The sequence below is a fragment of the Notamacropus eugenii genome, chromosome 2, assembly GCF_028372415.1.
Source record: "Notamacropus eugenii isolate mMacEug1 chromosome 2, mMacEug1.pri_v2, whole genome shotgun sequence".
Lineage (NCBI taxonomy): Eukaryota > Metazoa > Chordata > Mammalia > Diprotodontia > Macropodidae > Notamacropus > Notamacropus eugenii.
This window is the reverse complement of record NC_092873.1, coordinates 322,091,731-322,163,070: the sequence shown is the minus strand read 5'-3', so window position 1 is coordinate 322,163,070 and position 71,340 is coordinate 322,091,731. Positions and strand designations below refer to the sequence as shown.

General features: G+C 42.8%; 2 protein-coding genes and 1 long non-coding RNA gene across 3 annotated transcripts; 2 read left to right on the top strand and 1 right to left on the bottom strand.

Annotated features, from left to right (window-relative positions):
- The first annotated feature begins 1,728 nt into the window (after window positions 1-1,728).
- On the top strand, window positions 1,729-3,735 carry LOC140527905 (uncharacterized). The gene is made up of 3 exons (XR_011974966.1): window positions 1,729-1,897; window positions 2,500-2,649; window positions 3,537-3,735. It is a non-coding gene; the product is annotated as an uncharacterized lncRNA (long non-coding RNA).
- Window positions 3,736-21,285: 17,550 nt separating this feature from the next.
- CBX8 (chromobox 8) lies at window positions 21,286-23,854 on the top strand. The gene is made up of 5 exons (XM_072645219.1): window positions 21,286-21,598; window positions 22,038-22,081; window positions 22,257-22,322; window positions 22,436-22,502; window positions 22,754-23,854. The coding sequence occupies exons 1-5, from the start codon at window positions 21,530-21,532 to the stop codon at window positions 23,600-23,602; spliced, it is 1,095 nt and encodes a 364-aa protein (XP_072501320.1). The 5' UTR covers window positions 21,286-21,529; the 3' UTR covers window positions 23,603-23,854.
- Window positions 23,855-33,790: 9,936 nt separating this feature from the next.
- On the bottom strand, window positions 33,791-44,027 carry CBX2 (chromobox 2). The gene is made up of 5 exons (XM_072645218.1): window positions 43,858-44,027; window positions 43,683-43,726; window positions 42,437-42,502; window positions 39,246-39,351; window positions 33,791-37,176 (listed from the first exon to the last, which is right to left on the bottom strand). Exons 1-5 carry the CDS (start codon window positions 43,927-43,929, stop codon window positions 35,878-35,880), a joined length of 1,587 nt encoding a protein of 528 aa, XP_072501319.1. The 5' UTR covers window positions 43,930-44,027; the 3' UTR covers window positions 33,791-35,877.
- Between the last annotated feature and the right edge of the window lie 27,313 nt (window positions 44,028-71,340).

Sequence of the window (71,340 nt, the reverse complement as noted above, 5' to 3'; positions counted from 1 at the left end):
CACCCCACATCCCTTCCCCTTGAAGTTTGAGCTCCTTTGCTACACTGAAATCGAAAGTAAAAGCTGAGGGCCCCGGGAGGCAATTGAGGGAACCTAACCGCCACCCTAGAAAATGGGGTAAACTGTTTCCCCTCCGTCACAGAAAGCCCCTGGAGTACAGGGGGGTGTTCAAAGCAGCAGACATGCCTCTACCTTCTAAGGGGATGCAGCAAAGGAAAACTGGGGGATAGAGAATATCTGTCTCCTGGCTGGGAGCCCCGAGGTTGAAGATGCCTCCCAACCTCATTTCAATCCCAAAGGGGGAACAAACGCCCTGTTGCTCCTCCTTCATTGTGTCAGCCACGGTTTGCCCGGGCTGGGGGCGCGGGACGACCCCCCCCGGGGGGGCGCCCCTTGGGGGAAGGAGGGTGGATAGCCTTTCAACTGGTCCCGGGGACTGGGATGGGTCTGGCCCCTGCGCTTGGGCCCCTACTCGATGGACCCTGGGCACCACCTTCCGGGATTGAGCTGGGGATAGAGGGATCGGGTCCGGGGGCCACCCCCCCAGGAGGGCGAGAGGGGACTGGTTTTGTCTGCTCCATCTCGGCTTTGGGAAAGCACCAGCCCCAGTACAAAATGGCGGGGGAAAGGGTGGTATCACAGGCACTAGCCACGCGGAGCAGCAGCTCGGCTCCCCCTGCAATGCAGCACCGAGTGGGGAGGGGGGACGGGCGGGGGCGGGGGGCCGGACACCAGCTTCTTCCGGGGGGCGGGGGCCCGGGCCGACCCCCTCCTTCCTTGGGCAGCTAGCTCTCGCTCAGCTTCCCCTCCCCCCCACGCCACCAGTCCCCCCCTCCCGCCCCCCACGCGGGCCCAGTCCGGCGGCGCGGCCGCCGCAGCCTCCGCCTCGCTCCGCAGAGCCCCAGCTAAGGCAGCTGCAGAAAATGGCTGCCAAAGCAGCGCCAGCCGCCACGCTGCCGTAGGGGAAGAGGCGAAAGGCTCCCCGCCTTCCCTCCCCTCCACGCTCCTCCTCCTCAGTCCCCATCCGGCCCTCCCCGCGGGGCCTTCCCGCACCCAGCCCGGGGGCCGGGCGGCTCCGACTGTTGGGAAGGGGGGAGCTGGCATTTTTACCTGCCAGCCAGGAGGGCAGGGTACGGAGGGGCGTGCACGTCTGACCTCCCCCTTCATCCCACCCCACACGGACACACCCCAAATCCCCTTTTTCTTCCCCAAGCAGAGTCGTTTTGGGGTAGAGAAAATTACTGATTACTAAGTGTTAAACCCGGAGAAACACAAAACCTGCCTCCCCATTAATATAGCTAATTTGTATGTGTGTATATATATATACACACACATACATATATATATGTACGTTTAATCCAATGCACCAGACTGAGCCTGATCCGACCAAAGATTACCCTCTTTGCAGGAATAAAGAAATTGCCATAGCCTAAAATACCGAAAGATTTGCGCCCGGAACTTCCAGGGGATGATCGGGTGAATGCCCTTGGCGTGCCACGTACTCTAGCAGGTGCAGGGAGGCTCGGCGACCGGAGCCTCCCAACCCGGACTCGATTCAAAACCCAGCTAACCCCAAAGGGGCCCCTCCCGAGGGCCCCACTCGGATGCTCCCGGGGCTTCCATTCTCTCGGGCTTGGGAAACCTCCAAAAGAGGAAGCGTCAGGACAGGCTGGACGTGGGTCAGGGGGAACAGGGGGTGAAGGTTCGGGGGATGTGGGGCGGCGCGGGAGGTGGCAGAACCCGGTTGGGAAGAAGAGAAACTTTTCGGAGTGATTCAGGCGAGACTGGGGTAGAAACGAAGAATGTGACTGAGGAACCTCTTTACTGGATTAGGATTCTAGACCCCAAAACAAGCGGAGGGCAGCCTATGCTGTCGGCTGCTCCCCCAGACTCTGAGGTGGGACCACTCTCCAACTTCGGGCAGAATGGGAGACAGAAGGGGGGGAGGGGTTATTGATTCATATTTATTTTGCATGTGTGTGTGTGTGTCTGTGTGTGTGTGTCTGTGTGTTTTACGTCTAACAAGTTCCCCTCCTCCTCATCCCCCTCCCCTCCAACTATGTTCTCAACTCTGCTTAGCGACTCCTCCAGTTTGGAAAACATATATAAAATCACTGGGATTGGGACTAGGTCAAAAAAATTCTAATCCTAGAATTGATTTAAATTGTTTGATTACGTGGTCAAGAGGACGGAGGGCTGGGGGGTGGGGTGGGGAGAAAGAAGGGCCCCTGAGTCCTTGGAAGTGCCAAGAAGGGGGTCGGGGATGGGAGAGGCGGGGTCTGTCTGCCTTTGATACAGCCAATCACCCTCTTTAGGGGTCTTTACCAACAGAAAGCTTTGAGGTCCTTCATTTATATACATTAACAAGCTATCTGCGTGTGTTTGACGTAAAGAATGTTTCTATCTGTGCGACATTCGCTTCAGGAGCACCAGGTGATTGGTTGTACTTGTGCATGTGTGACATGGCTGCGGATATATGCATGTTATATGTGTTTCCAGGAAACATGTGATACATGTCATGTGCTAACCACCCAAGACCTACGAAAGGCTACAGAGTACTGAGGGAAGCTGCTGACCAGTGTCCCTGTGCATTAAGGGAAATCTCGTTTTCAAGCAGAGAAAACACGGAAGCAGCAAATCTCAGCCAAGGTCAGGGGGAGAGAGATACGGCGCTGGCACCAAGCAGGGACTGTTTCTGCAGCACACAGCACTTCCTTCCTTAGAAACAGCCGCGAAGCAGACTATCTAACTAAATACACAGAAAAGCGCAGGCTGTTCCTTGCTCCCGAACCCCACCCGGCTAGGTCTGTGTTCTCTAGGGAAATGTCAGTCATTCAGAAAGAAGGTCGGAGGGCAGGAGCGGGATTGCCCGGGCGCAGATCAGGGTCACCATACCCCTCCGACCATCCTTCGTCCATTCCAGACCTCAGACTGTGCGGTTGAGCGCTTCCCCAAACTGGACTGCTCATCCCAGAGAATCTGCCCAGTAGGGGACGGTGCTGAGCCTGTCCCGTGGTGACAGGTGGGGAGAGCTCGCCCACAACCTCTTCCAAATGGTCGCCCTTTGGCCTCCTTGGCGGTGTACAAAGGAGTTCGGGAGTGATAGTCCTTCTCTGTCCTTGGGGTATGGGTCGGAGGAGAGAACAAACGCTAGAATACCAGACCATGTATAGGAATACACGGGGTCTCTTCCACGAAATGTGTGGGTGGGTGCTTGCGCCCATGTGTATTCAAGTATGAGATGGGGTCATACTATAAAGTCTAATGTCATTCACTCACTGAACCTGTTTCCAGGTGAGGTTCTAAGGTCCTTAAGAGAACCGAAGTTCTCCCTCCCTTGGGGCTCTAAAAGTAGTCTAAAACTTCCCCTCCCCCCACCACTTACCCTTCAGGGTGGGCGACTGGGAGTGCAAGGTTGGATGTCGAACTTACTTGGGCTCTATCACTTCTTCTTCAGTGACCTGAATTCTCCAGGATCTTTCCCAGAGAAGCCAGGGAAATCTCAGTGTTTACTCTGCTCCTAATTTTGCTTCTAGATTCCTCAACAACTGGCAGGAATTTAAAAGAACGTTTTAGAAGGAGCATGGATAATACTAATATGGAAAATCCACCCTGCAGGGGACAACCAGATCGACGTTAATTTGATTATACCTAATAAATTAATCCAACCCTGGCTTAGTCCATTCTCAGTTTTTCGCATATTTGGTTTCCTCCTCTCCTCTGCTAATTGTTCTAACCACCTTCTATGAGATTCACAGACCGGAGAGAAAAATCATTCCTAGATCCCTGTCTGTATATGTGTGTGCGCGCACGCGCGTGCGCGCGCGATGTGGAGCTGTTACTGGGCTGCAGCTATTGCTCCCCCCCACTCCGCCCCTCCATCCATTCCCAAAGTCCCCTCCCCCATCCGGGGCTTCCCGCTCCTTTGCTGCTCCTTTTTCTGCCCGCTTTGGGGAGGGGGAGTGCGTGGGGAAAGAGTGGGAAGCTGGGTAGGAGTGGAAAAGGGGGGCAAAGCGAGGCAAGTGAAAAGACGGGGGAGGGAGGTGTTGGAAAGAGAGAGGGAAGAAAAAGGGGGAAGGAGAAAAAAGGGGGGAAGAAGGGGGTGTAAAGAAGAGGAGAGAGGGGGGCAGGGATCGAGGTGGGTGGGGGAGGACGTCTGGCTCTTTTCCACTCGTGAGAGCTGGTTGCTGAGATACCAGCTAGCCAATAATATCTCACCAGCTCACTCCAGGCTCGGCTCTGTTGCCTTATATGGTGTAACCATTCTGCGGGGCGCTGGTACACATCACCATATATGGGCAGGAACCTAAATACAGTATATACCTTGTTCTCCCTTTGCCCAAGACAAGTTAAAAGGCGATTGATGGAGTGCGCTGCCAAAGCCACGCTGCAGCATGCCTCAGGACCCCAAAGGTCAGGGAGGATAGGAGTAGTGTGGCAGGAGCGACCCATTCTGCCCAGATGTGGCAGGCTCAATTCCAGCCCTGCCCCAGATGTGGCACTAGGAATGTACCAACTGCCGATGCAGCTCGGGTTTCTCTCTTTCTTTTTCTCCTCAGTTCTCGCTCTAGGTTTCTGAGATTGCTGATGCAAATGAACTGGGATTCAAACCTAATGTCTTTTGTTTAAATAATAATAAGAGAATGACCAGAGACATCACAACCAGAGAAACGGAATGTGGAAGAATAGGGAGAGAGAAGAGAAAGCGTCCCTCGAAACAGGTGTTTGGGGGTTCCTCTGGTTTCCTCCATATGCTTCACTTATCCTAATCCAAAAATGGTTCGAATATAATTCAAGCCATTGGGAACTGCAACCGGTTCCCGATCTCTCAGGCATGCCTTTCCTTCTCAGTCCTCTTATTCTCCCTGAAACCTCACTTCGGCTCTCTCAGGATCTCAGACCCCCGGGCTTGGGCTTACGATGGAGATGGGAAAGAAGGTCAGGATGGGTTGAATTGAATTTATCAGTTGGATTTTTTGTCCCCAGCTAGCTTCGAGGAGGGAGCCCGATGGCCAACTCCCTATCTGGGGGTACTCCACTGGGGGAGTAGAGAACTGAGAAGCAGCGGAGTCGTGCCTTATTACTGCTAATACTCGTCCACAGATCTCTCCGCGTTTTCCTGACGTCAAACGCATTGCTCACAAGCCATTGAACTGTTTTCTAGCTCACACTCTTGAGCCTGGAAGGTTCACGAGTTCATGATTCCGAGGGCTGATATCAAACTCTATCTGGAGAGAGGGAGAAGAATCCAAGGACTTGGGAATGTGAAAGAGACGCCCCGGGGGACTCTCAAATTCCCAATGGGCAATCTTCGTTCAGCAAGAATGGTTCTCTAGAAGACCTAATATCTTAGGTTTGAGAAAATTAGGTTCTCATCCTCCTACCTTACCTGACATGCATAAAGGAGGTTCCTAACCTTTGCTCACCGTGCTAAGGTCTTTTCTAGAAAGATCGGTGGTTTCCTTTCTTTCTCCTTACTTCCGGCAAGGACACGCCACCCACAGTAAGAGTGGGCTTAAGCAGCCTTACCACACTGTTATGTGGGAAGTGGAGAAGGAGGTTTAGGAAGGTATAAAGCCAGAGGCCCGGCAGAAAGAATTTAGATTCCAAGTTTTTGTTGGAGGAGTAGAGCTAGAGTGGATGTGCCTCATCACGGTTCCGCACGTGTTAGAAATTGAGGGATGCGCGGGATGAAGACAGCTAGGGCATAGTCTGTGCGAGACCAGAGAACCTCCTGAACCAGTTCTTCAGGAATTCAGTCTCTAGTTCGACGAGACTGGTTCAGGGCTTGTTGGACCTATCTTCATATATCGTGTAGCTATATCTGTAAATGACGCAGTCTCGTTCCTTCTAACATCTCCAAGCATTGCGCTCCACCTCATGACAGTTTCTCGAGATCTGAGATGTTGATTTCCTCGGGACTGAGGGCAGAAGGACTTGATTTTACTGCTCCAGAAAAGACTTCGCCTTCCCTCAGCCCGTCCAATTCCAAAGGCGAAACCCTGTTTAAAAAAAAAAAAAATGCGGTCTCCTGCTAGGTTCAGAAATTCCTCTAGGTTTGAAAAGAAGTTCGGGTTCGAATCAGGTTCGTGACAGCTTCTCAGCTTAGGCTCAGACTGCAGGGAAGTCACTTTCTCCTGATCTTCAGAGGAGGCTATTTCCAGTAGCATGATGCCACCTATAGAATGTACCTGGAATTAATCTGGAGTTGGGGTTTAGCAGTCAGCTGTTTGTAGGGAGCTGGGAGTTAAAAGATAGCTCCTACGGAAAGATTTTCTTAGACAGTGATTCATGGTCTTGAAAAGTATGGTCTCTCCGCCCAGAGTTTCTTCCCCTTCCTTTCCACCTTCTCATTTTCCTGTCTCCTTGCATGCAACTCATTGATGTGATTTTAAAAAAAATATTGTTGCTGGAGAAACTGAGTCATGGAGTAGAATCTTACCCAGATCATGGAATTTGAACTTATAAAGGGCCCAACTCCCTTCCCTACACTTTCCCACGGTGTGTTTTTCTTCGAGAGGTATGCCTACTAACGTGTGTATATGTCCAAAGTATTCTTTGAGAATCGAAGGAGAGGGAGAGGAAAAGGAGAGAGAGGTTGGAAGATATTGGTATTCATATGGACTCCTATGGTACTATCCTACGATTTGTAAGAACACTTTAGTGTGATGGCAAGTGTGTGTCTCTTCTCTTTTTAGGAGTGCTGCTGCCTCAATACTTCTGAATTCTTTTTTCTCACGACACTTAAAAGGGTGTTTGGTGGAGTCAGGGAGAGTCAGTGTGATAGAAAAGGATGGAGGAGGGTGTTGAAATATTAATGGTGTTCCTCACCCCTTCCTTTCTCTCCCTCCCATGGCCATAGTTGTCTCTCACCTCAGGTTCCTGGATCTCTGAAGGATCTAAGAATCTGGACCATTAGTAGTAGCAAGATATTCCTTTTGTTTGCGGTTTCAGAATAGGAGTACTTTTTTTTGTTTTTGTTTGTTTTTTGCAACTAGGGTCCTCAGTGCCTTTGAAGGCAAGCACCATTCAATTCTTCTTGTCTTAACTTGATGAAATTACTCTTTACACATCAACTTCATTGTTCACATAGAATGTCAGAAGATTTGAGAGAGCCTTGCTTGGAAGAGCCATACAATTTCATAGGTAATTGATTGAGTATGTGTCTGTCCATAGGTGATATGTTTTGTGCTTGTGTGATTTTGTGTGTGTGTGCGTGCTTATATACTCTGGACCCTCTAGATTCCTCATAATCCCTGGTTGAGGGCTGAGGTAAGGGAACTTTTCATGGGCCTAGAACAGCCTCTCCTCTCATCCTCCTCAGTATTTCATTCTAGACTGTCTTTGCCATATTAATTTCTTTACTGGAAGGATCTTGTTAGCTAAGATCCCCAGGAGGGAGGTAACTGCTTTAGGTTTTTTCCTGATCAGCTCAGTACCACCCACAGTAGAGAACCATTTTGAGACCTGAACCTCTGCCAGATTGTGAGACTTGAAAAGATTATGCCCTTGAAAGAGAGAGAGAGACAGAAAGACAGAGACAGAGACAGAGAGAGACAGAGACAGAGAGAGAGAGTGTGTGTGTGTGTATGTGTGTGTGTGTATGTGTAAATGTCCATCTCATTTCCTAGTCTTAGGAAAGAAGCAACAAGGAGTTCTCTAGTTAATGGAAGAAAACAATTGAGGAATATTACTCCTTTCTGCTCTGGACCCCAGCCTGGAACTCGTTTCTTCATCTTGAAGACAGCCTCTGGGATTTCAAAGTGCTCCATACACTGAATCTTATATTCTTCTTATGTGAAAATTGAGGCCCAGGGAAGGTTTGAGTCTCCATTGCTGGAGATATGAACTTGTCTAAAGGAGATGTAGGCTATGTTTCACACTTGGGCATAAATGAAGTTCTGAATGGGTCAGTTTGAGGACATAGATCACAATGAATGGCACTGGGCTAGATAAGCTTCAGAAGCTGTGAGTTAGTGATGAGGGGAAGGAGGCTAGTGTCTTCCCATGGGTGCATAGTTAATGCTGGGCAGGAATTCCTAGATCTTCTAGATCAGTGGGCATGAAGGACTTGGATAGGTCCTTTTTCATCTCATCACTTCCATATAGACAGACACTTGCCGCTTATCAGTGAATACTTTACACAATCACATCTCATATACTCATTTTTAGCTCCTACATTTATCTATTTCCAAGAAATCATACCTACTATGGCATATACATTGAGCTCTGGAGTCCAGTGGAGTGAATCATTTACACAGGGTTTATTATCTGAATAAATTCATCTGTCGTGCATGCACATTCACTGAAATAGGCTTCTTCAAATGCACTTGTGCATACACATCCAGGCACAAACACAATCTTATAAAAATGTTCAAGGTGATAAATGATCATGTCATTTCAAAGGAACCAAAGAACTGGATGCCTAGTTTTTTCAAGTAGCAGGGAGTGAAGGGCCCGCTTGAAGGGTGGTCAGAGAGCTACTGCCAGGCCTGAGGAATCGCCAGAGACTATCAGGTCAGCTACTCTTTATTTTTGAGCTCTGATCCCCCTTTCTTCAGTTGGAGGAGCTGCTAGATCTATCCAAAGGTCCTAAGTCTCCCCAACTGCGATCCGAGCATCGAAGCTCTTTTACTTTCACTAGGGTTTTGATCTACTTGAACTCTGGAGCAAACAATCCTCTGGAGTATTTTTGGTATTAACTAGATGCTGAGACTCTTTGAAGGAGCATGACAGGGAGGTAGAGAGCCTGAACTTCTGGAACCAAACCCTCCTTTGGAATCCATGCCAAATGTAGCTCGGAAGAGGGAACCCTGTCTTACTCCATCCAAACCTGGGGCATCAGAGAATTATCATGTCCATCAGCTCCTGGGAGATCACAACGGGGAAGCCACTAGTATACTTGTCACAGTTAGAGGACCTGTGAAGATACTGGCTCCAAACTTAGTTTTTCTGCTGTAGAGGAAAGATTAGGGAAAAGAGATTTGGAGGTCAGCAAACCCAATTACTGGATGACTTGATTAAACCATTTAATCCCCTCTCCTACTTCATGGCTCTGGTCTATAGAATGGGGGAAAATGAGTCAAATTTGGGTTTTTGGTATGATTGGGGAGTATTAAAGAGCTAAGGTGCCCACCTTTTTTGTTTTACTTTTAGCTACAATGATTAGGTGTTTTGTTCCTTCCACCACTCTCATGCCCAGACCAGAGTCTGGTTCTAGATTTCCCAGTGTGTGTGTGTGGGGGGGGGGAGCAGTAAGAAGGGGAGTGTGGTCAAAGGATGTGAGGCTATCTGAGCTGTAGGTTGAAGGCTGAGATGGGGAAATGGAGTTTCAGAAGTTCTGAAAGTCGTGACTCGCTTGGGAAACTTGCAAGTCTGAGGTACAAAAAGACAGTTTAAAGACAAAAGGACTAGGCATGAAAACTGCAGCCTTTGCATGCTAAGACTTTGAGCTATTACTGAGTCTCACAAAAGGTATCTATCATCACAAACTAGAGTACTTGGCCTTGGAGAGTGGGATTAAAAAGGTGTGTATTTATTAAAAGAAAGAGTCAAAACTATCTCTCGTTGTGTGTGAGCATCTACCTAATTATTCCTAGTCCTGACTCTGCATTAGGGACTAAATTCAAAAGAGTGAGTGACTGCCTGGCAGGTGAAAAAGGAAGAAGTTGGAGAGAGAACCTTCTAATATCTTCACAGTGTTGTCCAAAATCTGCCCCCGAAGCAAGTAGGAACATGCCACTATTTTGCTGTTCTTTGCCCCTTTTTTCCACTTCACAGGACTTCCAAAAGACTTCCCATAGTCTACCCACTTGGCAAAATAACCTGAACCTCCTTCACTCCCCCTTTAAAAACTTTGTCTATGAATCCCTCTTCTTCAGGGTCGCTCTGCCTGCTTTTCTTAGGACTTCAGCTGTATTGGTTTTGAGGAGTAGGGGTGGGGTCAGATTCCAAAAAGGAGGTCATGAAGATCAGCATTCCATTGCTGTCCAGGTGCCTATCCAGGTATCTTTTATTCAAACCAGAATCTTTTACTTTTTGAGAGGATAGCTCTTTTTCTAAACAGGGTACTTGAGGAAAGCCCCCCTCCCAGAAGATGTTTGCTCAGTGTGAGCACCTGACTTGGACAGCCCACTTTACTAATGTTAGCAGCATCCTAGGAAGGATGAAGACAAGTTTAAAAATCAGAACTGAAGTGTTTTAAGTTTTCTCTCAGTATAAAAGTCCCAGATAAATTTTCTTGCCAAATTTATTCATGACTTTTTCCCTTAGAGAGTTTTCTGCAGGCCACCATTCCATTGAAGAGGCTTGGGAGGTGATAAGGATGTGTGTATGGGCAATGAAGTTGGGGGGGAAAACCCTAAAAGATAGTTTCCCAACATGGTCTTTCCATTGTCTCCTGTTACACTGTTAGAAACATCAGCTGTTGTGGCAGAGATTTGTCTGGGGTCCTTTGCCTAAGCAGATCATATTAAAGAAAGAACTACTTTTGGCCATTAATCCAAGTGTAAGAAAAGAAGTCAATACTCTTTTCTCTACCCCTATTTAGTTTCTTCGGATCCTTCTCCTATCTTATCATCCTCACCCTTCTATCTTTTATGTTCTGGTTTGGGATTTCTGGACTGCCAGTGACTCAATGAGAAATACCAGCATAGGGAGGATGTATAGTGTTGAATAGGGGACTTCAGCAGCTGTCCAGTCCCGATTCACCTTGAATGAAGTGCTTAAATTCTAAACCTTCTGAAACTTGAAGGGAAAGGAAATCCTAAGTGTAAGCATTACCATTGACTTATTTTAGAAATCATCTTTATGTCTTCCATCAGAAACACAGAGACAACTCACATTGCTACCCCTTAATGCAATCTTTGGTTATAAGCTTCACTTTTTCAGAAAGAGTGAGAAAAGTGTCATAACGGATGCTTGCTTCAGAGTCAGGAAGAGAGAAGGGTGCAAGTTCTATTTTCTGACAAATGCTAACTGTGACTGAGAAAGTCATTTAACCTCAGAACTCAACAATAACAGCATTTACATAGCCCACTAAAAGTTACAAAGCTATGTGTGTGTGTGTGTGTGTGTGTGTGTGTGTGTGTATGGCATCTCTTTTGACCTCAACAACAATTCAGTGAATTAGGTGCTATTATTACCCCCATTTTACATAGGAGGAAACTGAGGCTGAGAGAGGTTTAGTGACTTGCTGGCAATAGTCTGAGACAGCCGATCTTCCTAACTTTAAGTCCAACATTCTATCCAACTGAGCTACCTAGCTTCCTCTAAACATAAATTGCTGAGAAGATGCCAACCTACATTGGTAGGAGTTTCCTCTTCTGGGAGTTCCCTATATCACTTCCTATACCACAAGTCCAGTTCCTGATTGATGTGCAACTTTAGACGAATCAATACTACCTTTATGTAAATGGAGATGGAAAGGTTAATACAAGTTGGTGAAGGTGAATCTGGTTTCAGAAGATTACATGATTTTCGCCTCCCTTTACAACCACCATCAATCATTTCCTATCTTAGACTGCAAAAAACTAGATGAAGGATGGAAATTTTGCCAGTAAATACGGTACCAATTTTCACTTAATTCGATTTCGCACAGGAGGGCTAGTGAACCAGGCTGAAAGACTGAGAGAGAAGAGAAGCCCCTAAGCTTGATTTGAGGCATTTCAGGTTGGATTAGCCTACTGTGGCTACCCTGTCTTCCTCCATGGACTTGGGCTAGGTAGCCTTGGTGGTCTTAGAGAGTCTTAACAGGCTCCTGGGAAAGAGATCTTCGTTTCCGATGCGAGGAGTGAGCGCTTGCGCAAGTCTAGAGCTGGCGGCTTGTCTGTCCCCTTCCCGGCAGCCTCTGAACCGTCAACAAAACTTCTGGGCGTGCGCGGAGCCAGCCCGAACCCCAGCATCCAGGCTCTAGCTGGATACCCTGTTTTATACCACAGGGGTATGGTGTTTGGCAGGATCCTCTTCCAGGGGAGGTTTCAAAAGGAAAAAACCCCAGAACTTGGTTCTTCGTGGATCTGGGGAAAACTCCAGTCCCTAAAAGAGAAACTCGTTACCGAGAGGAAGAAGGTGCTGGATGAGGAAGGAGGGGTTGCCTGTACCCGGAGTGTGCTGTCTATCTAGGTCAGAGATGAGAAGGCAATGCTAGAGGCTTCAGAAACCAGTTAACTCTCACTCTCTGTTCTTGAAAAGGCTGCCTCCACGCACTTACACTAACTAGCCAGTGGCAATCACAGCCCTTCAAAGATCCCGAAAGCATCGCCTCTTTCTAACTACAGCCCCTCGAGTTATGAGGAAGACAGTGTGTCTGAATTGTGCCTTTCTTGCCGAGGGAAACTCCTTCTAGGTGTCATCTGCCAGGGTAGCCTGCCTCCCTGTGTAATAATAGGCTGCTCACAGCTGCTCAGAACCTGTTTGCCTAAGCTTAAAAGGAGAGAGAGAATAAACTCTGCTTCCTTCTTTCCCCGCATCCCAGCAAAAGTAATGGAAAAGGACTTCCAGTTTGTGACTCATTTCATGGCCAATAGTGTCTGTAGAATAAATCATTTCTAATTTCTTTGGTGGGGGGAGAGGAGAGGGTAGAAGCGAGTGTGAAGAACTGATAAGAGTGCTTTGAACTCCCTGGGGGGTGCAACGAATGCCGGCCGAACTTCTCATTAAAGCCCCCAGGATGGCTGCAAGGTTTGCAGGAGATGAGATGGAGGCAACTGAGAAAGTGCCTTCAGCTGTTCTCAGGAGCTCATTTCTCATTCAGTCAACTATCGGGTTTTATTCACCGCAGACTTGCTAAGAAAGACTCAGGTAGCTTAAGGCTAGCTTTGACGATTCCGAGGATTTGTGAATAATAAGTGAAGCACTCCCTTGTCTTCTAGAAGCTTAAGTTCCAAAGAATCCACAAAACATTTATTAAGTCATTACTATGGGACAGGCACTATGCTAAACTCCGGGGATAGAAAGAAAGGCAAAGCACGGTCCCTACCTTCAAGAAGCTCATATTCTAATGAGGGACATTACATGCAAACAATTACCCATTCTCTTCGGAATATAAGTAGATGTGAGGCAACAGTAATAGCTTACGTCTGTGCAGCATTTTCTTCTGCTTACAACCACCCGATAAAGTCAATAGTGTAAGTATGGTCAATCCCATTTTGAATATGGAGATCAAGTCTCGACTTATATAGTGCGGTCGTCCCATATACCTCCTGTGGTTATCAGGGCTTGAAATCTTATCCTCGTACTTCAACGTCGGTACTGTCAACAGACAGATTTACCTACGTCTGGCGGGACATTTTTTTTCAAGTTGGTTCTCCAATAATTAGTGCCACTGGTGGTCTTTTGCCCAGACCAATCGAAAGCCCTAGCGAGAGAAAAGGCTGTCTCACGCGGAAGTCAAGTTTGTGGCAATGGAACTAAGTTTTGCCTATTCTCTAAGCAATTGGCTTAGACCGGGTTCGAACTCAAGACAGTACGGCCTTTACAATCATATTCTAACCAGATGAGCTCAGAGGAGCGCAAAAGCCATACAGATTCACACACTTCCCAAAGCTACAGGACAAGACATTCTATTTCCCATTGTGAGAATTTTTTTTTTTTGGCCGGCGTCCTTTCTGCTTTTACTAATCTTCCTCAAACTCCCCTCACTCCCATTTCCTAACGATAGTCACTCTGACAGTTTGTCCCTTGCTCCCCTACTTCTCTCCCGCCCTGCCTGAATCTGGTCTTCTTGAGCACAGCTGTCCAGCCTGGGTTTGAGTCAACTCCTGCTCCAATCTTTAAGCTTTATTCAGAATCCGGAGACAATCCTCAACTGCTACAGGAAAACTAGTTCTTCGTTATGGTGGGCGGAGGCCCGAGGGGAAGGATGTGTGCTGAACCATCCTTCGTTGCTTCTCCCAGTCATCTATAGCATACATTTCACTTCTAGAGGGGCAGAAGTTCCACGACCTTTCTCTTTGACTCTATGTAGTCCTGAGTCTTATGTTCAATTCTGTGGACTTTCTCAGTCTCTTAATCAAAAGCTGGAGTAAAGGCAGAGGGAACTGGAAAAGGAGGTACTCTTCTGCTTTCATTCTCAAAATATTCTTTCAGAGATGAAGGAATTAGTTCCTGAGGGGAATGCTGAGTTCAACTTCCACAGTCTGCCATCATCCCACCACTTTGTTCCCCCAGACTCATTTATTATATATGCAAACATACATGAACACCCCATGTGCACACACACAGGCACAGTCAGGCCAGAGGAGAAACATAAAAATTTTTATTTACTTGTACATTGCTGGATTAACAGGAGCACAGGAAAACAGATGTCTTTGTATCTCTAGGTGAAGACAGAGATATGGCTAGTACATGCTTATTTACTTATATTTAACTAATCACTAATTTACATTCTCCTCTCCCCATTCTCCACTGACACAGTTAAAGATATTCTGAACACAAGGAGATAGTCTGGAGCTGGTTGCTTCTGAGATCCCAGGAATAAAAACTTTGACCCAAATAAGTTGGGTCCCCAGCTTTTCTAACCCTTTCCAAAGGAGTTAGTTCTTTTAATTCAAGAACAAGGAAGAAGAAACCCGATCTGATCTCCCCACTACTAGATCTCCTCACTCTTGGTCTTTCAGAAAGGAAAGACAGGAGGAATCTGAGTTGTCTCTGCTGGGGGGTGGTTTCTGACCCAAATGAATATCTGATTCTGATTTTTGAAGCCTCCTTCAACTTTCCAGGTCTGCCTGCAGCTGCCAATTCCATTAAGTCTGACTCCTGTCCTTATCTGGAGGCTTGTCTTCCACTTTGGGGGAGGGACTTCTCTCCTGGTGGGAGAAAAAATAGAATGAAAGGGGAAAAAAAACGAAACAGAACTCCCACGATCCTGCAGCTTCTGAGTAAAAAGTGTTTATCTTCCCATAGAGGTTTTGGTTGATACATATTAGGATGAAGGGAAGAGGCTTCGCTGTGAGTTTGTGTTCATCAGGCTGCTTGTGAATATCTATGGTGTATATGTGAGTGTGAAATCTGGAGACACATGGTTCTGTTGTAAATCATAAGCACTCACATTTTTATTTTGCTCTAATTCATATTTAAAACACTTTCTTCACAAGAAGTATGTGAGGCAGCTTGTGTAAGTAAAGTGTCCCAAAAGTCTTAGTGCAGCTTTGCTTTAGTAGATTTCCTGTATGAAACTCATTTTACAAATGATGAAATTGAGGTTTAAAGAGAATGACTTACCCAGGGTCACAAAACTAATAAATGCTGGAGCCTCAACTAAAACTTGGATCCTCTTGAATGAAAGCAAGTAAACAACCCAGTCCTTTGTCTTCACTGCAACAGTGACTTGTCATAGCATTGTTATACTGTAGCGTTATCATAGACTAGCAGAGCTATATCACTGACCGATTCTGTTTGTGTCATCGGGGTGGTGAAGCTGAGCTGTAGGGAGAGAATGACGAGGATGACTAACTTAGTGAGAGGGAGTCCACCGTCTGTCTGACTGGGTGTGTAACTATCCCAAAGATGCCAGGGAAAGGTCTTTAAAGAGTCAGATCTATTACGGGGAATACCCAGACTGTGGTTCACGTAGAATGTCCTTCTGCAGCAAACTGGGTAAAGCCAGCCTGGCCGTCCTTTCTGCTCCTTACATATACCACAACCTTGCTTGGTACCCACAACGCATCTCTCATATTCATATGTAGATACTCATCTTCATTCTCTGTAAGTGCCAACTGGTGACACCAGCTTCTTAAGTATCCTTCTCAAACTATCCCCACCTTGGTGAGCTCCAAGATTTCCTGGGACGTGAACTCTGGAACTACGCACCCGATGGAGTCGCTCTGACTGACATACAGCCCCTGTCTCTGCACCCAGTCTAATACGCAGTGCCTACAGTGTTTCTGTTCTAAATCCGACGGAGTCCCTAGCCAAGATCCGGCAGGTCCGACACCCGCCAAGCTATTTAGCTTGAAACGCTCCTTAACTAGACAAAGCCCGGCCTCTCTCTCCCAGCTCTGGAGAACAGACTGCAGCTTGTCGCCTGGGCAGGGACAGGGTAGCTGGAATAAGGAATGCCCTCTTTCATATCCACCGGGGTTGTCCAAAACAATTCCCGGAAGACTCCAAGGGATCTAAGCTCCTTGTGTTGCTGTGGGACTGAATGGTTAACCCACCTATCAAGTCCCTGGGACCCGAATTTGGAAATGATTCTTGACCCTCTCACGATCTTAAACAATTTGTCTTTCGTGGAGGTTTCTCTTTTGCTTTGGGGAATTCAATAAGGGGAACACATTTCCTGAGCTTTCTCCAAGGAGCTCTTGGTTCCAGGATCCGGGTTCGAGATCTCATTTGATAAAGCTCAAGAGAGGATCTCAGAATCTTGATTCTAGACTGCTGGACTGGGTGTCCTGACTCCTCCGCTGACTATAGAGGAACCACTTAAAGATTTGGAAAACAGGTGTCTTGAAGGAGGCCAAGTATCAATAAACAAAGCAAACCACCACAGGACTTATCTTTAGGGGGTGGGGGGAGGGGCAAGGGGTAATGCTAAATACTCTGCCGGCATTTTCCTTCATAAAAATGCAATACGAGAGCATTTGGAGCATTTGATTTCCACTTTCACCCCCCCCACCACCCCTCTCCAGTCTCTGAAGACACTCAAATTGCAGCCATATGGGGACTAAGGTAATAGGAAGCAGTTACCTTATTTACTGCAGAAGCGGCGCAAGCCTTCTGCTAAGGAAAAAGTCGGCTAGCGGAGAAGTCTAGTCTATATTCAGAGTTGTTTCCTTTGGATTTGATTTGGTTTAAACTTTCAGTGTCCCACCCCATTCCCACCCTTATCCAGTCCCTAACATTTCTTCTTTTAAAGGGGGTAAAATTCTAATAGCAAAATGAATGACAAAAGCAGATTGAGCGGAAAGAAGATGGGGTGAGTTCAGAGGGAGTTTTGCTTGGTGGAGAGACGTGGTGCAAGAAGTGCTGGTGGTCTCCAATTGACTAATTCAGAAGGAAATAAATGTTGTGGGCTAGTCAGAAGGAATCTGGCCCCAGGCAACTGTGGGGGAACCTTTGGCATGGCAGTATTAGAGTGGGGAAGGCCCACTTGTCAATTTCCCTGGCCTCCTCCACCCTGCCCTCCCAAGGAGCTTGCAGGAATCCTGGCGTTCTGGATACAGTCTCTTTATCTTGATCAATTGAGCTGTGAGCTCATTTTCTTAAGGATTCTCTTGACTCTTTTCCCCTTCTTTTTCTTTTCTTTTCTCATCTTTCTTCCTCTCTTCTTTCTGCCCCCCTCTTTTCCTTCTTCCCTTCCTTTCTTCTTTTTCTTTCTCTTTTTAGCACATTTTCACCCTTATTGCACTTCACTGCAACTCCTTGATACCTTAAAATTGGGATCAGACTGATCCTCTGGGGGCGAGGGGGGGGGGGAAGCTAGCAAGTTTCCCAAGCCTACCACTCTAGTCAAGAATCCAGCTGCATTTTGCCACTAAGCAGGTGGAGAATGTTGGAGATTTTAATTCCTGAGAGTGGTGTTTATTGATACATATTTCTTGTATGCACTTTACCTCCAGGCTTCATCTGGAATAAACTTAACGTTATTTGGGAACCAAGTGGAAACTTTCTGACCATTGAGATAGTGAAGCCTTATTAAATGCACTTGCTTTTCCTAACATATTCTAACCTTAAAACTGAAAATTTTCACCTGCCTGGGTTGGCAGAGGAGAGAAGAAGGTAATGGGCAGTAGAGGAAAAGGAGAGAGGGAGGAGAGGGAAGGAAAGAGAGAGACACAGAGAGAAACAGAGACACAGAAAAATAGGGACAAAGAGAGAGACAGAGACAGAAATAGGCAGAGATAGACACACAAGGAGAAAGAGACAGAGGAGAGGCAGAGACCAAGACAAAGACTGAGGGAAAGCTGTAGATAGAGAAACACAAAGATAGACACAGAGACTGAGAAAGACAGACACACACACACCGCACACAACCCTCAGAGACAGAGAAAGAGGCAAAGAGACAGAGAGACAGAGAGGGGGCATAGGAACACCGGATAAAGAGAAGTAGAGGAGACAGAGACAAAGAGAGAGATAGTCAGAGGAAGATATGGAGTCAAAGAGAAACAGAGAAAAGGAAGGAAGGAGAGACAAAGGTAGACACAGAAGAGAGAAGGGAAGGGAAGAAGTAATAATGAAGCAAACAGAACACTATAAAGACATAGAGGAGTGTATTTCAGTGCTTCGTCTTTTTCTTAGTACATTAGTCCTACGGAGAAAGGGGGGAAATGGGTTAAGGAAAAGAAAAAGGATGCAGAAAGACAGAAAGAAGGAAAAGGAAATAAAAGAAAAAAATGGCAGAAAGGGAGCAAACTTCTTCAATACGAAACTGAAACCCTCAAATTCTAAATGTAGCTCAGGAACCTCTAGGTCTCTAAAAGCGCCCAAAGCAAACATAACTATAAGAAGTGAGTGGCAGTAAAATCACTGATGGGTGAAATGCTGAGAAATACTATCTTAAGATAAATAACAAAACTCTTAGATAACCATTAGTTATGTGCGGGTGTGGGTGTGAGTGAGTGAAGGTTCTCACTCCCTTTTGTTGGGAACTGTCCCCCTGGCTGCAGAGAGAATCGACTAGTGGCCCGAACCTTGATCCCAGGAGCTAACAACCGTAATGATCTGGTCTCTCTGGATGTAAATAATTCGAACCCAAAGTAACTTGATACCCAAAGCCGAGCCCCAGATCCCCATTTACTTGCCACAGTTGGCGGGGGTGAGAGATTGGGGAGGGGGAACGGGGGGGGGTTGGTGAAATGAAGATGGTGGGCTTTCTCGGGGCGAAGAAACCAGAGACTTATAGGCTGTTGAGGTCTACTTTATTTTTACTGCCCAAACTGTTGGAAAGTATTTAAGCTTAAACAGAAACAGCTGTATCGCTGGCACCGTCCGTCGAAACTATTTGTAACCGTGAATGACTTTTTATGATTATGAACTTTGCTGTCTGTTGGCCTCTCTCAGGCAACTTGTTTGGCTCCTAAAGGCGATTTTTACGCAATCTGCGGATATTTCGTTAGGAGGGAGAGATTTCAAGAGAAGGTCCCAACACCTAGCGTCAAAGCCTTAAAGCTCTGGAGGTTAGACGAGGAACCCAAATCCTTTTTGTCTAAAGGCCGAGGGGAGTGGGGGAAGGAGAGTGTAGAGGAAGAGCAGTTCTGCGTTACCTCCTCCCTCCCCCACCCCATCTTTCCCATCCATACAATCGTCTAGACCTCTAAGACACTTCTTGGACTGGAGGCGAGTTTTCCGCTTTAGGGTTTCCTGTCCCATCTCCAAGTCAGTTGCGTCGAGGTTTTTGTTTGTTTTGCATTTTTTCTCGTTTATGGGGAAAGAAGCTGTTTCCAGTTCAGTAGTTGTAGCTACGTCTTACGTCCTAAAAAGTGGGGGTTATGTCTTTAAACATGATTAAGAAAAGGGGAAAGTCGGAAGAGAGCTCTTCTGACAGCTCCTCCCTCTCCGCCCCCCCACCCCCCCGTCCGCGTTTCATCCTTCCCTCAGACTTTCGTCTTGGAATAAAGAAAGAGAAAAACCGTCATCCCTATGTGTACCCCTTCCTAACTGCAGGGGGTACCTCCCCAGCAGCGGAGATAACGCCACTATTAGAGTCTCGGACACTTCTGTTATCTCCATAAGTCTCTAGTCCTACCCAATCTGGGCAACAAAATACCAGGCGCCACCTCTAAGCTTAGCCCATAACCAATTCTTTGAGTTTTTCCTCCCAGCCCCCACACATCCCGGCCCTGCCTTTTATCGGCACCGAACATCGAGAATAGATCGCTACCGGAAACGCACTGCCTAGGCCAAACGGCTGCCGGTTCGGCGGCGACTTTGCTAGAGACTTTGAAGCCCCTGGGCTTCGAGCAAGCGGGCATGGCTGGTGCCAACTGGCGAGCTGGCGCCAACTGGCGAGCTGGCGCATTCTCCGTGCAAGGCGCCAACTCTGCGTGCATCCGAGAGCCTGTGTGCAGCCGGGCTAGTAACCCACAGTCACATTTACTGACCTCGATCCCACTCTAGTCCCCGCAAATTAATTCTCTGCAATGGAAATCGGAGAATCGTGGGGGCGTTCTGGATTGGAGTGACGGTGGGGCGGAGAGGGAGCTTGGGGGTAGATATATCAGGATTATATTAAGGACCAGGGGGCAGGTGGATGGGAGTGAAAGGGGCTCTGAAGAGAAAGGGCGAGTTGACGTCGCCACTATAGGTCTTTAGTGGCAAAGAGAAGAATGAGGGGCAATTATGCGGATAATTCAAGTCCTCCACTTTTGTCTCAATTACCAGCTACGGTATCTGGACAATTGCCTGGAGTGTCAGATCGCTAGATTAGTGGGTGGGTTCGCGTGGAGTGGGGAGGGAGGGGAGAGACAGGTGCCCGAGGGTGGTGGGCCCTGGGAGTATTGGGGAAGAGACAGGGACATTGACTTGACTAGTAGGACGGAGATGGGAATGGAGTGCGTGTGTGTGTGTGTGTGTGTGTGTGTGTGTGTGTGTGTGACTGTTGTCATGGAGACGGAGGGTCGGTACTGGGAGGGATGAATGGGGGGAGGGGCGAGGAGAGAGCCGAAGGGAGAGTAGTCGGGTGCTGGGGATGTAAGCGGGACCTTTCCCATTTTTAACACCTGTACATTGTGCATTGTGCAAGAGCTGCAGAGTTGGCGTCTGGGAGCAGCTTGCTAGCTGTCTGCAGCGGAGGGGGCGGGGGAAAGGGAGAGGGAGGGGATCCGGGGAATGTAGGGTAGTGTTGGGGTCTGCGGAGGGGTGAGGGTCGCGGTTGAGACCACAGTGCCCTTCTCCGGGAATGACTGCGAACCCTTTGATCTCGGGAAAGGAAACTTGGAGGAGAGGGTGTGTATTCGATCGAGTAGACCGGGAGGGTGGGAGGGTACAGCCCTCCTCCCCCTCCTCAGACTGACAGCAGCTGATTCCACCCTACTTTACGTCACTTCCGCTCTCGGCCTTTTTCCTTTCCCCTCCCTCTTCCCACCCCCCCCTTCTACCCTGTCTCTAGTGTCCCTCCAGACTCCACCCCCAGCCCCCCCTCGCAATTGGAACTCGGGTCACGTAGCAACGCGGGGGAGAAAGCGAGAGGGGGGCGTAGCTGAGGCGGGGCGGACTCCACCTCGGCCAATCAGAGGTCGGCGGAATATTCCACTGTCCTCTCCGCATTAGCGACGCCGTTAGCAACAAGTGGGGAGGGAGCAGGAGGGGGAGGGAGGCGGGAGAAGAAGAGAGGAGAAGGGGGAGGTTGGGAGTGAGCAAGAGAGAGAGAGGGAGAGAGAGAGAGAAAGAGAGAGAGAGAGAGAGAGAGAGAGACGAGGGGGGGAAGGGGGGAAGGAGGTTGGGAGAGGGAGAGGGAGAGGGAGGAAGACCGGGAGAGGAGAAGGAGGGGGAGGGAGAACTGACGTAAGCGGGGGAGTATTATGGTCTGTCGTGCGCTGGCTGCTGCTTTTCTGCTGCTGGAAGCGGCCAAGGGGGTAAGCGACGAGTCAACATGGAGCTTTCTGCGGTCGGGGAGCGGGTGTTCGCGGCCGAAGCCCTCTTGAAGCGGCGCATCCGAAAAGTAGGTGCTCGCAGGCCTCAGGCCGAGGCCCCTAGCTCCCCTCCCCATCCCGGTGCCCACCCCCCTGCAGCAGCGCTGCTTCCCTCCCCCCAGGTCCCAGCAGCAGCAGCAGCAGCAGCAGCAGCAGCAGCAGCCGCCTCGGCGGCCGTGGCGGCGGCTCTGGCTCTGAGGCTCTGAGGCTCAGGCTCTTTCCCTAGACTTGCAACGACACACAGATTACATGGGTGGGGGTGGGGAGAAGGGGGACGAATGTATGTGCGTGTGTGTGCATGCACTTTGTGCAGCATTTCGTGCATGGGCTGGCAGATGCACTGGGCGCATGCCTTATGCACTTGGGTTTCGCGCATTCATTGGGTGCATGCATTTTGGCATGCATTTCTCCTGTTTTCGTCATGCATTTTTCCCTGTGCACACACATATTTTACCTTTGCATCCACAGGGACGAATGGAATACCTCGTGAAATGGAAGGGCTGGTCTCAGAAGTAAGTAGGTTATATGTAATTCGTAGCCCTAGACTGTTATTAAGGAGATTTTTCTTCCTCTTTTTTTTCTTCTTCTTTACATAGAGATACAAAAGAAAGTTGCATATACTACCTTTCTCTGGCCTCCCTCCCACCCCCTGGAACTTATTTTCCCTTCTCCTTGACCTTTTCATAGGTATAGCACTTGGGAACCGGAAGAAAACATACTAGATGCCCGACTTCTCGCAGCCTTTGAGGAAAGGTACAGGCCATTCCTGTTTCACTTAAAAACATGTAGCTGTGGCTTTGATCCAGCCCAGAATGGGAGTTCGGATTTGTTTTCTTTTTTAACATTCCCTTCCCTCCTGCTCCCAGGGAACGAGAGATGGAGCTGTATGGCCCCAAAAAGAGAGGTCCCAAGCCCAAAACCTTCCTCCTCAAGGTAGGATGCAGCCGCCAGTGGCTGGGAGGGATATTGTTGGGACAGGTAGGTGTGAATGATGGGGGGGGTGGGGAGTTCTCTAGCCTGGTAGACCGATGGGGCAGTTCATAAAAGTATCCTCGTTCCGGTCCCTGAGATAGCGCTGGACCGGTTGTCAGCCGGCAAGCAAAGGGTGGTAAGGGGAGGGGATTTGGGGGAGGGGTGGAGGGCCCAGCCCCAAAGCCGTTGACATTCCTGTTTCTCTTTTGCAGGCACAAGCCAAGGCTAAAGCAAAAACCTACGAGTTCCGCAGCGACTCAGCTCGGGGCATCAGGGTCCCCTACCCAGGACGATCACCCCAGGAACTTGGCTCCACTTCTCGAGCTCGGGAGGGACTTCGAAACATTGGCCTCTCCCCACCTGGGAGCAGCAGCAGCACCAGTACCAGTAGCACCTGCCGAGGGGACTCAGCTCGGGAACGGGAACGGGACCGGGGAACTGGGAGACCGGACGACAAACCTAGCTCCCCAGGGGATAGCTCTAAGAAACGAGGTCCCAAACCCCGGAAGGACCTTCGGGACCCTTCCCAGCGGACCTCAGGGGAGCCAGGGGACAGTCTTGGGGACTACCTCAAAGGGAGGAAGATGGAAGATGCCCCCTCTGGGGCAGGCAAGTTCACGGCTGGGCACAGTGTAATCCAACTGGCCCGAAGGCAAGATGCAGATCTAGCCTGCACGGTGGCTAGTCCCAGCGGAGGTGAGGCCGGGGGCAAACTGGCTGTGGACACCTACCCACCCCGAGTCATAAAGCACAGGGCAGATTTTCTGGAGGCCAAAGGCCAGAGTGGCTTGGACTCTGGAGGCCCTCGGGTCCGACATGGCTCCGGCAACCCAGGTTCAGTTGGGAACTTGTATCGGGACATGGGGGCTCAAGGGGGTAGGCCCTCCTTGATTGCCAGGATCCCTGTAGCCAGAATCCTCGGAGACCCTGAGGAGGAATCCTGGAGCCCGTCCTTGACCAACCTGGAGAAAGTGGTGGTCACAGATGTGACCTCAAACTTTTTGACCGTCACCATTAAGGAAAGCAACACGGACCAAGGTTTTTTTAAGGAGAAAAGATGAATTTCTGGAGTCCAGCCAGAGAGAAAGCAGGAGGGAGTGAGAGACAGAGAGAGAAAGGAAATTTGGCATAGTACTTTTTATTTCTGGATGGGATCTAGCCAAAGCGCTGATCCTTTCCTTTCACACCCCTCCTCTTCCTTCCCCAATCCATCCCCAATATTGGTTGGAAAGATTATCTCTAGAGTTATATTTTCTATTAGATGTAAATATGTTATTTAAGAAAATATCTAAATATATATATATTTCAACTCTTGAAGTTGTTTTATTTAAAACAAGAGACTCAAATGTGGATTAGTTACCACCCAGAATGGAATACCACCCTGAAGACTTACTGAGCTCCAGGCAGGAGGAAACCAACATACAGACTAAATGATGGTTATGCCCAATTCTGTCCTTTTGACCTTTTTGATTTCTGATGTTCTGATGCTTTGGAGTCACTGTGGACACTGAGAAGGCTGGGAGTTTAGGAGAGAGGAAAAAACCTTGTATGTGTACAGAAGTACTCCTGTAAGGCTGAGGGCTCCTTCCCTAAAACATGGATTGTGACTAAAGGTGTTGCTAATGACATAATCCAGGTAGTGTGGCCAGGCTATCTTCTCAGACAACTAGGTATGAAGAAGCTGTATTGAAACCACAGCAAAGCACGTTTCTCTCTCACCTTCTTCCACTGTCCAACCATGGTCATGGAAGAGTTTTATCTTTCCCCAAGAAAAAACAATTAGTCTTAAAAAAAAAAAAGGATTAAACATCCATTAGAGTGAAAAGTATTAACTTGAATTACCTTTTGTTTTCCTCCTGCTGATGAAGGTGAGCTTTGGGAGCAGGGGACATGTTCAAGGAACAACACTAGAAATGCACTTTATAGGAGATAAAGCATATATGATGCTCTGTGTGTATACACTCGCAAATATATATTATATATACACACGGTATGTATGTATAATCTCTTTTCCCCTTGGTTCCTTTCTTTACTCCGTAAAACAACAAACATAATGTGTTTACATTCCCGAAATGCCAGGATAAATTGGGAGAATTGCCTGTCACTACCCAGAGTGCGGGACCATCGATCTTTTGCAAGAAAAGTATTTTGGGTTTAAACTCCCCCACCCACTTCTCCGATTTTATCCTTGGAGGGAGAGGACGACCCAACTCCCAAGAAAAGTATTATGTCTTTCTTCTCTTTAGGGATGCCGAAGCGCCCCCGCCCCCCATTCCCCTCCGGCTTTCAGAGAGAAGTTGCTCTCACCCCACCCCCACCCCCGGCTGAGGCTCCCATTGCTCGCTCAGCTGGAGCGGGGTGGGGGCGGGGCTGGACGGCGGTGGGGGCGGTTGGGGAGGCTTCGCGGGTTCCGTTCCTCACCTTGCTCTGAACCTCGGGATGGAACCCCTGCGTTTCGTCTGGACTCAGAGCTGGGGGAGATTGTATCTTCGAGGCTCAGACAGGAGGAGGGGAAGGAGAAATGCAGTGTTTCTATCCAAGAATGTGCACCAGAACTTTTACTGGTTTTTTTTTCTTTCTTAAAAGCAAAAGCTATAATTTATAGGGTTTTTCGATTCGTGGAGTGTTCTCTATTTGAACTCTGTATTCAAACTCGGCCAGGGGAGGGGGGAGGGGAGGGGAGGAGAAGTGGGGTTGATTTGGAGAACTGCTAGAGAGACGGAGGAGGGAAATGTGTATATACATACATACTTATATGTGTATGTATGCAAATGTAAGTATGTATATCTCCACACACGCACATATGTATATGTGTGTATATATGAGAGTATATGTGTCTATATATTATATCTCAATATAGGCATATTTCAGAACTAAGTGTGGCTCAGAGTCTTTAGATATTCGGTCATCTCTGTTGGTTTAAAAGCACAAACCTGTCCCACAATCAGTTAAAGAGCGAATACCGACCCCAACCTCTCTTTCCCCTCGGTTCTGTGTCCTAGACTTCTAGGACCAGCGAAGCTTTTTCCTTGGGGAACTTGGGGGCCCGGGCCGGGGTTACGTGTCAGACCGAAGCACAGAATCAGGATTAGCCTGAAGTCCTCTCCCAGAGAGGCTGGGATGGGGCGGAGAGTGGGGGATTGCTCCTGAGGTGGGGCGAGTGCGGAGATCCTCGATAGTCTCTTCCTCTTCCATCACTTGACCCCCCCCTCCCCGCCCTCCACCTCTAGGCTCTCCTCTCTCTTCTAGACTTTCTGACCCTTGAAGGACAAAAGGGAAGACAAAATTAATAGATGCAGTTTTGTTGTTTCGAGTTAAAAATTGCAAATTGCGCCTGTACAGAGGAGCCCCCAGAATGGGCTTTTTAACCTAATCATATTTGTAAAATTGGTCTTGGAAACTTAGTTTGTATAAAGAACCGAAGTGAGCAAGTGTATCTTCTTAAATGTCGATGCTACTTTTAGCTGAAACAATACAAGGGACATATATGTTACCATGTGTATGACAACTCGGAGATGCGTTGAGGTTATCTGACTGCCCCTTTCCTCTTCTTCCCTTTCCCCTTTCTTTTTTCTTTTCCTCTTCCCTTTACCCTTTCACTTCCTTTCTCTGTTTCTCAGAGTCCGAATTTCTCATTCCCTGTACCCACTATCACGCAAACCGCGTTCAGACATACCGGTGTTTCAAGCCCTTCTGTTCAGGCGTCTGTGTGTGCGTGTGTATGTGTGTCCAGTTCACACCGCTGTACTACGATCCAGATCAAGGTGGGGGGGAGGTTGGGGGGGTGGGGAGGGATATGGGGGAGCCTTATGTATGTAGGTCTCTACATATATGCTGAATGTGTGTTTGGTTTATTTAATTCTAAGATTTGTACAAATCTCCAAATCGATCTCCGCCTCAGAGCTAAAAAGTGAAACTTCAATACGTTATCTTCTGCAATTCTGAATGTCTATATCCAATACCCGCTTTTTATGTGTTTAAATATATACTTTGTAAATAGATCATTGTCTCAGGTTTCTTGTCCCTCCAAGACTCCTCTTTCTTTCCCCTTCCCCACTCCCTTCTCCACACTGGCTTCTGATGTCACCAAAGGCCCTTCCTGGTTTCGGGGAATCCCGACCTTGGAGAAAGGCCAAAGGCCTGCATTCCCTCCTTTCTCTTCTCTATTCTGGGGGGACAGCGGCTTCCAGAATCGTCTTCCTGCACTCTACTTCGAGCTCTGGGCTGGACTGGGAATTAGAGGACTGAACAGATGTCTGGAGGAATGGGCCTCAGGGTCTCTGTCCACTTTCTGATCAGCTTTTGGGTCCCTCTTCTTTAGGGCCGAGCTTTGGGTCACTTCTATTTCTCTCTCGAGATCTCCAGCACCCCTGATTTCAGAACCCTCTCTTTTTCTTTTTCTTTAAATCACTGGGCTCCAAATGGTCTGGATTTCTGGAAGTCTCAGGCCCATGGAACCTAGTGATTCTCATATCATTCCCTCTCTGGGTCCCGGGATTTCCTGTGATACCCTAGGCTTTCTACCGAAACATTTCCCGCCCCTGATCATGCTTGGGAACCCCTCTACCCCCATAGGCCAACCTCCCCAGCTCTCCCCGAAATGGAGCCCCTCGCGCCTATTGATTGAGGAATTTAATTCTCGGGTATTGCTAGGCAACTGCTTTCTCCTGGAGCTGAGGAGAGCTCACTGATATGATTAGTTAACCAAGAGCTCAGGCGTCAAGGAGCAGAAGATGTTGCCTCTCAACCCTCCTGCCACTCCCACCCCTCCAGTTACAACTACCCCATCCTACCTTTCTTGACCAGGTACCCAGTATACCCTGAAGGTTTCAGCTTCTGCAGCTCTTTTCTCCTCAGCTTGTGGTGTAGTATGTGTGTGCGCGCGTGCGTGTGTGTATGTGACAGAGAGACAGAGACAAATCAACTCAGAGACTAAGGTGAAGAGAAAGACAGTGGCTGGAAGGGGGAGAGAATGGATCAGGCAGAGAGAATACTGGATCTCTCAGGGTTAGGAATTGAGACAGTGATGGGTAAGGTGCTGTTTTGGGACTTCCTGGACTCTTAAATAAATTTCCAATGGTATCTGGTCCAATAAAGATGCTGAGAGAGAAGATCTGCAAAGGATTGATCAATTAGACTCTATCTTTCCTGATAAATGAGACTTTTTGATCCAGACACAAATAGTAACCATAGATAGATATTACAAAAGGTTTTCCCTTTTTGAGTGTAAAGGATGAAGGGTCATGGCATATATAAATTCTTAAAGATATTTTCCCCCAAGGGAACCATGTATAAAGGAATCTTGGTAGGAGCCTTTTCCTCTGTAAGTTGACAGAGAAAATGAATAACATCTTGAGGGTAGTCCCCAAATCAGCTGCTTTCCATCCTTCCCAAGAATAATCCTGCCTGGGAGAGAACCAAAACCAGGATGGGAGAGTAGCAGCCCAATTTGGGGAGCAGAAGTGAGACCGGACCTTTTGGTAGGCAGGTCATGAGACAAGGCAATTGTCCATTTCCAGAAGGGAAGTGTGTTTGAAGTGACAGTCTATTTTTGTGTTTAGCAGATTGAATTGTGCCTAAGTCCATCTCCTGTTCCTCAAGTCCTAAGTCCCTAAATGCTTTTACCTTACTCCTTCCTTAGACTTTTATCCAGTCTGAGAGATTTGCAGCCAACTTTGAGAGCTACAGATTTATCCAGGTCAGCACTGGTGTGCTGTGGTCCACAGGTCATGAAGAATCAGGCACCACTGAATGACTGAAAAACAGTGACGATGACAACAACAGATTTGTCTCTGTCCCATTCTTTGACATTTATAAGAGAAACAGGTCACAGGTGAAATTAAAGATATAGGGCTGGAAGGGACCTTAGAAGCAATCTATTCCAATGCTCTTTTTTATTCAGATAGGGAAATTGAGATCCAAAGAGATTACTATCTTTGCTCAAAGGCACACAGGGAGGAGTCTGTATTCAAATCAGGTCATGGGATCATAATTAAAAGCTGGAAGGAACTTTGGAGGCCATCAATTCTTACTCCCTAATTTCCTAATGAGGAATGGTGGGCAGTAATAGCAGAGCTGGGATTTGAACCCAGTCCTTCTGATTTCAAACCTAGTGTTCTATCCACTGTACTCCTCTGCCTTGTTGACTCTAGATGATTTGACCATACTGTGATACACTAATTAGTCAGGAAGTGCCCTAACTCTCCTCAGCATTCCTCATCCAGTGGTATCTTGGGATGGGGGGGAGGGGATGTAAGGCATTTGAAAAATATTTTTCAATGTTGAAAGAAGAAAATTAGAATTTGGAACAGATTTTCCCCTTAAATTCAGCAGCCATGAAATCTAGACAGAACTTCCTCCTTCACTGTGTCCTAGGTGTCTTGGATGCTCAGGCTGACTTTCTCTCTTAGGTCCATTCCTCCAAGCTTTCACTGAAAATACAGAAGACTTGTTTTGAGCAAGGGGTTTGGGGTCTTCCCCCAATGTCTAGAAGTTTCAATGTCCTCTGCAGTTCACCAGGATTATGGGGGAGGGGCGCTGATATTTGGGACCTTCTGCTTCCTATAGTTCCCTGCATCTTCCTAGAGAAGTTTCTGTCCAACGTTATGTCATGAACTCCTGCAGTAGAGTACTAGAGATGAAAGGGAAATGATAGGTGCCTTGAGGTGAATCCTCCCTTTCTGGTCCCCAAGCCTTTGGAACTCATAAGCTGCTCCATAAATATTGATTGAAAGGCCCTACCTATGACATCAAATCAACCATGTTGAATTCTAGTCTCTGAACAGTCACCAAATTGCCTGATATGGCTGTGGGCAAGTACCTTCTACCTGGGCTTTCGTTTTCTTCTTTGTAAAATGATGGAATGGCTAATAGGCTCTAAGATGTCTTCCAGTTTGCAAAAAGGAATTAAATAATTCTATTTTTAAAAAGTTATACCCCTTCTCACCAAGGAGAAAACAACTGTATGAGGGTAGGAGCAAGGGATAGAACTGGAATAAGTTTGAGAAATGTTTTCTTCCCCAGTCGTATCTGACTCAAAGTAACTCCTGGTTTCAGAGGACTCTTCCTCAATTCTCAATTATTATACTATTAATTAATGTTAAATAATAATAGCTCACATTTATGTAGTATTTTAGTTTGAAAAATGCTCCACATATAATACCTTGTTTAAGTTAGGAAAAGAGTAAAGGCCAGTATCCTTGAGCTTCAGTTGGAGATTGAGAGAATCAGACCATTCAGAATCTGAAAGGTGAGATAGCCATACAACTCAGTCAACTTCTCCTCCTGCTTAGGCACACTGAAGAATGGCCTGACCAATACAATGAAGACGGCTTCAAAATATTTATCCAAAGGGGTAATCACATACCCCCTCCCCCCACCAAAATGCAGTCAAGTGCAACCGTCTTTACTGGGCAGAGCTGATGGGATTGCCTATGGCTGTCCTATTGCGCCCTCTAGGGGGTGGAGATAGCCCTGTGGTCCAACAACCTTTTGGGTAAAGAATTAAAATACACATACATACACAAAATGACCATCACTACCAACATAACTTAGTGCTACTTAGCATTTCAAGAATCGTCCGGGTTAAGATGAAAGAATTCCTTCTTACTCCCTGCCCCCTTTTAAATATCAGCAGTATTCTAGAGAGGTGAGGAGCTGTTACACCCTCTTGTAAAGTGGCTTGCAGTAGTGAACAGGCAAACCCCTGGTTGGGGAATGAGGGGAGTAGTACACTGAATCCCCCTGCAGATAGCCTCTGGGCACACACCTGTCCTTGTGGTATAGAATTGTCTCTAGAGTGGAAGCATGACTGATGGATGTCCCAAGGGTTGGGGGCAGGGCGATGGAAGGGAGCTGAGGAATGCCATGCCAATCTCTACGTTGCCCAGCCTGAATGCATAGCATATCCCCTGGCCCTTGGGACACTCTCTTCTATAGTGTTGACCCCATTCTTCTCCAAAGGCTAGCGGATTAGTTGATCAGATCAGTAGCGCAGAAACTAACAATGGCTAGTGTGGGCCAGCGTCCTGTATCCCATCTGGCCCAGCTCTGGTGACATTGTTGAAAATGGGTGTCAGGAAACAGAGATGCAATTCCATGCCCAGAGTAGAGGCTAGCTAGAAGCCTGCTCCTATTTAGGCAATTCTTAACCTAAGAACAGATTTTGGAAAGCAAATATAAACCGCTTTCGGTATCTTCTTCAAGGTCAGGAGACTGAGGAAACTGCATTACCTAGCACATCACTACTTTCCAACCCCTTTCCACTCTAAATCACTGTGATTTCAAGTTCTCAGACTTTTTTCTGGCTGGGTCGGGTGCTGCATTTCTGTTGTGTGGTCAAAATATTTAACAGAACTAAAAAATCCAGGTCTTTGCCTTACTAGCCATTCAACCAAAGACCAGACCAGCAGCCAGGCCAAATTTCCTCTCTTACTTCAAAGGAGGATAGGTTATCCCTGGAGGGTTGAAATTTATGAATAAATTCATGCTGAGGGTAATACAAACCTGAAAGGCTCAGGGAAGGTTGTGTAACAAGCAAATCATCTCTTTATTATGAGCTATGGGTTAGTGGTAGCAGTCTTATAGCTTTGCATGTTTAATGGCAAGTCCCCTGGAATTTAATAGTAGTGTCCTTTTAAAGCATTACCACATGTTGCATACTGACATAGTTTTCCAATGTCATTCCAATGTTTTTAAATTGTAAATAGCTTCTGTTCTCCATGTAGTTAAAATACAACTGTGGGGATGGAAATCAGAAGAGAATCCAATACAAGGTGAACCCAACCTCTGGCAATTCTTTATTCTCTTTTAAGAAGCAATTTTCTGACCCAAGCAATGTGGCCAGCCTTCCAAAGAGGCCGTTTCCTCCCCTTCCACTATACTACCTATACCCTGGGCTCAACTCACCGTGGAAAAAGCAGAGAGGACAGAAAAGATCACTTTGAGATATCACGTGGAGTTGAGAAGTTAAAGTTTTTATTGATATGCTAACTTATTAATAAAAAAAGTTGTACAAAATCAAATGACACCATTTGCTAGAGTTCTCTTTTCCTGTAAAATAAATTAACAACAGTCTAAAAAAAATCTGTAATCTATGCTATAGTGTTAGTTTTCCCAAAACACTAGAACACACACACAATCATGAGATGCAAACAAGAAAATGATTTAGGCATCTGAATACAACTTTCTCCCTAAATCCCCCAAACCACGATGGGCTTCCTTGGGGGTATGAAGGAAGGGGAAGGGGAAGGAACATTTCCCCCACTAGTTGGTTTTAATTTTAATATTTGGGCTGGGCTGCTGTCCTATTTCAACAAAGACCTTAAGCTTTTCCATGGTAATAATATATCCACTTTTGTTTTGTTTTCTAAAAGCAAATAGCTGTAGTTTAAAGCAATTAGAAGTGGCATACATGAATGATTTGGCTTTTTTAAATTAAAAAAAAACACAAATTAAGCCAATCATTGGCACAGTTACAAGAACAGTTCTTTCTTTTGTTCCTCCCTAATCCCCTTTGCAAACAAAATTTTCTTTAACAAAACCTTCAGGCCACAGCCCTTCATATCTATCAGAATCTGAGTGTAACAGAAAAAGAACACTCTTTTTTGGTAAAAAATATATATATAAAAATATATACTAAACCTCTAAGGAAGATGACAAAATCGACCACTTCTTCCTATCCAATAAAAAATAAGAGGCAAAAACAGGATAAAAATATCCATTCAATATACAAATACTGCCATATAATTTGCTTAGGAAACCCTTAGAAGTAAAAAAGTAGCAACAAACCTTAAATCAGATGTTTGATTGACACCTAGCTATACATATGTGCGTACACAAAAACCATAGCAGCAAATTTTTCGGGGTGGGAGGGGAGGGTAGACTTCTAAATACTAGTTTTGTTTACTGGTAAACATATGACACCAGCTCTGAACATCTGTCCAACACAGATGAAATAAAATGCACAATTCTTTAGAGAAGTGTCTCTTTCAAATGTGCGGAAAAAACACATCTCTTTCATATATGAGCCACTAGGAGTAAAACAAAAACATTTTAAGGTTGAAATTTTAAACAAAAGGGTAAAAAAAAAAAGGCAGAACTGGTTAGAAATAAGGTGTTTCCTGATTCAACTTTGGACTTGAAATAGCTAGTTAACAGAAAGGCACAACATCATAGTTTGGATAAAAGTCTTAATGCTGTGTATGAGAGCCTTCTCAAATCAGATAAGACACCCAGGGACAAACACACTTGCTTCTAATAGCTGCAGTCCCCATTCACTAATGATCATAATTACAACCCCTACTGTCAGCTCAGACCCTCTGCTTTACTTGGCCCGCAAGTCAGGAAAAGTGCTTGCTGGGAACAGGGTGAGAAACTTGGAAGCTTCAACTTCATGTCTTACAGGTAGGGGAAGGGGCTCTGCTACCAGCAGTTTGCATGCTAAAGAGGAGGTTCTGAAGGAAGCAGGGACATCTGCAGAATGTCATCACATGCAGGGTATTTGGAGACCTGTTTGGGGGTGTGATGGGGAAAGAGAACTACTTGGAAGGCCAGGTCCTAGGAATCATGAACCAATTTGAGGTTACCTTTACTACCCTCTCAGATCCATTCCTGCCCTTTCCTGCTATGCTGGACCATCCAAGTTAGCTCTCTTAACCCATTCAAGTAGTAGAAAGTGCATACATTCCCATATGATACCCAGATGGACTGTTCTGGGAATGATGGGAAGCTTCTCTTGTCTTCTCAGTCTCAGTGTTCTAGAGAGGGAGCCTCTAGATTCCAGGTAATCAAGTACCACTTCTTTTCCACTGTAAGGAACACCAATGAGACAGCTTCATGCTATTCTCAAGGGCTAGGTGAGAAAGGACTTGGAAGAGATCTCTCTTCCTTTCTTCTGCCTCACCTTGCTCCAAACAGACATGAAAACCAGTTATTCCCCAAAGGCACAGTAAGTTTGTATTCCAATATGATAAAGGTCAATTTCTAAGTATTTGGCATACTGGGTAATACAGCATTCAGGAAAAAGTTCCTGGCTGAGGGTCATGATTCCCCAGACAAATCACTCTCTTGGTTACGCAGCCAGTCCAACCATTCCTGGATAAAGACGGCTTTCGGCTATTTAAAAGGTGACCTGGAAGAACTTCTGACTCCCCCCAGCCTCAACCTCACTGGCCCCTTCTCTTTTCAAAAGAAAATTTGATTTGGCTAAATTCCACATTGTAACAGTTCAAACAGAACCAGGAAAAGACTTTCTTCTTTTTTTTTTTTTTTTGGTATCAAAAAGACCTAGGCTGTTAGGTAACCATTGCAAGCAGAAACTATTCTCCTTAAATCTCAGGCATCGTATCTGAGACACAGACTAGTTTTGGAAGGAGCATAGTATTATCATGCCTCTTTCAGGAACAAGTCAGCATCTTAATCCTTACCTATCCTAGATTGGTAGTCACCCAAGAATCAATAGGGTAGAATAGCTTGTGGAGGAAACCTATGGTTTGCACTTTTCTACAAAAGGAGGAGAGCAAAAGGCTAAGCACTTGTAAACTGCCCAGTGGCTGGATCTTCTGGAAATTTGTTTAGTATTTTTAAAGAAGATGTCCCATCCTCACCTTACCTCTATATTGAAAGAATATGCACCAGCAATCGTGGTAAAATTAAATCTCTTTTCTGTTTGGTCCCAATCTGGGAAAGGATTATTCTGCCAATTTCTCAAGGGGAACAAAAAAACCCAGGGCACATAGGCTAACAGAAAACTTGAAACACCCCCCCCCCCCCCAACCTAACCAGTGGCCCTTTACAAGCTTATCACCTCATAAGCACACCACAACAGCCCGTAACACGGACAGAAAGGATGTTAGTACTGCACATCTGTACAACAGCTGAAATGGATCTCATGCAAAAAATCCATTTCCAGGAACTGATAAGATGTAGATTCTCTTAGTGGCTCTTGGGGACATTTAATGGAACCAAGTTGACTGGGACCACTTGTGCCACCCTTTGTGTAACCAGAAAAAAAAAAGATGCGTCCTGTTTTTGGGTGGAAGTAGGCTCATCTGAGTACCCTATTTATAGAAAAGCCTATATATAGAAAATATAGAAAGATATTTCTAAAGCTAGGTTCCAAGATCAGGATAAGCATTGTCTGAAAATGAAGCCATTCCCTTTTCCCACTCAGCAGTTACCCAGAAAATTCAAGAGTAAGTTTAAGGTAAAATGAGTGGGGGGTGGCGGGTCACCTGGAACTAAATGGGACAAGAGCGCAACGGCCAATGTTCCTAGCATTCTCTTGAAGGTTTCTTGGCAAATGCTCATGAACAGGAAATGGTTTGGGGATGGGGGATATTGTAGCAGTTAACATGAGGCTGGGGCTAAGAAAGATAAAAGGAGATATCCTACCTTAGGAATACTCTCCCATGCTGCTTTCAATATACTTCATTCTACTCAGTCCCTGTATGTATGGTATGTAGGGGCAAGATAGTCACAACAAATTCCTCACTTACCTCTGTAACTCTGGCCACTACTTGGAGGAGAAAATAGCTCATATGAGGACTCTAGACTGGTCCACCACCTATAGCACCTTCTGGACTGATACCAGCATAAAACAATGTAAACAACATATCCCATTTATCAAGCACTCCCATGAGGCCCCTTCAAGAGATAAAAGATTGTACAAAATAATGTTCCCATCTTGGGGACTGGAATGGTTAACCCACACAAGGAGAAGATTGCATGACAAATTAACTTCTTTTGCTCTTAGGTAACTGGATAGAAAGCTCACCTTTGCCATGCTGTGGCAAGAGAAACAAAGCAGATAACAAACATGGAGAAAATGAGACATTCTTAAGAACCTGTTTCCTTCCTAAGACAGCCACTCACTGAGAGCCATTTGGCTCAATCCACTTTCCTGTCAATTGACAGATACGGGAAAGGGTGGTGGGGTGGTAATATGTAAGTCAGCCAAGAGAAGCTAAAGCTAGCACTACCCACCTGTCACATAAGTCTATCTAGGTCATACCAAATAACAACAAGGAACTGGGGATTTGTTCTCCTTTCCCTAATGTATCCATCCATGTTTTACATACACACATGGGCTGGTATAAAGGACGGGGGTGGTGGCTGACTGAATCCCCTATATTTGGAGGAAGTAACAAAGACTGAAATCTCAGCTCTACCTTCCCAGCTCTGTCTTCCTTTGGGCAGGCTACAGGTCACTTAAAAAAAACAGACACCATGACAAAAAAAAAAAATCAGTGAGAGGATACTATGAAAGGCTAAGAGGTCCACTTGGAGAAGAGACCCTGGCACCTGGGTTGTATATAAGACAGAATGACAGTCAGCTTCAGTAATGTCTCAGGTTGAAAAAGCCAACACTGGTTGGGGACTCTTTCACAGTCACTGTGATAAGGTTGGCAGTAACATCTGTGACGAAGACATGCTCGATAAGGCTTCTGGTTGGCTTCCAGTCCTGGCTGGTTTGAATGGAAACAGACAGGTTCTGTCCCGTGGTACCTGGGAAAGAGGCCGAGTCCCGTTCTGAGTCAGTGCTACTACTTTCCTCACCAGTGCTCATCTCTGACAGGGCTGTTGTCTTTCGGGTCTCACCTGCAACCACGTGGGTCTCCTGACCAGTGGGTTTGGAACTGCTTTTCATTGTGTCCCTCTTGTTTCCAGAGGTGGCAACAACTGCACCCCTTGCTACCAGTTTCTCACCTTTGTTGGTATCAGGGAGCACTACAGCCCCTCTGGGGGTACCACTCCCCACGCCCTTGCTAGCAGTGGGGTTGGCACTACTGGTGGTTTTCAGGTTGGCAGCTGTGGGATATATGGGAAGCACAGCACCCCCTGTGGCTCCATTTTTCATGCTCTGCAAGTTCAAAGCCTGAAGGTTCAGCTCTTGGTTTGAAGCTGGTTGAGTGCCAATGGAGGTCGATCCTACTTTGCCCCCATTGTGCAGGCCTGGGGTCCTACTTGACTTCTGTTCAGCACTCCCAGTGCTAGGGGCTGTAATAGCTCTGGCTCCTGGAATGCTGAGTCCTAGCTCCCCCTTCTGGTTTCTCACTTTCAGGTCCAGTCCCAAGCCACACTTATTAGAGGCCTGGGCTTTCAGTGCCAATCTGTTGGGTGCCTCAGCTTGGCTCTGTGTCATTCTATTCATGTAGTGCATGATGGAGCTCTGCCAGCTGATACTTCCTTGGCTGGGGCTGTCAGCCATGCCCTTCATCAGGCTGGTCAAGTTCTCAGTGGTAGATGAGCCACTAGGGCCACCAGAGGTCTCCTTGGCATGGGCTTTGAGGGCAGCGAGGCTTGCCACAGGGGCAGTGAGCGAGGATGGCAGTTTGCTTGATGGTCCCAAATCCTTTCGGGTAGTTTTCAGCCCCTTTGGCAGGCTGACAGGTCTCCTGGCTGCCTTCTGTTCTGGGGGAAGAGGCTTGCGACCCCTCTTTTTTCTGATGGGATCCTTCACCTCAGGTTTGGCCACCAAGATCTGAGCTTTTTTCTGAGGTACTGGATGAGTCTCTCGGCCCCGGGGACCTCTCTTAGCCTCCAAATCGCTGTCATCATCTTCATCAGAAGAGGAAGAAGAGGTAGAAGAAGAGGAAGAACTGCTGGATTTTGATTTTGATGGCATATCTGGTTCCTACAAACAAGGGAAAATACATTATCATCCTTCCCATTACTTAGTTGTTAATAACCCTCTCTTTAGAGTTTGTGCACCCTTGGAAACACTGGGAAAGGGAAGAACTCACTTCATTTACTCAAGGGTATCTATGGCACAAAAAGAAGGTATCTTGACTCACATTAAACAGCAAGTCAGTGATAGGGTCTAGAAGAAATGGCAACCTCTTTTCTTTTTTTTTTCTTCAGTTAAATGCTTTATTCACTAGGCCTAGATCTCCTATTATTCCACATTGTTAATTAACTCACTCATCAAACTGATTAGTCTGGTATTTGTCAGTCAAAATCAGTTAGCACCTATTCCAGGAAACCACATCCTATTACCCACTTCTGGGTTCCTGAGCTCTCAAACTCAAGCCCCCAATGGTACATTAAAATATAACTTCTCAAATACATTGTGTTCTATTTGCTGAGCCCCTGTCCCCCAATTACCAAAGCAGAAAATTTTAACTCCTTTTCTCTTGTCCCAATATTTGGCTCTATGATAGAATCCAAAAAACAAGCAAAAAACCCTCAACCCTTTTGAGGGAATAGAGGGTATATTTAGTCACCTGTCTTGAAACAGCCACCAATTTGATAAAACTGGGAGAACGCTATCTTAAGCACTTGGAACTTTTGAGGGGATTGTTTTTAATTTAAATTATTTTTCAATCAATGAAAATCTGTCTCTTTTCCTTCCTACTTACCCGCCTACTGAGAAAGACAAAACTGCTGTCATAAACACACAGTCAAGCAAAACAAACTGTCCACATCCAATAAAACAGACTCAATCAGAACTCCGAAGGACCTGGCACTTTATAAAAAGTGTCCAACTCTTTAACCACTTTTTCACTGCAGCTCAATCTATGTATAAATCCGTACAGATAGGGCTTGGGGAGGTATAGTGTATCCCAATGCCCATTTCTAATTACCATTCAGGAGTTGGGGGCTTATATAGGAAATTAAAGCTATGATAGCCTCCTCTCAAAATTTTTAAGGGAGAAAAACTAGAAAAAGGATCACTTAGCCTTTCTCAGGAGAGGGAGGCTTCAGCCAGGGGTTCATGACCAGTGAACTTGCAAGGCAGTAGCCACTGATTTCAGAGTCAGGAAATGCCAGCAAAGTTATTTTTACTGGAGACTAGAGAAAGAAACCGAATAGCCTGATCTGGCATCTAAAACTGGGGAACCCTGATTTGTCTATGAATTCTCTTTAAGAAGGCAATGCAAGATGACAGATAACTCAAGTCCATGGGACTGGACCTGGTGGGTGGGAATTGTTATACATGCAATATTCAACATCAAGCTCTCTATCTGCCCTGACTGGGTGCTCTCTTTTCTAAAAGTCCTCCTGGAGTCTGTTTCTGGCTTCTCTCTCACTTTGCCAAGAGTCTTTGTGGTGTACAATCTACCAGTGAGCAAGACAGAAGGGAAACCACATTCCAAGTATTATGGGATTTTCTGAGCCAGAAAGGACTTTAGAGATCATATTCTCTATTCTTTGGTCAATGTGGAACAGCCTTGGATCAAAAACTTATAGTATGGTCTGCTCAAAAAGGTGAGTCTGTGGGCGGTCTAGGACCTCAGGGTATTTCTTATTTGCCTTGTTTCTTCTTCCTCACCCTCAGAATTGGAGAGTTTGTGCATAATTAAGAGCTTTGAGTACTTTCCTATCACACAGAGGGAAAACATCATGGGAGGAGAGGGTCAGGAGGAAAGGAAGGAAACAAAATATATGTGGTTTTCCAGTGCCCCCCACTGGGAGAGACTTGGAGTGTCACAAGATGCTTCAGGCCCAAGCTGTATTTTGTCTCTTCTCAGTCTAAGGAAAAGTTTTGAAGCGGGACAAAAGCAAACAGGTAACTTCACATTCCTGAGATCCCAGGCTGAATTTCTGTTCAAACTGTCTGGATTTTACTCTAATTTCTGCTAAAAAGTCACATCCCATTCTCTACTGACTTGCAAGGAGAGTGTTATAACATGAAGAATGGAAAGGTAGGGGGTGAATGGCAGGGAAACAGTGCAGGAAAACTGAAGATAACCGGCTACCAACCTTGATCTTGGAGCGCCTGCTACAAGCTGACACCACCACATGCTTCCTTGGTCTTCCCCTCGGACGTTTGCCTCTTTTCCGGTTCTGCACCTCTTTATCGTGCTCCCTAAAAACACAACTGTGAGGGGCATGGCCAGCTCTGCTTCCCAACCCTTCCTATTTTATTATGACTTTCTCACTCCTAAATTCTCACCAGAAATCCTATTCTTCTCTTACCTCTAGGGGACAGGTTTAGAGTCAGTTCATAACTACTCTCTGAAAGTGAAGTATCTAGGGGGTCTCTTACCCCATCATCTAGATAGAGCTCACAGCAAGTAATCTCTAGATCAAATAAATGATAAAGCACTTAGCACAGTACCTGGCACATAGGACCTATTCCCTTTCCCCCAGAAGCTAGGAAGACCAAGAAATTAACTGCATTTATATTCCTGTACTTCCCCATTCTCAGAATGATGTTCTTTATTCCCCCTAAGTATTTTGGTATATTATACCCCAGACCCTAATGTAAAATAAAGCAATTTCATTAACCGGAACCTAGAAAAGGTCATCAAGAGCCAGTATCAATAATACAACTTTAAACATTTAAAAATTCCTCTAGTGACCAAAGGTTATGAAGGATAGATGAAAAGGAGCTTTTAGTTCCCTAACAGAAACAGCAACAACTTGCCCCTTAATGTAGCATGAGCTAAAGAAAATCTCTGATAACTAAATTGGTAAACATGAATTTCACGATCACCCAGATGGGTTCGGATTCTAGATTTGCCACTTACTGCTTAGATGACCTTCTGCAAGTTCCTCTCAGGGACTTACTCATTTATAAACTAAATAAAGGGATTAGGTTAGATGATTTCTAAGGTTATTTCAAACTCTCAATGTGTAATCCCATGATCTCTAAAGTCCTTTATGGTCTGTCTCTCTAAAGCACACCAGATAGCTGTTTCCTTAATTATCTCATCTCCTAAAAGTTAGAGAATAGGATCCCAGGGCCATCTTCCTACTGACACCGCTTCAAAGATTGAATGTCATTCTTTTCGGATCTATTTCCCACTCCTCTTCAAGATAGAAATTTGACAAATTCACTAAGCTAATCTTTTTGCACACCTAAAATTAGAAGCTTTAAAATCTTTTCCCCTAAAAGCAATGTGGTATAGTAGAAATAGCACTGGTCCCTAGTCTGAAAATCTGGCTTTGAGTCCTGCTTCAAATACATGCTAGCTGTGTGACCCTAGGAAAGTCACTTTAACCTCTCAGTGTCTCATTTTTAAAACTCTAAGTGGAAGGATAGGTGCAGACTTGCATCGGTAGGAGTTTCCTCAATGGGAATGACATGCATATTAACGAAATCCCAGGTGTAGTCTAAAAAAAAAAAAAGTTTCTCAAAGAGACCTCTCACAGAGAAGAAGGCAGGCAATAGAGTATAATACATTTGCTATTCCTAGAGCAAGAATCTCTTAGTTTCCTCGATGGTTCCAGTATATGTCAGGCCTTACCATCCACCTACCCAGAATAGTATAGAAATTCACCAGAACACAAAATTTCTACTTTGCTTTGTTAAACCAGTCTATTCTTCCCCAAATCTATGGGATATGAATTATATAGCCAGGGAGACTGTTGGGATAGGTTTCATATTCTCTTAACAAGTTCTTAATGAGCTCTTCCAAACCTGGTTATTCTCCAGGTGACCACTGTCCCATTCCCAACCATATTTTACTTTCCATCTCTCAAAAATCATGACTCATATGAAAAGTCCACAAAGAACCAAGCTGAGTTGGGGGGAAGAAGGGGAGTGGGTGGAAAACAGAAGTAGCCTGAACTACATAAAGCAATGCTTTCAGATTGACACCAGCTGTGAAAGCTTTTGGAGTATCTAATTTATGAAGAAACTATGTCTCTATCAACAGGACAATCACTTGCAAGTGGGAAAGTATTAATCCTATCCAGAAACGATTGCCACATATTGCTACCCATGGGCTTGTTCACAGTTCTCTAAACTGTACAATTTCTGAAACAGCATCTCAGAACACAGCATGAACAACATTCCTCCCATTTTGATCTAGAGGAGGGGCACCCCCCTCTCATTTTGCCCTGGAGAGTCACTTGGGATGCATATTCCTGAACTCCAGTTTCCTGCCTAAAAATAGAGACATCTAGAATTACAGAGACAAACACATTTAACCCTAGGGACAGGCAAGAAGGCCCCACAGTGCTCACTCAATACATATGCTTGACAGCCAAAAGAAAATAAACGTACTGTCCTTTATAAAAGGAGATGACACAATAGGGTCAAAAACTTTGTTTTTTTCACGTAGTGATAATGATACATTCTCTCTTGCCTATTTTTCCTTTTGACCAATAACACCCATTTGTTAAGACAGCTAGCTTAGAAAATAAGACTTGGAGGCAGTTTTATTCTGTAAAAAACTAATAGAAACTCAAACCATGAGCTACAACTTCATTTGTACTAGGGACTAATCAATCAATAGAACAAAACAGAATATTCAACACCCATGTTCTCAATAGGTAAAGAACTGCAACAGTCAAGAGAGACAAATTTTTCAGCAGTTACCCACAAGATGACAAGTTACGCAAAGAGAGTAATTGTATGTTATTTAAATTTTTTATCTGCCCCAGGTCCAGGTATACCTTCATACATAATTGGTACACTTAATAGGATCTTTGGACCTTGAGCTGGAAGAGACCAGCCTAATTTTCATTTTCATGGATTAGGAAACTGAGGCACAGAGAGATCAAATGACTTGTCAAAGGTCAAACAGGTGACAGCTGAAATCTGAATCCAGGTTTTCTGACTCCAAATCCAGCGCTCTTCTGTCAATACCACACTGCTTCTACACGTTTGTTGAACTGAGTAACTCAGTGCTTAGGGGGTGCCTTGAGGTACTTAGGTGCTATGGGAGATACTAAATAAATGTTAGTCCCTGGTCCCTCAAAGTCATTTACTGAGCACGACTGAGGATCAAATTAAAAGTCTCAAGGCACATCATGTGCCTTGAAAACATTAAAACATCAAGGTACATCACATACCAGTAACCCCAATGTTTAGACAAAAATACCACTAGATGTCCTTCCCCATTTCCCTACCTTGGCCCCCTGCACCACTGCACTGCGGGACCAGGCCTTAGCCTCTCCCTCCCCCACCCCCAAAGAAACAAGAAATATGTTAACTTGCTCACTTCTTTTGGAAGGCTAGGAGCAGTCTTGGATCAAGGATATTTTCCTCTGGCTCCCAGCTGTTGTGTCTGGAAAAGCAAAGCATTGGGCAGGGTAACAGGTGACAAAGGTGAAAAAGATTGCTCCCTGACAAGCCACAAGGGGCCTTCTGTATTTTATGGGAGACTTTTTACAATACCAAAACTTGATGAATTTTTAGAGCCAAATTCAGTGAAAACATTAATACAGACAGGGACCTTTATCTGGAACTGCAATCCCTAATAACTTCCATATCAAATGGAAAGGAAAACTTTTATTAAAAATAAAAATGACTTTTCAAAAGAAAAAATGCAATTCTATACAGAGAAGGTAAGAAACCCATAATCCATCAGCCCAGACACAACAAGGGGGCTGTGAGACATTTTATGGAAGACTTAGAACCTTAAGTGGAGGGATGTTTGGCATAAAAATCACATAAGATGGTTGATGAAAGAGGCACCACGACTTGGTCACAATACAAATGTATGGGCCATGGGAGCCCACAAGTCAGACCAAAAAGAAAAATAAAACCATTAAGAGAAAAGGAGGGAAAAATGAAATAAAGAAAACACGGAAAGGGGTCTGTAGGGAGAAGCTGGGCATAAACAGAAAGACTTTTCGAGGGACGCCAAATCCCCTCTCGTTTAAAAAACAACAGACACACAGACACAGACACACAGACGCATCAAGAGAAAGCTCAGGTTACAGCAGGGATAAAACATGGAGAGAGGGGTGTGCGTGTGTGTCCAGAGGACCTGGATTCCCATTGAGATTCCTTCCCTCACCTGAAGCCAGAGAAAGGGCAGAGGGAAGGTTGCAGGCACGAGGGGTTGGGGCTGAGGGCAGAGCTAGGGGTGGGGGCGGGAAGTCTGCAAGGGCCGGGGGCAGCATGCCACAAATGGGGCTGGGGGACGCGGCAGCGCGCTCGGCGCAGCAGGGGGGCAGGTCCCCGAGCCGGGCTTATTTGTAAACAAAAGGTTAGCCCCCCTCCCCCGAGGGCTGAGCTCCAGCTTCCCCTTCTAACGCCTCCCGGAAACCACCAGCGGTCAAGACCCCGTCCCTCCCCCCCCAAAAACTTTCCAGGCTTCGCCCTCAGCCCCGGCCGCCCCGGCCCAGCCCCGAGCCCACCTCCCCCCATCCCGAGCCCGGGGCGGTGAGGGGCGGGGGCCGCGGAGCGCACGGAGAAGTTGCCCGGGCCGGAGGCAGGGAGCTCATTGTTCTCGGACTCACTTGGAGGACCATCCTCGCCATTTCACCAGGTACTCCAGCTTTCCCTGCAGGGAGGAGAGGGCGAGAAGGAGCAGGGTTAGGGGGGCGCTCGGGGGGCTGGAGGAGGGGGCGAGGAGGGTGCGGAGCCCGGCACGGAGGGGGGGCGGCCGGCGGCCGCAGCGCACCCCCCACCCACCTTGCGGAGCCGCTTGCTCAGGATGCACTCGGCGGCGAAGACCTGCTCCCCGACGCTGCTGAGCTCCTCCATCCCGCCGCCGCCGCCGGGCGCGAGGACACACAAAAAGGGGCGCCCGCGGCCCGCGCGCGCCTCCCGCGCGCTCTCTGCGGCTCCGCCGCGCTCCCCGCCCCTCGCGCTCCTCGCCCCCTCGGCCCTCCCCGCGCTGGGCGCGCCGGAGCCCCGCACAACAGAGCCCCGCCCTCCTCCGGCCGCGCGCGGTCTTGGCGGCCCCTCTCCCCGCCCGCACCCGGAGCTCCGCCTTCCGCCCCCCTCAGGGGCCCGCGCGCCTCCTCCCCGGCCTTCCTCTGCCCCTCCTCCCACGCCCACCCGGCCTTCCAAAATTCCGAGCAGGCCAATGGGAGAGGAGGGCGGGAGGGGGCCCGCTCCGGCGGCAGCTGCCGCTCCCGCCCCGGCTCGCACCGAGAGGGGCCCGGGCATTGTCTGGGGTGGGCTTCCCCGCCCGCCGTCTCTTCCCCCGCCGGCGCCCTGGGCTCTAGGCTTTGCCCGTGTCCCCTCCTGGGGGAATGTACGGAGTTGAACAGAAGGAGGAACTGGGCTCCCCGGGGGCTACAGGACTGGGGAGCCTGGACCCCCCAGGGCCCCGGGGGTGAGGCGTGTGTGGGGGGGGGGTCGTTTAGGTGGAGGGGAGGAAGGAAACGCTGACCCGGAGCGGGTCGGAGAAGGATCCAGCTTTGCCTACGGGCCGTCCCGAACTTCGTTCCGAAGTTTGTATTACCAGCAAAAAAGCCACGGTTTCGAGACCCCCAAACGGGAGAAGTCAGGCGGGGCCGGGGCTGCCAGTGCTCCGCAGCCCGGCCCAGCGTCCAGCCCTTGGGTTTCCCTTCGCTGGATTCCACTCCACGCTCCCCGCCTTTTTCGTTTGTAAAGGGGTGTTGCTGGGAAGGGAACCAGTACGGAAACAAACAAGAAAAAGCGGAGTCCCCTTTTCAACCCCATTTCTGTAAATCAAAGTGACCTCAGATCTCTAGGGTTGGGAGAATGCTTTGGGATGAAGCCTTGTAGAGAAGGGCTCTGAGGTGCGGTGCCTTCTGCTCACTAGTATGAAAGACGGAAATCCATAAATGCAAATTTCCAGGGGGTATTTGAGGGAAAAAACCCAATCTTAACAGTTTAGTGGAAACGGCATTTGAAAAAATGGGTTCTTTCTAAGGTGTCTTAGCTACCTGCAAGGGCAGGATTCAAAGTGGGCTGGATTTGTTCTTCAGTCACTGCACAAGTAAATAGGAACCCTACCTCATATTACAAATATGCGCCCATGGAAAGACTCAGGCTGAGTTTCCTCCGAGCCGGTGCCTCACTTAAGGCTAATCTTTGAGCGCTGACCTTGAACCTTCTTTTCAAGAGAGAAATTTGACTTGCTATTGAATAACGAAATGACCATTAAAGCCATTGAAGTCTTGAGTCAAGAGGAAAAAATGCAACTTAAAAGGAGGAACGTGTTATCAATAATTTTATTCACATGAATATAGCTTAACTCAATGAGAAATGAATTCTCTTTTCTTGTTTATTTCCTGAACACATCTGCAAAAACTGTTTTCTATTGAACAAATCAAAGGAACCCATCTTTTTCAAGGAGCCTAAGTAAGTAGAAGAATGTGCATTAAAGCCACATTTGTAAAGGATTCTGCAGAAGAAAGCAAAAAAAAAAAAAATGTCATTTGAAGAGGCCTACTGTAGAAAACACTAAAAAGATATGAGCCAGCCCTTCAGCTCATCAAGTATACTTCAGGGCTGGCTAAGTTGCATTTGACACACTTGAAAGAGCTTATTTGATTGGACAAACAGATATTATAAAGGAGGCAGAGGGGGAAAAAATCCTGAAAAATGTGGTAGGATGAGTGTTTGCTTATTTGGAAACACCCCCCCCCCAAAAAAAAATAACCCAACAACAGCAAAAACAAATAACATTCAAATTTAACATAATATCCAGGCTTGATAAATCATCTGTGAAGTTATAGGTGGACAAAATTGAACATTTTGAGTTAGTTTGATAACATGTATCTGTGGAGCTCCAGGAGAGGTTCTTGTAATGCTGAGTGCGAGATGTATTTTATGTAATTCTAGAAATGGTTGGATCAGTTTCAACTCATGCTTTCTTAAAGAATTCACCTTTGAGGTGAGATTACTCACAGGAAGTTTCTAGTCCAAGAAGAAAATGTCTTTTCTGTCTAAGGATACAATATCCTGGAGTCTCTGAACAGTTTTGTTTTTTTTTTAAGAGCTCAAAATAATTTCTTTGTAGCTTGAGGTTGGGAGGGAGGAAGAAGGACAAATGCTCTTGAAATTGATTCAAATGCATTTAAAATACAATTTCCTAGAAGCACGAAGGTACTATGTATATTATTAATATAAATATCTAGAATGGGTCTCTTGGATAAAAAGATATTTTGGACATTTGTGTAGAACATAAATGAAGCAGTTTTGGCTTCAGTGAAACCATCAGATAAATGCAACAGTTGGTACAAGCCAAGTATTCTTGAAAAATCCTTGCAGTGGTTTAATGACATAAGCAGATGTCTATAATGTTCCTCACTGGTTAGGTATATGTTAGAATAGGAGGTTAATCATATTGTAAATTTTACCTTGTGTTTTTGAATGTTATTACATTTCAAAGAATTATAAACCTATTTATATAGGCACACCAAAATTTTATGAGTTGGATAATACGTGGAAAAGGATCATAACAATGAATGATTAAGTTACATTGAACATAGAAGTAAATTTAATTAGCTAGTTAATCAGTCTTTAAGGGCAAAAAGCCTAATCACAATGAATATATGTATAAGTGCATCTAAAACATATTGTATAAAAAAACAGCTAGGGAAAGGCAAACTAATATTAATGATGAATTTAAAACCACTTTCTTCTCATCCTTCTGCCTAGCATGGTGCCTGGGACATGTAAATAGACACTTAAGTACTTACTAACAGATTATTGCAAATACTAATCCATTAATGGTTAAGCTATCCCTAATAATAGATGAGTAGTATAATGCTTATAGATAGGAAAGCTGAGGTATAGACAAAAGACTCGTGTGACCATCATGGAAATTAGTGGGAAAGGTAGGTATTCATTTTTATACTAAGAAGAGACAGCTAGGTGACTAAGTGGATAAAGAAAGCACTGGACCAGGAAAACCTGAATTCAAACCCGACCTTAGACACTTAATAGCTGTGGGACCCAAACAAGTCACTTAACCTCTGCTTTAATCCACCAAAGAAGGAAATGGCAAACCAGTCCAGTATCTTTTGTCAAGAAAAATCTCAATGAAAAGTATGGTCCATGGGGTGATAAAGAGAGTAGGACGTGACTAAACAGCAACAATTATACCAGGAACACAAAGTATATGTCACAAAAATTGCACCGAAGAGATCAGAAGTTCAAAAGGAGAGAGAAAAGCAGGACAGCGTAGAAACTATTGAATCTGTTACTTGTAATTTATTTTAAAAACATGCTATATGTAATAGAGAGCCATGTAATCCTCTTTTTCTATTCTTTGTGTAGAAAACCCCATGTTTTCTGGTACTTCTCAAGTTATGAATGATAAAAAATAAAAATATGTTTAAATGACATGTATTAAGTATTATTGGTCAACATGGATACTTAAACGGAGGCAGGCAGCTCAGCTGCCACGTACCTTCTCTGGTAAAAATCATACCTGACAGAATAATGACACAGAAATTCAATGGTAAACTATAGGGAGTGACATTTTCCTCCCTAAAACTGTCCATTCAGTTTTCTAGCTGCCATTTTGCACAATTTTAAATGGACACTGAATGAGGGCCACCAGCAAAGCCAGCACTAGCCCACATAAATAAGATGGTACCCTCCCAGCTCAACCAAAGATGGGTCAGAGGCATGCCAAAGACATATGTAACCAGCAACACTATATTTGGAGGCAGCAAGAATGGAGGGCTCTTCAAAGAAAGCCCCAGGGTATAAGAAAACCCACTGAGGGGACCTTGGAAGCCAGTGGAATTGGTAATAATCAATTCGGGTGTGGCAACACTCAGTCTGACACAGCCGAGGCCTGTGGGCTTTGAGGTCCCTAACACTTTGTCCTGAGAAGCCAGGGAGGGCCTTGAAGATCTAAATGAGAGCAACCAGGGCAAGGCCAAACAGAGCCAACCACCCCATACGTACCAGCACAACAGCAGGTAGAGATAGTTCTAGTGCAAAGCCCCAGTTCAGAGGCTGAAGGTGGAGAGAGGAATAAATCAATGAAAATAAACACCAGTATAAAAACCTAACACAAATCTAGAGATCCCCCAAAAGAAGGGAAGATAGCTTCATAACAATTGCATGCAGAAACTTAAATGGAAAAAAATAGATTTTCCACAAAAACTACATGAATATTATGAAGAAATGAAATGAGAGGGGGGGGGGGGAATGAAATACATACTGTGGAGGAGAGAATTAGCAGGAAAATAAGTCGGTAAAAAATGGTAAATCTTACTTAAGAAATGAACTCCCTGAAAACCAGAATAAACCAAACAAATTAGTGACGCTATGAGAAAGAATGAAACATTAGAACACAACCAAAAGCCTGAAAAAATAGAAGTGAATGTAAAGTATCTGATATAAAAAACAACTGGTCTAGGAAATAGATCAAGAAGAGATAATTTAAGAATCATTGTACTCTCTGAAAATCATGATTTAAAAAAAAACCTATTAGGATATCCTATTTCGAAATAAATGGAAACTGCCTAGATTATTAGAACCACAGAGCAAAATGAAGCTAGAAAGAATCTACCAGTCACCTTGTGAAAGAAATCTCAATGGGAAAAGACCCAGTAATAGACAGTGTAGTCCACATCATACTGTAAGCACTAAGAAAGGAGTTCAAGTACTGAAGAACCATAATGAGGATCATATAAGACTGGCAGCTTACAATATAAGAGAAAGTCTTGGATAACAATAATCAAAAGGTGGAAAAGAATGGGTTTGCAATGAAGTAGATACTTAGCTTTATTGAGTATAACTTTACAGGTTAAAAAAAGATCTTTAATGTAATAGAGGACTTTCAAGCATTTCTGATGAAAAGAGAAGAGCTGAGTAGTAACTGAAAATATTTAAAACACTAGAGTCAAGAGAAATCTAGAAAGGAATTATTTAGGAGGTCTTGTACGGTGATAAAGGACTAGTAATTTAATCTAATTTTGGAGAAGAGACAAGTCTGCCTTCAAAGTGTTAATGTCTTCAAGGTGTATTGAGGAAGTTAAATAAGAAAAACAGGGTGGATTCTTTTTGTTCTGGAGGTTTAAAGAGCAGGAAGAAAAGGGAGGTGAAGCTTACTATTTCAAATAAGTGTGGTACATGAGAAAAAGAGTATACAAAATGGAGGAAGAGATGGGGAGAGGGGCATCAAGCAAATGTCTTATCTAAACCTGATAAAAGAGGGTTGAATGACACAGGCACACGTACAAGGACTTTTGTATAGAAATGCATCAAACTCAACAGGAAAATAGAAAAGGGGCAGGGAATGATGGAGGAGTTAAAAAGAGGGTAGAAATAGTTTGAAGCAAAGCAAACTTACTGTTCCAGAAGAGAGAGAGAATTAAAGAGAGGGAGAGAGAAATGATTAGAAACTAAGGGATTCCCATTAATTGAGGAATGGCTGAACGAAATGTGGTCTATGATTTTATCAAAATATTATTGTGCTACAAGAAATGATAAAAGACAATTTCAGAGAATACTCGAATGTGTGAACTGATGCAGAATAAGTGAAACAATTTTTTATAAGGACAACATTGTGAAAAACAACTTTGAAAGATTTAGGAACTTTGATCAAAGCAATTACCAGCCATGTCTCCAGGGGACCTGTGATGAAGCATATTGCCTGCCTCCAGACAGAGGGGTTAAAGTTTCAGAGTGTAGAAAAATACATACATTTTGAGACTTGGCTATGGTAAGAATTTGTTTTGTTTGACTATGTTTATATGTTACTAGAGTTTTTTCCTCTGTTTTTACTTGGAGGTGGGGTGAGGGGAAGAGTTTAGCAATAGTAATGTTACCTCCTGCCTCTCCCCCCAAAGAGAGCCATTGAAGCATTTTTTAAAAATTGTTTTTAATTTATGGAATAAAGCATATCCATAACAGTACAATGAAAAGATGATTGTACATGAAACAGCAAATTTACCATGCACAACTTGCTATTCTATTCAAACACACAATAAATACTGAAGCATTTTTAAAATGCATGGAAGAACGTTCAATTCGAATCACAAACAGGTCAACTTTGAACGTAATCTGTTGAATTATAAATATCAAGTATGATACGGAGATTCATAGTTTCACATATAATCTTCTGTGTTCTGCTATATATATGGTAATGCTCCTAGTGTGGGGTTTAAATTAAGAATTAATTTTTAAAAAGCATATGTTACAAAGCATACAAAATCGCTCTTATTTTCCAGATAACTATTTCATGATTGCAATAAAAGGAATCTGGATAAAGAGACTAATACAGTGTATAGTGTAAACCCACAGAAGTTTACATATTGAGTGTATAATAAAAGTGTGCTGTAATAGTAAGAGCAGCAGTATGCTGGAAAATGTTTCAACAACCTGCTTTTTTTGGGGGAAATACATGTAGAACATACTTTTAACTTAATCTGCATGATTAACATTTTCTTCATCACTTTCTTAAGTTTAGACAATCAACCAAACAATAAACCAAGCCTTGATTTGTAAGATATTTCCTAGGTATAAGTGCACACTCTGAAAATTTAACAATCAGCTTTCTAGTTTGAGCTGGCTCTAACACCTCCCTGACTGGTCCTAGACAGAGATGGATTAGAATCTGCACTTGACTAGCTCTGTTATTGTGGCTTTGAGCTTTAGTTTCTTCATTTATGAAACTAGACTAACAATATTCGTACTAACTACTTCACAGGGTAGTTTGGGGGCTCAAATTTTGTAATATGTGTAAAATGCATTGAAAGACCAGATCATTCTATAAATGTCAGTTATTATTACTGTAAGGACCCACTTATATCCTTTTGTAACATGTATACATACAGATCTATATTTTTCAAAGTATTTTGTGTGTAAGAGAAAGTATATCTAGATCATAATGAATACTTTTTGACTGTCTCATGATACACATAGAACATAGTTCATGAATTATGCCTCTGTGTAGTAACTCCATTTTCAAGGATGCTTAAAAAAAACTCCAAAACACTTTTTTGTTTTCAGCAGAAATATTATCACATGAAAATACTTGATGAGCCCAAATGCTAGAACTACAAGACTTTTGAAATTAATTAACAGCTGTTAGACGAAAGTCTAACCCAAATGGAACCTCTTATATAAACAATTTTGGGAACAGAATCAGTAAACTCTGAAACACAATTCACAAATGTACTAATTACTCTTTCTTTTTGCGGAAGCCATCTCAGTCATGTATTTATATATATATATATATACATATATATATACATATAATATATTATATTTATATAGATTTATATAATATATTCACAAAAGTTTCAGAAATAATGGATTAGAAAATTATGCTGCAAACCTTATTTTTTTATTTTTCATTTTTACCTCGTTATCATTATTAGATCTGAATGAACTAAAACATGTATGTGCCATCCATGTCAAAAATGCAGTTTTTTTCTCTATCTCTAGTCCTTTGACTTTTTGGCAACAGATTGTAGAAATGAATTCTAGGGTAAAATGCAACGTGTTTCCCTCTTTCAGCGCCTCAAAGGAGAGGTATAATGTGGGCCTTATGGAAAAAAAAGAATAGTAAGAATAATTAACAAGTACTGCTAAATCATCACTATCTGGAAGATTTACTTGAGTTCTTCTAAACTATCATAAAATCGTTGTAGAATGGCTGTTGTTATCATAAGCTACATTATCAAAATAGTGACAGAAGCTTCTAGGTGGCCCAGTGGGTAGAGTGCTGGACCTAGAGTAAGGAAGACTTCTTTTTTTTTTTTTATTTAACTTTTAACATTTATTTTCACAAAATTTTGGGTTACAAATTTTCTCCCCTTTTATCCCCTCCCCCCCCAAACCCAAGCATTCTAATTGCCCCTGTGACCAATCTGCTCTCTCTTCTATCCTCCCTCTCTGCCCTTGTCTCCGTCTTCTCTTTTGTCCTGTAGGGCCAGATAGCTTTCTTTACCCCTTAACCTGTATTTCTTATTTCCTAGTGGTAAGAACGTAAGGAAGACTTCTGTTCAAACACAGCCTCAGCCACTTAGCACCTTTGTGACAGTTAGGCAAGTCACTTAACCTCTTTGCCTCAGTTTACTTATCTGTAAAATGGGGATAATAATAACTTCTACCTCTCAGGGTTGTTATGAAACTCAATACAGATAATACTTGTACAGGGCTTTGTAAATCTTAAAGCGTTGTAGAAATGCTGATTTATTATTACTTTACAGTTTATAGAACACTTTTATATGTATGCTGTTGCATTTATCCTCAAAACTGTCTTGTGAAGTAGGTAAGACAGATTGCCACCCCCATTTTACAAATGAGGAGACTGAGCTTCAGAGATTGTGAAGTGACTTGTCTAAGGATACAGGGCCTAGATTAGAACTCATGTCTTTTGCCATCTATTTGTCTATTGATCTATCACATCACAGTGCCTCCCAATTTGTTCTATATATTGTGCCAATTAGCATTATTTTCCTTTTGCAAAAAGTGACTAACAATCTTCTACGTGCTTTTTTGAACAGGATTTGTATACTGTTAATTTAACAATAAAAAATCATCCTTGCTGTTCCTGTTAGCTCAATGTTTCTTGTCCTTTATTGTGACAGTTTGGGCTAGTTCAACTTGGAATAACTGGTAGTTGGGTTCTGGAGTGCCAAGGAGTAGCTGCAACACTGCACTTTTATATATTTTTCATTTTTTCATTGTTTTTTTTAGAAGCTGAAGCTTTTTTAGTTGTTTGCTACAGTTATCACCACTTTACATTTCTTTTGGCTCTTAAAAGCCTTTTTCATGATAGGGTCACAATCAGATTTTCTTGCTTCCAGGATAAGTGCCTTGAAACACTCTCAGTTTGAAGGACTTGTGAACCAAGGGAAGAGACTATCTACTTTAGGGCCATCCTTGAGGAGTAGGGTGGAGGTGGGTCAGGAAGATGCTCATCTGGGCTCTGCCATCTTAAAAAATATGTGCTTTCTAGTATAATATAAGCTTCTTGTGAGTAGGAACTGATTTTTATTTTCATTTCCATTTAAACACAGTATCTTATACATGGTTTTTGTTCAGTCTTGTCTGACTGAGGGTTTTCTTGACAAAGATACTGGAGTGGTTTACCATTTCCTTTTCCAGTATGCCCCTGTTTTATAAATGAGGGACTGAGGCAAGTAGGAGTTAAGTGATTTGCTAACGGTGACACAGCTTCAAAGTGTTTGAGACTGGATTTGAACTCAAATCCTCCTGACTCTAGGCCCAAAGTTCTATCAATTGCACCACCTAGCTCCCTGCCTTGTATATAGTAGGTAGTTACAAATGTTAACTGGATTAGATTGAGGGCAAAGCTGTTTCAGTGTGTTGGGTCCCCAAGGACCTTATTCATTCTAAAATACTAAGAACAACATCTAATAGTAGGAAGACCATAAACCTGAATGATTTGCTCAAGAGTATATAGCAAATCCGGCAGCTAGGTGATTCAGTAGATGGAATGCTGGACCTCAAGTCAGGAAGACCTGGGTTCAGATCCAGGCTCAGATACTTAACTAGATGTGTGACCCTGTCATTTCAGTTTCCTCATATGTAAAATGAGTTGGAGAAGGAAATGGTAAGCTACTCCAGTATCTTTCTTAAAAAATCCCCGAATGGGGTCACAAAAAGCTGGATGTGATTGAACAACAACACATCAGATTAGTGGAAGGACAAAGTAAGATCATACTGTCAGAGATGTAGAGTCCTAGATTTAAAGCTGGGACATTAGAAATCTTCTAGGCCAATCCTGTTATTTTATAGATGAGGAAATCAAGGCCCAGTCAGGTTAAGAGTTTGCTGCAGATGATCTACAAAGCTGGCATTTGCAACCTTTGATCCTTTCCACTATACCTAACCTTTTGACACAGTTCAGTCCAGGAGCTAGTGCTTTCATTGTTAAACTTTCCTATTTCTCCTCATGCTCCAGGGCTCACTCTCTCAACTTGTATTTGAACTGGTAGGTTAGGTTACTAGGGCATGGATGGTTACTTTTCCCCTTAAGGTTTTAAAGGTAACCCTGAGGGACTGGGGTAGTTTCTGGTATTATATAGCACTCAAACTTGTGGGAGTTTTTTTCTTTCATTGATTAGCCTTAGATATCTATCAGACTTTATTAACTTTTAAGACTGGATTTTTACTAAGATGGCAGAGTAGAAAAGAATTATTATAAATATTTCCCTGAAAAGTCTAGCACATATAAATTCCAGGAGGAACTGAACTCAACAAGACAGTGATCCAAGACAATCCCAAAGAATTCATGATGAAAAAGACTATCCACCTCCAGAGAAAGAACTGATGAGGTCTGAATGCAGACTGAAGCATATTTTTCACTTTATTTTTGTGTGTGCTTTTTTTGTCCATGTTTTCTTTTATAGCATGACTAATATGGAAATATATTTTGCATGACTGCACATGTATAACCTATACCAATTGCATACTGCTTTAGGGAGGAGGGAGGGGAGCAGTAGAGAGAATTTGGAACTCAAAATTTAAAAAAAATTGGAAGTTTACATGTGATTGGAAAAAGATATTATTAAAAAAAAAGGTGAGCTCAGTTTTAGAAAGCTCAGGTGGCAAAATAGGAAACTCACAGCTCCTAGACTTTAAACATTTTTTAAAAGTTAAAAAAAAAATTAAAATAAGTTTTTATTTATGTAATGTTTTATAACACTCTATTTTTCCCTCACATACTTTCCCTTCCCCTTTTCAGAGAGCCATGCAACATAATAAATAGTATTTTGCAGATAAAAAAGAAAAAGGGGAAAAATCTGAAAAGTCTTCCAGAGTTATATGAAATAATAATGGAGAGAGTAAGCATCCTTGGGAATGGGAATTTGGAAAGATGTATTCCTGCTGCAAATGATACTTGCTTTTGATAATATTAAAAAAGTTCCCTTTGTGTCTACACTTTGTAGTTGTGTTTTTTTTTTAGCCTAAATCTTTTGTACTTTGTCAGGCTTTTAAAAAATTGAAACTACTGAGTAATCCTAGTTTAAATCCACCTTGACCATAGTGAGTGAATGCTTGGTTAGATGAATAAGTATAACCTTTTTGACAGGGTTTGCTTTTAAAATTTTAAATTGATAGTAATGAAAGTAGTCTATAGTTCTTCTTGTATATCTCTTATAATTTATCCTTTCCTTATTTAGGTATCAGGACTACATTTGTCCCATAAAAGGAATCTGGTAAGGAGTTCTTTCTCAGTTCTTGAGAATAATTTATATAGTGAGGATACTTTTTTGAGTTTTATGGTTCAGTTGTGTTGTCTGACTCTGTGTGATCACCACGGACAAAATTTCTTTTCATAGAGGCTGGAGTGATTTGCCATTTCTTTCTCCAGTGGGTTCCAACTGAATTGAAGCAAACAAGGTTAAGTGACTTGCCAAGAGTCACATAGCTAGTAATTGTTTCAGACTGGATTTAAACTCAGATCTTCCCCATTCTAGACTAGTGCTCTATCTGCTGCACCATCTAGCACCTGGTAAAGATACTAATTATTCATTAAAGGTTTTATAGAATTCTCATGTAAACCTATCAGGGCCAGGAGCTTATTTTTTCCTTTCTAATCCCTAGTTCTATTTTCTGTTCAAAGACTGGGTTATTTGAGATCTCCATTTAGTCTTGTGGTTTGGGTATTTTACCTTTTTGAAGGTATTATTCTATTTCCTATCCTCAGTTTTGTTTTGTTTTGTTTTGTTTTTTTGTATATAACTATATACTAAAAGTTCCAATTCTTTTTATTTCTTCCAGTTTTGCTTTGATTTTACCTTGCTCATTTACTATTTTGTTGATTTGATTTTCTGCCAACTTCTTTTTAATCAGACTATCAATTTCATAAGTCTTAAAGAACCAACTTTTAGTCTTATTATCATTTCTGTAGTTTTTTTCTCATTTATTTTTCCTCTTTTTAATATCTTCTCTTTTGTGCTTATTTTGGGTTTATTTGTTGACTAATTTTAAAAAACGAATATTTAGTTCATTAATCTTTGTTATCTACCCCACTCCCCCATTTTGTTAATGTATATTGTAGGGCTTTGATTTCCCCCAAGGACTGTTTTACTGAATTGATAGAAGTCCTTTTCTCTCCTTTGTGTGGGGCCCTCATGATATTTTCTATACATATGCTGTAGCTTTCTGTTGCACTCCTTGTAGGGTTCTGAAGCTGCCTGTGCTTAGTGTGTCTAGATTTAGTTTGGCTTCGGATGCAGATCATGCCATCAATTACTGCTATTTTGGAGACCCTTCTTTGGGGATGAGAAATCCTAAATCGTCTGACCTTTTGAAATCACAAGGTCATTCTCTGTTGTTAGGCCTAGAGGCTCTTTTCCCAGTTTCCTTTTAGGAAATTTTGGTTGGGCTGATCGTTCTTCTGGGCTCACCCTCTAGTCAAATGCCTGCATTCTTGACTACCTTTCTTATTTTATCTAAGACAGGGCATGACTTTGAATTTCCTTTAAATAATTCCAATATGCTTCCTATGCAGTATCATTTCATTTTATCCAATGGTTTTCATCCTTTCCAACTGATGAAGAACTTTTTTCACTTTGCCTTGAATTGATTGATTGATTGCTATAATAGAGATGGTCTCATCTGATTTAAGGGGGAAGGTGCATGGTGATTGATTTGATTAGTACTTTCCCCCCTTTATATGGCTTTAAAAATGTTTATTTTTTTTAACATTCATTTTTAAATTTGGAGTTTCAAATTCTCCCTTTTCCTCTAGCCCCACCTCCATTCATTGAGAAAGTAAGTAAGCAATAATAATACTAGTTATACATGTGAAGTCATACAAAACATATTTCCAAATTAGCCAGATTCCAAAATAAGTAAGCAAGAAAAATAAAGTGACAAAAATATGCTTAAAGTCATCATTTGGAGTTCATGAGTTCTCTTTCTGGTGGTGGATAGCATTTTTCATCATGAGTTCTTTGGAATTGTTCTGGATCATTGCATTGATTGGAGAAGCTGTTACTGTATACAGTGTTTTTCTGGTTCTACTCACTTCACTTTGCTTCAGTTCATATAAGTCTTCTCAAGTTTTTTGAAAGCCTCCTCCTTCTCATTTCTTATAGCATAATAGTATTCAATCAATCATATATCACAACTTATTTAGCCATTCCCCAACTGATGAGCATCCCCTCCTTTTCCAGTTTTTTGTCACCACAAAAAGAACTGTTATAAATATTTTTGTACACATAAGTCCTTTCCTATTTCTTTGATTTTGGAGGGGATACAGACTTCATAGTGATATTCCCAGGTCCAAGGGTATGCATAGTTTTATTGTCCTTTGGGGAAGGCTGGGGAACCTGCATCCTTGAAGCCACATGTAGCCCTGTAGGTCCTCAGGTGTGGCCCAAATGGATTCAGTCAAAGGCCTCAAGGTGACAGGTTACCCACCCTTGCCTCCAGGTATAGTTATAACTTGTTTTCTAGAATGGTTAAATCAGTTTGCAACTCCATCAATAATGCACTAATGTACCTATTTTTTTCCACATCCCCTCCAGTATTTGTCATTTTCTTTTACTTTCTTATTAACCAATCTGATAGGTGTAAAATGATAACTCAGAATTATATTAATTTGTATTTCCCTAGTTATTAGTGATTTAGAGCATTTTTTTCATATGACTATTGGTAGATTTTATTTCTTCTTTTGAAAACTGCCCATCAATATCCTTTGAGCATTTATCAATTGGAGAATGTTAATTTTTTTTTTATAATGTTTGGGTGCATGCGTGTGTGTGTGTGTGTGTGTGTGTGTGTGTGTGTGTGTGTATGCAAAAGCCTTTTTAATTTCACAAAATCAAAATTATCTACTTTACCTCCTGTGAATGTTTTATCTCTTGTTTGGTTGTGAATTCTTCTCTTGTCCATAGATCTGACAGGTAATGTTTTCCATGCTCCCCAAATTTGCTTATGGTATTATCCTTTATGTCTAAGTCATGTATCCATTTTGACCTTTTCTTGATATATAGTTAGGAGATTTCTATGTCTAGTTTCTGCCAGAATATTTTCCAGTTTTCCTACCAGTTTTTGTTAGATAGTGAATTCTTGCCCCCAAGGCTTAGATCTTTGGGTTCATCAAACACTAAATTACTATGGTCATTTACTCCTATATATTGTGTACCTAATCTATTCCTCTGATAATCATTGTATTTCTTATCTAGTACCTGAAAACTGTGATGATTACCATTTTGTAATATAGTTTGAAATCTGGTACTGCTAGGCCACCTTCCCTCACTTCCCTTCCCTCACTTTTTTGGAATGATTTCCTTGATATGCTTGACCTCTTGTTCTTCCTGATAAGTTTTGTTATTATTTTTTCTAGCTGTATAAAAAATTCTTTGGTAGTTTGATTGGGACACTGAATAAGTGAACTATTTTAAGTAGAATTTTCATTTTTTTATATTTGCTCAGTCCACCTATTACAACGAATATTTCTCCAATGGTTTAGATGTTTCTTTATTTGTGTGAAAAAATGTTTTGCAATTGTGTTCATAAGTTCCTATGTATATCTTATCAAATAGACTCCCAAATATTTTTATATTGTTTATGGTTTTTTAAAGTGGAATTTCTCTTTCAATTTCTTCTTGCTGGATTTTGTTGGTAATTTACAGAAATGCTGATGACTTATGTGGGTTTATTTTATATCCTACAAATTTGCTAACATTGTTAATTGTTTCAGCTACTTTTCTAGTTTATTCTCAAGGGTTCTCTAAGTACACTATCATATCATCTGCAAAGAGTGAGAGTTTTGTTTCCTTGCCACCTATTTTTATACTTTCAATTACTTTTTCTTGTCTTACTGCTATAGCTAGCAATTCTAGTACAATACGGAAAAATAATGGTGATAATTGGCATCTTTGCTTTACCTCTGATCTCTTTGGGAAGACTTCTGCTTGATTCCCATTATAGATAATACTTACTCTTGGTTTTAGGTAGATACTACTTATTTTAAGCAAAGCTCCATTCCTATGCTTTCTAGCGTTTTTAATAGAAATGGACATTGTATTCTGTCAAAAGCATTTTCTGTCCCTATTAATACTCATGTAATTTTTGTTGTTTCTGATATTGATTTGGTCAGTTATGCGGACAGTTTTCCTAATATTGAATTAGCCATGTATTCCTTGTATAAATTCCACCTGGTTATAGTATATGATCTTTGTGACATGTCGCCATAATCTCTTTGCTCTAGTATTTTACTTTAAAATTTTGCATTAATATTCATCAGGGAAATCGGCTTATAGTTTACCCCCCTCTGTTTTTGCTCTCACCATATTTATGTCATCAAAGAAAAGTAAGACTTCTTTGTCTATTTTTAAAAAATAATTTATATAGCATTGGGATTGGTTGTTTTTCCATTGTTTGGTAGAACTCACTTGTAAGTCCATCTGGTCCTCGAATTTTTTCTTAGGGAACTCATTTATGGCTTGTTCAATTTTTTTTTCTATGATAGAGTTATTTAGGTATTCTGTTTCCTGTTTTCTCAATCTAGGCAATTTATATTTTTCAAAATATTCATCCATTTCACTTAGGTTGTCATTTTTATTGACATATAATTGGGCAAAATAGCTCCTAATAATTGTTTTAATTTCATTTTCATTGGTGATGCATTCACTTTCTTTATTTTCGATACTGGTCATTTGATTTTTTTCTTTCTTTTTAAAAATCAAATTAACCAATTGTTTATCTATTTTTGTTTTCATAAGACTGGCTTCTTTTATTTATTAGTTCAATTTTTAAAACTTTCATTTTTAATTAATCTCTCCTTTGGTTTTCAGGATTTTTTTTTTTGGTTTTTAATTGAGGAGTTTTAATTAGTTCTTTTTCCAGTTTGTTTTAATTGCATGAACAATTCATTTAACTTCTCTTTATTTTATTAATATAAATGTTTAAAGATATAAATTTTTCCCTGTGTACTTTTGTGACTGCATCCCACAAATTTTAGTATGTTTTCTCTTTGTGGTCATTCTCTTTAATGACATTATTGATTGTTTCTGTGATTTGTTCTTTGATCTATTCATTCTTTAGGATTAGAATACTTCATTTTCAATTAATTTTAATCTATGCTTCTGAGGCCCTTTATAGAATGTATTTTTTTTTTATTGTAGTATAGTCTGAAAAGGAAGCATTTAATATTTCTGCTTTTCTGTATTTGGTTGTGAGGTTCTTTTGCCCTACTATGTATTTAGCTTTTGTAAAGGTGTCATGTACAGCTGAAAAAATGGTACTTTTCTATTCCCATTCAGTTTTTCCCAGAGGACTATCACATCTAACTTTTTAAAAAATTCTATTCATTTTCTTAACTTTGTATTTATTTTATGGCCAGCTTTATCTAATTATGAGAGGAGTAAATTGAGATTCCCTCTGAGTATAGTTTAATTATCTATTTCCTCCTGTAACTCATTTAATTTCCTTTAATAATTTCTATACTATGACATTTGGTGCATATGTGTTTATTATTGATATCACTTCCTTGTCTATGGTACATTTTAGTAAAATGATTATCTTTTTTAATGAGGTCTTTTTTTTGTTTTTGCTTTGCTGAGATCATGATTGCTACCCCTGTCTTTTTTACTTCAACAGAAGCGTAATCGATTCTGCTTCAGGCCCTTATTTCTAACTCTGTGTCCTTTTGTTTCAAGTATGTTTCTTATAAACAATATATTGTGAATTCTGATTTCTAATCCAGTCTGTTATCATTTTTCTTTTTACGGGTAAGTTCAAACCATTCAGATTCAAAGTTATGATTACTATGTCTTTCCTTCCATCCTATTTTCTTTTGTTTATCCTTCTTTTCATTCTTTTTTTACCCAGTCCTTCCTCAAAAGTCCGTTTTGCTTTTGACCATTGATGCCTTTAATCCATCCTCCCTGTTATCACCCTCCTTCCTTTCTCTTAGTCCTTTTCCCTCCTACTTTCCTGTCAAATATAATAGATTTCGAAACTCATCTTAGTATATATATATATGTGTGTGTGTGTGTGTGTGTGTATACACATACATATATGTATGTATGCATATGTGTATGTGTGATATATATGTACACACATGTATATACAATTTTGGAGTTAGCTTGGTTCCCTTTCTAATCACTTATGGGAATTTTGAGACAACTTCATTGCATCATTTGAAACTAACTTTGCATGTCTGGGAAGTTGAACCACCTCTACCTATTGCTCGTTAACTAAGGAGTTAGGTTATACAGTCCAGAAACCCAATCAGATTCCAAGACTGATGCAAGGAGTGTTTCTCACAATCATATACCTCAAGCAACCTATATGTCTTATCTAAAAAATGGCTCCATGTTTGTCAGTTATTTATTGTTTCCTTTTTCCTTTGGTTGAATACAGACACTTGGTGGGGGCAGTGCAACACCTCACTTTCTGATGTCAGGGAATTATACCTGTTCACTCTCCCCCTCAACTCTTGAAATTCACTGATCCCTCTCTCAACTTGGAAAGTCCCTAGTCTTCCCCCAAGTAGAAATCAGATTACCTAATTATACATCATTTTCATACCCTGCTTATTGTTATCTTTTAACTCATAAAAATCTGTCTCCCTGTGTATTTGAGGTCCAATGCCAAAACTGATGAGATTTAGTCCCAATTTGTTAGGCAATTGCCATACATTACTTAATATATCAATATGCTCAGAACTTTGAACTTTTGCTTCCACAGTCATTTCAAATTCTACCCACCACCACCCTTTCTTATTTTCCCCTCCATTATAAAAACTCTTTTGTGTCTCTTTTATGTGAGTGTGGTTATGTCATTTCAGAATTTGATTTGATGCACCATTTGAGAGTTGTTTAGAAGGAAATGCTGGGAGAGTCCTGCTAGAATGCTTGTCTCTTCTGTCATCTTGGCTCTGCATTTTCCCACCTCCTTTATATGTTGAGGAAACCACTGGAATTTTCTTAGTGTGGTTGATAAGTTGTTTTCACTTATGTATGACTCTTTGTGACCCCATTTGGGGTTTTCTTGGCAGACATCTTGGAGTGGTTTGCTATTTCCTTCTCCTGCTCATTTTACAGATGAAAAAACTGAGGCAAACAAAATTAAGTGACTTGTCGAGGGTCACACAGATAGTTATCACATTTCTCTCTACAATCTCTCACATACTACCACTCACAGTTCTACTGTACAGGTTCAGGTTTTTATCACCTCTTACCCAGACTACTGTTATAACCTTTTTACTGGCCTCTTTGCCTCCAAGCTTTCCCTTCTCCTGTCCATCATTCACATAACTGACAAAATATTTTTTTGTAATGCATATGTCATTGTCATGTCACTTTACTGCTCAACAAAACTTCAAAGGCTCCTTCTTTCTCTTATATATATTACAAACTTCTTAGTCTAGACTAGACTTCAGGCCCTCCACACCTGCACTACAAGCTACTACTGTTCCAGTCTTGTTTCACATATTTTCATTCATTCGTTTTGCAGATAAACAAAGGTAGGTAGTTACATGTCTTTTTCTATACTCTTCCACCCGTCACCAACATCACAAATTATTCTGCCATTTAAAACCATCAAAATCAAGTGGCCTAGCTGCACCAAATCTAAAATCATATTATAAAGAAGCAATCATCAAAACCACTTCGTACTGGCTAAGAAAGAGAGTGGTTGATTGGTGGAATAAGTTAGGTGCACAACATATAGTAGTCAATTACTATAGTAATCTACTTTTTGATAAACCCAAAGACTCCAGCTTCTGGGATAAGAGCTCACTATTTGGCAAAAACTTCTGGGAAAACTGAATAATAGAATGGTAGAAACCAGGCAGAGACCAACATTTTACACTCTATACCAAGATAAAGTCAAAATAAAGACATAAACGGTGGTACTATAAACAAATTAGGAGAACAAAGAATAGTTTACCTGTCAGATGTATGGAGAACAGGAGAATTTATGACCAAAGGAGATAGAGAATATTATGAAATGCAAAATGGATAATATTGATTACATTAAATTAAAAAGTTTTTGCACAAAGCCAATGCAATCAAGACTAGAAGGGAATCAGAAAGCTGGGAAATAATTTTTATAGCCAGTGTTTGATAAAGGCCTCATTTCCAAAATATATAGAGAACTGAGTCAAATTTATAAGAATACAAGTCATTCCCCAATTGATAAGTGGTCAAAGGATATAAATAGGCAGTTTTTAGTTGAAGAAATTAAAGATATATTTAGTCATATGAAAAAACGTTCTAAATCACTATTGATTTGAGAAATGCAAATTAAAACAACTTTGAGGTACCACATCATACCTATCAAATTGAATAATGTGACAAACAGGAAAATGATAAATGTTGGAGAAGGTGTGGGAAAATTGGAACACTAATGCATTGTTGGTAGAGTTGTGAACTGATCCAAACATTTCTGGAGAGCAGAGGGCTATAAAACTGTGCATACCCTTTGACCCAGCAATACCACTTCCTAGTCTGTATCCCAAAGAGATCATAAAAATGGGAAAAGGATCCACATGTACAGAAATATTTATAGCAATTCTTTTTGTGGTGACCAAGAATTGGAAATCGAGGGGATGCCCATCAACTGGGGAATGGCTGAACAAGTTGTGGTACGTGAATATAATGGAATACTATTGTTCCATAAGAAATGATGAGCAGGTGGACTTCACAAAAACCTGGAAAGACTTCCATGGACTGGTGCTGAGTGAAGTGAACAGAACCAGAAAAACATTGTACATAGTAACAGCAACATTGTGCAATGACCAGCAATGACCCAATAGACTTAGCTCTTCTCAGCAGTGCAATGATCAAAGACAATTCCAAAAGACTCATGATGGAAAATGCTATCCACATTCAGAGAAAGAGCTATGGAGTCTGAATGAAGATTGAGGCGTACTGTTTTTCCTTTTTTGGTTTTTTTCTTTCTTGTGTTTTTTTCCCTTTGGTTCTAATTCTTCTTTACAACTTGGCTAAGGTGGAAATATATTTAATATGATTGTACGTGTATGGCCTATATCAGATTGCATGCTGTCTTGAGGAAGAGGGAAAGGAAGGAGGGGGAGAAAGTTTAAAACTTAAAATCTTGTAAAAGTGAATGTTGAAAATGAAAAATAAATATTAAAGTATTCAAAATCTATCTCTAGCCCACCTCATCAGGATGATTACCTGTCCTGTGCCCCTCCCCCACCATTCTACTTTCCAATTAAACTGCTGTATTTACTATTTTCCAAATATCTCCTGCCTCTAGTCCTTGGCATGCTCTCTTTCCACATTTTAGCCTCTTGGAACTTCTTGATCCTTTTAAGGACCCTTCCCCAAGTTTTTGGTCCCAGGACCCAGAAGGCTTTGTATTTATTTTGTAGATATTTTGTGTCTGTGTATATGTATTCATCTAGTAGAATATATGTCCCTTGAGGGTAGGGATTTTTTTTGAGGGGTGTCTTATCATCCCCAATACCTACTATAGTGTCTAATACAGAGTAGGTATTTAATAAAGACTTGTTGAATACTTATTTTCCTACTGGTGCTACTTCTCCCCTCTTCCCATCTTTTTATTTATATGAGACTTTATAATTTTCAATTCCACTCATACCTACCCTTTTATTCTCACAACACCACATTCCATCTCCCTCTGTGTGTCTTTGTTCTGGCCACCCCCGCCCCAAATTTAGAAAGTACTCCATCCTCCTCTCCTCAGAGACCCTAGTTTCCTTCAAAACTCAACTTAAATGTCACCTCCTACTTGAGGCCTTTCCTGATACCTCTTATCCCCATCTGTCCCCTCCACCATATTAGGACCTTTGTACATGTCTTGTATTTATTTATATGTGTACATTTTGTTCTCTCTACCTCCCTTCCATAGAAAGCTCTTTTAAAGTTAGAGAATTGTTTCATTTTTGTCTTTCCATTGCCTGACACATTGTAGGCTCTTAACAAACGCTTGTTGAGGGTCAGCTAGATGGTATACTAGATAGAACACCAGTCCTGAAGTCAGGAGGCCCTGAGTTAAAATTTGGCCTCAGATATTTACTAGCTATATAACCCTGGGCAAGTCACCTGACCCTAATTGCCACAAAAAAACCCCCCAAAACAAAAATGCTTGTTGGTTGATTGATTGAAGTAGACAAATAAAGTTCCCATTTTAAAGGAGTAGAAAATGAGATGAAGGGAAATTAAGGAATTTGCCTCAGTTTAAACAACTATTAAGTAGTGGAACCCCAGACAAAACCAGTAGTACTCAGAATTTTGGATTAATTTAACTTGAATTTTGTACTTCAAGTCTAAATTCAATGTTCTTCCCATTAAAAATTCTAGGATCTTCATAGGATTACATTCCATAGTGCCCTATGCTCCAAAATTAACTCTCTTTCCCAAGAGAGGGGGTATGTCAAATGCTGAAGTGTTTTCATCTCCAAATACCTCCCAAGAAAACTGCTCCCATGTGACTTTTTAAAAAAATCTATTTACCATCAACAAAGTTTTCCTCAGAAGAAGAAAACCAAAAAACCCAACCGGGGAGAACCACATTTCCTTCTTTCTCACTGGTCTTCCCTTCCCCTTTCTTGCCCACTTATTTCCCTTCAGCTCCACTGTGGTTGAGAAAGGAAGGAGGGAAAGGACCTTATCATCCTTCCAAGTATTATTGTAAGTTCCTTCTTAATGATTTTTTCCAGACTTCAGCTTTTACTTCTGTGGTCAGGGAGAATAGTAATGAGAAGCCTTTTTGGTAGCCTCCAAATATATTGGAAATCTTTCTGCAATGGGATAGGCCTCAAAAGTTTAGAGTAAGTATTTGGAGATAAAAGTGAGAATGATGCTTTATCATTCCTTTAAGTTGTTATTGTAATGCATATATCATCCCATGTAGTTCAGTTCAACTGAACATGCATTTATTAAGTGCCTGCTACATGAAAAGGAATGGTTAGGCAGCTTGGTGAATAGAGCTCTGGGCCTGGAGTCAGGAAGACCTGAATTCAAATCCAGCCTCAGATAGTTACTAGCTGTGTGACCCTGGTCAAGTCACTTAACCCCTGGAGAAGGAAATGGCAAACCACTCCAGTATCTTTGCCAAGAAAACTCCATGGATGGCATTGGCATGCTATGGCCAACAGGGTTGAGAAGAGTTGGATATGACTGCACAACAACAATATGAAAGGCATTGTGCCAGGTGCTGGAGATATATTGACAAGATGATGCACATAGATAAGTTAACATTAAAATATACCTTAGCTGAGAAGTTATTTTGTCAGGGGAAATGGGAGCACAAACAAGCTGGGGAATCAGGAAGTACAGTTTGTTGGATGTGCCACTTGAGCTAACCAGTGAAGGGAGCTGAAGATTCCCAGGGGGCAGAGCTAAGAAGGGAAAGCCTCTCAGGTGTTGGGGGAAAACTTGTGCAAAGGAAACAAGGGTAGGAAATAATATTGATGTGGAACACTGGGATGGCAAGTAAGCAAATTAGGCTAGAGCATATGTGAGGGTAGCAATGCTAAACCAAATAGGTGGGAGCCAGATTTTGAAGACATTATACACAAATAAGGGCCATAGTATTTTATCCTGTTGGTAGTGAAGAATTACTTCTTGAATAAGAGCATGACATGGTCAGACTTGTGCTATAGAAATATTGATATTAGAATATTAACATGGCATGTGTGTGGAGGGTAGACTGGAAGCAGGAAGACTTAATTTGGAGGCTATTACAATAATCTACGCAAGGGGTACTTGAGGGTCTGAACTAGGGTTGTGTCTGTTTGAGTGGAGAAGAGAGGATGAACATAAGAAATGATACCATATTTATAGAATCCATATTTGTAGAAGCTTGGCCCATTTTAGAGGAGGCATAACCTCTAGGAAAAAGGAGGTGATAATATTACTGTTCTCTTCTCTGGTTAGGCACATTTTGAATATTGTGTTCTGTTCTTGGCAGCACATTTTAGGAATGACATGATAATCTGGAGAGTGCTAGAGGATTTATAACAGCAAGGACCCCGGCATACACAGGAGAGCCTACGGTACAGGTTCTTAGATCTGCTTTTCTAAAATGAAAGCAATTTTTGAGGTATCAGCAATCACTTTAATCAAGCACATATGACATTCACTTAGTTCAGCGGAAAAAGTCAGCACCGTGAACTTCAGAGAAAATACAAACTGAGAAACAAAGATCAATAGACAGGGCTTCCAACTGCCTGACCATAAGCAATATATATACATCACAAATCCACAGACAGATCCAACTGTCCGACAACACATACATAGTTACCAGAGAGACAAGCACTAACACATGGGTTTTCAAAGTTGGAGGGCTCCTTAGTGGCTGCCAGAGTCTCCTCTGGCCAAACACTTTCAATGAGTAAGCCCCGAAGTAAAACCTCACCTCCGAGTATTTATACACTCTTCAGAGCCAGAGGGCATCCCAACCCTTGAAAACCAGTGCCTCATTAGAAATTAACAAAAGATGTGGGCCTCCCTAATTAAGCTTTTAAAGGACAGGCCCATCAATGGGTGGAGAAGATCTTTAACTCTCTAATTAACCTCATGTTATTGCACCCAGAACAATAATAGGTCTTGAGATTATGAGTATTGGCTGAAGGACTAGTGATGTTTAGTGGAAAAAGAGAAGACTCAGGACTAACATGAAAGCAATCTTGAATTATATGATGAGCTAGAAGAGGAATTAGACTTGTGTTTGGCTTCAAGATACAGAACTTCCCGTATACTCCAGAATATTTATAGCAGCACCTTTTGTGATAGCTGAGAATTGGAAACAAAGTAACTGTCCATCAGTTGGGGAATAGCTAGTAGTACGTGTAGTATGTGAATGTACTAGGACTGTTCTGTAAGAAATTATATGTATGCTCAATACAGAGAAATACGGAAAGAGTTATATGAACTCATGCAGTGAAGTAAGCAGAACCAAGAAAACATTATCTGTAGTAACTACCACAAAATAAATGAAAAGAACATACACCAAAAAAAGGTAAAAGTAACAAAATCATGAAGATCAGGTCAGAGTTTAATGAAAAGATATGAGAATATGTCCCTAACCCACCTCTTCATAGAGGCAGGAGATCCACAGGTATTACATGGTTGTTGTTTTTTTTAATGTATGGATTAATTGTGCTGACTTTTTTTCCCTCTCTAAAAAGATGCTATTTGCCATATGGGATGGCTCTCTAGGAAGGGGAGGGGCACTTAGAATAATTATGGTGATATAAAAAACAGAAACTATCAGTAAAAACTGAAAAAATAGATAGCTAAGAGCATTGGGCAGAAGCTACAGAGAGTCAGATTTGGATTTAATGGAAGGAAAACTTTCCCAATAATTCTTGTTAGAGGAAAGTGGAATGGACTGCCGTGGGGATTACATTTTCTCTTTATTTCAGGTTTGTAAGGAGCAGTTGTTAGTATGTTATAGAGGGGATTCTTGCTCAGATATGGGCTGGTTTAAATGGCTTCTGAGATTTCTTCTAACTTTGAAATTCAGTCTTTCTCTTATGGCGAACCAGCCTCGTTGCATTTTCAGGAACTCCATTTCATGAAGACTCCTCAGGTAGCCTCCCATTTTAAAGAATGAAATATTAGGTGTAGGAGGCACTGGCTGAGGGTCAGGGAAACTGCATGAATGGGGCCCAACAGTAGGAAATAAAGGCCAGGAATATTCCAGAGATATGACCTTGGCTATTTAGGAATTTTCATTTCTTACCCTTGATCTGGGATGAGTTCTCCTAGCCTCTCTGTCTTTCTAAATTCTTTGTATTTTTCAAAGCCCAGTTCAAGGTCCACCTAGCTATTGAAGCTTTACTTACTCCTCCAGTCCACATTAATCTCTCAATGGCACTTGATTATATTGTCAATCCAATTAAACACTTATTAAGAACCTATTTTATGTAAAATATTGGGAGCATTAGGATGAAATAAAACAGAGACTGCTCTCAGGGTCTTACAGTTTGGGAAGTGTGGAAAGAACACCGGACTTTGAGCCAGCAAAGTCTGAATCTTAGTTTCCGTATCTATCAGATGGGCATTCTAATATTTTCGCTACCTATCTCATAAAGTTGTTCTGAGGAATACATATTATAAACCTTAAAGAGCTATAGCAATCCCATGGATGTGTGTGGGAATGTCCAAGTTTTAGAGTCAGACCTTCATTAGGAACATCAATTTGGCAGCAAAGAAAAGATTGAAGATAAAAACTGAAGTTCAAGAGGCGAGTTAAGAAGGCTATTGTAGCAGTCCAGGTGAGAGGTCATGAGGGACTGAACGAAGCCAGTGGCAGTATTGTTGGAAAGGTGGAGAAGAATGGGAAAGATATTGCTGATAAAGAATAAACCAATTGTGTGTGTGTGTGTGTGTGTTAATGTGTATGTGGTGTGTGCAATCCCATGGCAGAGTGAAAACCTATAAACCCTTTCTCAGAATAATGTTTTTAAATGCATACTATGTTGAAAAACAGTTATTAAAGATATTAAAAACTTAAAAAATTTAATTAAGTTCACAGACCTTAGATTAAGAACTAGTAATACAACTCCCTCATATTTCATATGAGGACTGGAGAGGTTTAAAGGCTTAGGCCTAGCCCAAGGTCAAATAGGTAGCAAGTTAACAGTAAGCATTCAAATCCAGGTACTCTGATTAAAAAGCTAGTGCTTTCAACAGAAATTTGAAAATTGATAGGTGAGGTAGTAATTTTTGCATATTTACATTTTTCATTTTGTTTTTGAAAGGCAAGGAAGATGATGAGTTTTGGACACGTTGAGTTTGAGATGCTTCTGTGGAAGTAGGTTGAAGAAGAAGGAGCAGGGGAAGAGAGGATTTGAGTGGAATGAGAATGAGAAAGAAATTATGTGAATTGGAATGCTTTGGAATTGTTAAGTAAATCAGACTTAGAATTTGGAGAGGAGAGATTTGTAAAACTTTATGAGAAGTTGTGAAAATTTGAAGAATAATCTATGTGGAGATACCTGTCAGCATTCTACTGGATTCAAGAAGCAGATTCAATAAAAGTTAAGGAGAATGTAAAAGGATTAAGGAAGACTGGAGAGCAGAATCTATTGGGGAAAATGGAAGAGAAAAGGAGAAGGTAGTTGGCAAGATAAGGCATAATTAAAGCTAAGTTGGACAATTAAAGAGTGAAGTAAATTGAGAGTGGATTGATGGTTTTGTCAAACTGGTGAAAGAGATAACTGTAGGAGATTGGTACAAGATGGAAAGAGAGGTAGATGTGACTGTGGAATTGTTTTTGAAACTAGGGAAAGGAAGTTGAATGAGGTTGTCAAGTTATTAAGAGGTGATAATTGTCTGTTAAAGTTTTAAACAGGTGCTTAGAGATGAGATGTAAACACCCACAAATGGTTCAAAAAACAAGTCTGAACATCTCAACCATTATGGAGAGCAGAGGAAATTGTGCAGTGACTTGTATCAAGCATGCAATATTTATAATTCTGTCACAGATGAATGATTGTTATCTATGTTACAAGTGTGTGTCTCCTGGAGAAGAAAGTGAAGAGACTAAAAGAATGTCTCTCTGAGCTCCAGATGGCAAGAGAGAATGAGGTGCTCCTAAAGAACACGGAAGTAAAACTTCACTTGGAAGAAAAAGGGGATCAGAAGTGGAGGAAGCGAGACTTGACCCCAGTCAGGATGTGGGAGAATTGAAGAGGATTACACCAAGGAGAAAGGAAAGAAAAGGATAACCATAAAATTGGAGCTTTAAAAAAAAAAAACAGATCTGAGGCTCTTTCAGAAGAAGAGAAAGCTAGATACTTTGAGGAGGCAGAAGCTATTTGAGATTGTATGGCCCCGGAATCTATAAGGGAGAGGTCATGCAGGAAGGGTCAGCCAGGAAGAAGAGGTATAGTAGTAGGTGATTCCTGCTCAGGGGTGCTGAAGCAGCAGTTTGTTGACCTGACAACAATAGAGAGGTATTTTGTCTTTCTGAGACACATATCTGAGACATAACAGAGACTTTACTTTCCCTTCCTGGAATTATCAAAAGAAATAATAACTACCTATTTCTGATGATTCACATGGGTACCAATCATACTGCCCAAAGGAACCTAAAAAAATGTTGTCAATGTTGAAGTTTCAGGTGAAAAAATAAGGTCAAATGACCAAGGTTCAGTTTTCCTCACTTATTACCCATTGAAAGCAAGAGATGCGGATGAAAAAAAAATTGATATGGGAAGTGAACAGACTGGACATGGTGACTGTAATCCCTGCTGCTAGAATCGCTGAGGGTGGTTTGATTTTAGGAGTACTG

Excerpts from the sequence above, each read along its gene's own strand:
- CBX2 (XM_072645218.1), bottom strand. The coding sequence starts at position 43,929 with ATGGAGGAGCTCAGCAGCGTCGGGGAGCAGGTCTTCGCCGCCGAGTGC. Across the intron at positions 43,727-43,857 it reads TGAGCAAGCGGCTCCGCAAG|GGAAAGCTGGAGTACCTGGT; the intron begins GTGGGTGGGGGG and ends TCCTCCCTGCAG. Across the intron at positions 39,352-42,436 it reads CTCCTAGCCTTCCAAAAGAA|GGAGCACGATAAAGAGGTGC; the intron begins GTGAGCAAGTTA and ends TTGTGTTTTTAG.
- CBX8 (XM_072645219.1), top strand. The coding sequence starts at position 21,530 with ATGGAGCTTTCTGCGGTCGGGGAGCGGGTGTTCGCGGCCGAAGCCCTC. Across the intron at positions 22,323-22,435 it reads CTCGCAGCCTTTGAGGAAAG|GGAACGAGAGATGGAGCTGT; the intron begins GTACAGGCCATT and ends TCCTGCTCCCAG. Across the intron at positions 22,503-22,753 it reads CCAAAACCTTCCTCCTCAAG|GCACAAGCCAAGGCTAAAGC; the intron begins GTAGGATGCAGC and ends TCTCTTTTGCAG.